Here is a 72,089-nt window from a genome sequence, read left to right on the forward strand (position 1 = left end):
GGTCAAATGGGTCGGATCATGTTAAGTCCGTATCTCAACCCGACTATAAAAGAACACCAATTGTAGACCGACCCGGGTCTGGGAATTACTCAAAAGAGATATTTTTTTTATATATATTTACACGGAAAAACCACCCCCAAGAGCAGAGACCTAGCCGCGTTGGCTCTGCCTGTCAAACTTACGGTCACCGTACATAGTTAAGGGAAGTTTTTGAAAATCTTAAAACCTCGTTCCCAAAGAAGTCTGCTTTGGAATCAACAAACGATCTAATTTTTTTTCATATGAATGTAACACATGTTTTTATCAATATGAAAATAAAGTCCTTTTGAGGTTGTACACCCTCTTTTTTACATGTTGGAAGAATTGTATTATTTTATTTATAAGAAATAAAAATGTTGTGAAACGTGTATACGATATGTATTTATGTTTAAAAACAGAACTTAGAAATAAGTACTTAGATAGAAGCACATGTTTTTTAATCTAATTTTTTTATGCCACTTTCTACTAGCATATGCTTCTTAAGTTCTTTAGGTTTCATGGGCGTCACTCGTTACCCAAGCCAAAGCATAGGCAGAGCTAGTACGACTAGGTCTCCGATATTGAGGGCAGTTTCTCCATGTAAATATAGCAAAAAATACCAATACAATGGTAGGGGTCTGCCTAACTTGCAGCTTAACCATAAATATATATATATATATATATATATATATATATATATATATATATATATATATATATATATATATATATATATATATATATAATGTTAAATGACTCAAGTGCTATCTAACCCAATATAGAACAAAGCCTACATTATACATTGGAACACATCAAATAACAAAAATTCTTCAAGGAATGCATAGGAAGTTAAAAGTGTGTTACTTTTTCTCTTAAAAAAAAGTGTGTTAGTTTAAAAAAAAAAGATAATGAAAGTTCACAAAAAAGTGACTTACATGAACATAAAAATACGAATTTAATTCATTTAATTGTGAAAAGGTGACATACATGTGAGTTTTTTTTTTTCTTGTTTGAAAGCATGGGATTCAATTCCAAACCCCAATGTGGTTAGAACCTAAGATCCAATGAAATCAGACCCATATTAAACCTTTGGTTAATTTTTTTTTTTGGTACCCACAACTTTTCTTGCTTTGAACATTTTTCTCAAAAGAACTTAGCTGGCTGGCACTGGTCTAGGGTGATTTTTCAGTCAGACACACCTGACCATCTCAGGCCTTATTTAATCCGGGCCATGCCTGTGTGTGTGTGTGTGTGGGGGGGGGGGGGGGGGGATACGGATCTGATATCCATGGGTCCACTTTTATAAGCCCCGATTTAGGGATAACATTGAGTGATGCATGGTAAAACATAAACATGATTGTTTTGCCTTTCTAGGACAAAGGGTTATTGATTATGGGAGGACCAAATAAAGAAGTTTGGTATAAAAACTTGAATACCCATAATGTCTATTATAGATGCTCTTAATTGAGAGATATTTGCCCCTAAAAGGATCTCCCCTACAAACTGAAGAATATGAATTAAATTATAATCAAACAGCTTTATGCTGATTGCCAGTGTCTGTAATTGGTGATTACACAGTTTGAACAATTAGGGCATGGATTCGAATCAGAACATCTATGGATAAACCCTTTGATTAATGAATGATTAACAATTAATTTAACAAGTAAGATTAATCTTAAGCAAAAGTAGTAAGTTTCTTTCATGTCAGACAAATAAATAGAAATTAGGAATAAGCATTTATACTGTCAAACTAAGTGCATGATACATGCTCTAAATTGAGAGATACTTGCCTTAAAAAGAGCAGAACATTTTTTGGAATTCATTTTAGTCCCAAATTCAAGTAATTATGATAAAGTTTCATATCTACCAATTTGCTCAAATGGGATATGTTTACTCCTAGGAAGACAAATATTTGAGAAATGATTTTCTTATGAAATCGAGGGGTTGCATTCAATTAATGCCATATCTACCATTTGAATCACAATTACTCACACTTTTCAGAAGCAAAACTTTCATGATATAATTATGGCTTGTGTCATCTTAGCATGCCTATAGTTCGAAAACAGCTGGCAGACTTAAAAAAAACAGTCAGATGTCTTCTGCTGTCTCCTTTGACAGACTCGACCTGAGTGGTAGCGGGCCTGGGGAGAAGGTGCTGACCCCTACGTCGCAAGTTCGACTGTCACCGGGTGTGCAGGTGCCTTTCACTGGTGGCCTCTGTAAGGCTTGGACGTCGGTGACCCCACCCCGGAACTTTGTTATAAAAGAAAAATGGCTCTCTTGACAGACCCAGTTGCACAAAATGGAGCATTTGCCAACTTAATATCAAAACTTTTTTTAGAGAGAGAAAGTAAACTTGATTTTCTTTGGGCAAGATAAAAAAAGAATTCAGGGCGTTGAGGTATCGACCCCCAGCCTTACAAGAAGAGCGGGGCAAGAGGCGAAAATGAACCTAATCCAACCCAAGTCCATCCCGGGCCATTTCAATATCAAAACTTACTGTAAGGGGTGAGCTTGGTTTCTCCTCACTGGGAGAGCAACTCTAACCAAACCTTGCCAACTCATATCAGCATCACGTTCACGGATCTACTTGGGATATTTTTCTTGCTTACAAAAGAAAGCTTCATGATAAAATAAAGAAACTTATTTTCGAAGAAAAAATTGTGAACTTGTACATGTATAAAATACAAATATAAGAAACCCTTAAAGGAAAATTAAATAGTATATTGAAATATAAAATTGCAATAATATCATGACATAATAAAAGAAGCACGATTTTGAGTTTCTCAAGATTTTATGAGGAATCTCATCACCTATGAGAAATTCAAAATTCTCACAAGCATTTGCAACCATGCTCATGCAGGCACAAACTTAGTTGAAGCATGTCTCAAAATGCTTAGTCCGAGCCAAGTGTGCCATTCATGCCCCCATGTGTGTAAAAAGTAATTGCCACCCTCATAGGTAAAAACAACTCCTTAGATGAAACTCATAGAGGGAGGTTATTTTGACCAAACCTTAACTCATGGATGTGAGCATGATCAAAATTAGGGCTGGGCTGGCCTGTTAGGAAAACCCCAGCCCACGGCCCGTCTGTTAGGCTCGTGGCCCTAATTAAGTCGAGTCAGACCTATTATATTATATATAATATAATATATATTATATTATATTTATACAGTGGACCGGTTCAGGCCAAGCTTGGGCAGGCCCAAGTATGGCTTGGCTCACGGAACCCCTGGCCTATTGCCCACCTCTAGTCAAAATAGTTGCAAACAACTCTTGATGTGATCTACATGGTTTGTTTAGTAAGAAACTTGTTTTGAATCATGTGACTATGACAAGTAATTAGGTTTTTAAGAAATTTCAAAAAATCAACGGCCTACAATATGCCAAAATTTTGTAACCCAAAAGATCAGATTTTTACATAAAAAAAGCAAGATGGAAGGTTTGATCGTTAGCAAACAAACCATGTTGAACACATTAATGTGGTTAGATTGAGTATATACAACTTGCACCTATCATTTTTCACTCATTAGTTTCGTACCTTCGTTAGTAGACAATATATATATATATAAGTAATGTGTTCCTTAGGCCCTTTTTTTTCGTTAAGTCTGCTTAGGTCCATTCAAAAATCATAGTTTTAAGTATTTTTTTTCATGTCTAACACCATACATGTGATCTATAGGTTTTGTTTAGTGGGAACCAACTTTTGGATTGTCGAAATCTCAGGTTTTTTCGATGATCCAAAATCAATGGCTATGAAGGTACCAGTTTTTTCTGGCTCAAAAAAATGTTTTTTTGTCAGAAAAAACATGAACCAAGAGTCAATTCTCACTAAATTAAGCATGATAAAACACATCTAACAATTCAGATCTATCATAAAATACATAAAACCAATGGGGGCAGAACTAGAAATGGGGTCTAATATGTTCAGTTCTCTCTCTGAGAGAGAGAGAGAGAGGGAAAAAATAAAAATTGTGTGGCAGGGGATATGATTGTTCAATCAGTAAGCTTATTTGAAATAATGTATCTAATAAAAGGTGAAAAATATAGCATGGAAGACTAGTGTGGCAGGTTTGGTCATTTGTGGAAGGGGCACTAGGGGCGACAGACACGCCTACTTTTTCGCCAACGAAGTTCTTTGCTTTTAAAGTGGTTTGGGTCCGTGTACTTGCCCAATTTAAAAAAGCACCGGAATCCCTGCCGACATGTATCAACTCTCTCTCTCTCTCTCTCTCTCTCTCTCTCTCTCTCTCTCTTATTTACAAGTCAAAGTACGTGTCCCTCATGTGAAAAAGGTCTCCTAAGAAAGGACACTAAAGTGTCCCTAAAGCTGATGAACTCCACAAGCTTGAAAGTAAAAAAAAAAAATGGCACAATAAAAGGCCCTCTTTCTGTTTGGCCATCCAACACTGTTCCACATCCAATGTTCAGAAATAGACCTTTCACCATTTCAAAGGGTTGCTAATTAGTAGTTATTTTGTTGACAAACGTGTCATCCCCCGAATCAAGTGTGCATCATGGTGAAGAGAAACTAGTCAAGTAACCAAAGCAGCTGCAACAAGGCTCCAACAGCCAGAACACAAGGATGTCAAATGCATTACCTCAAAGTATTGGCCACAAGGGATCTGTTCATCGGGTAGGAGTGACTTATAAATGTCACCAAGTTGATGGAACATCACAAGTTCGAAACCCACAATTAGCAGTAGGGGTGTCAATCCGTTTCAAACCCTATATTATCAGAGTTTGGTGATAAATAAGAAGGCCCGATTAAAATCCAGATCTGAAGGGTTCAATTAATATATGGAGACAGGTATGGTTTGTGAAATTTCATACCAGACCCGAGCCCGACCCAAGTTTCAATTAAGATCCACATTTTAATATATGACACTTCCTTCTTAATATATGAAACTGCAAGGAGAACAAATGATCTGGAATACAATGGCATCTAAGCATAGTAGAGGTGGTGACCAATTGGGTTCGGTATTGTTGGATCCGATCCAATATATCTCAAGGGGAAAAAACCTTTTTCTTTTTGTTTTAATTCAAATGTGAAGAAATTTCGAAACTAATATTCGTTTTAAAAACAAGTCTTGCTGGAATGCATTAGCCCCAAAACATATTGGATCTTATAAATGTTGTTAAATTCGGTTGAGTAAACTGAATCGGTACTTTTCACCCTAGGATGACACGTGTCATTAAAAATTAAAAGAAAACAATATTATAATTTTTTTTAACCCTCTTAAATATATTTGTGGGGACCCATACTTTGTGGGGGCGCCCACGTCCTTCACCAAGGCTGTCTTTGTCAGCCATTTCAGGTGAGCGTAGAAAATGTGAAAAGATCAGGTGCAATACGATTGCACAATTATTTGTGCACTAAGCACCTAATCACCCTTTATTTTGGTGACAGGGCTGTCAGTTGTGGGGCCCCAGGCCTGATGGAGGGCAATCAGGTGCTTAATACAAAATTTTTGCGCCGTGTGATTGCACCCGATCCGGACTCATAAAAAATTGCATGACAATATGAAGAGAGAGAGATGTTGACCACCAGCTTTCAATGAAGGTCGAAGATCAAGAATCGAGTGGTGAACTTTGTCACTAAGGAAGCTCACGTGCCACACACGGACAGAAACCGTGGCCCGACACATTTGCAAGATACGGCAACTTTTTTTAATATATATATAATTGAAAATATTAGTAAACATATTCAAAATAATTAAACATTGACCATTCAAGTCATGAGAGCATGTATCTTGCTTCCGTGTCGTGTCATGCACCGAGCACACTAATGCCGCTGTGACAGCTTCTTTGGTATGATTAAAGTAGTGCTAACATGATGCAACTCTCCTGGGCAAGGGCTGCACTGCACCACGGGTTTACACAAGCAGATCAGGTCATGCTGAACATGAGCGTTTTGCTCATGCATGCCCACATATCGTGGCCGTCTGTTTGCATTTTGGATGAATGCCACGTGGCATGAGAAAAAACGCTCATGTTCAGCATGACCTTTATCTGCTTCCCCGGTTTACACCGTTGAGAAAAACAACTGTAAGTACAGCAGGCTTAGCCACAGCAACTAGGTCTCTGATCTCTAAGGTGTTTTTCATACACGCTTTCTTTAACAATTGATCATCTCAATGATCATGTTTAATAACAAAGTGTAAATCTCTCTCTCTCTCTGCATGATCATGCACGACTGCTTGCATGTAGTGGCGGAGCTACATACTGGCGAGGGTGAGCTTAAAATCCCCAATAAATGGGTTTGGGTCAGGGTGGACAGTAGTGCCTACCCTGACCCGAATGTTGTGCCTCTCCAAAAGCCACCCTCTCTCTATATATAGAGAGAGATGTGTACCCCACCCTAGTTTGGATTTCTGGCTGGGCTTCTGCTTGCATGCACAAACGTGCATATAGGAAAAGCAAGTCACTGATACCTGGATCAAATAGTTTCAGTGTATTGATCAAATCCCAATTTATGTCCAGATTTTTTCCTGTATGTTCTCATAAAAAGAAGGGCCTCTCTCTCTAGCGATCTAACCCCGAGATAAATAATCCTAGCAATAACAAAACAAAAAGTTAGTGTCTTATTGCATAGATAGTAGCAAGGCATTTAAATTAAAAAGATGCCAACATGCCAATTATTAGGGTTTAAACCCAAAAAAAACAAAGCCCAAGAATCTTCAATGAAATTCAAGGCCCTTCTCTTTCCTTCTCATACTTTTAATGGCGTGTTGTGAGTGGTGCCTGATGAGTTCGTTACCCCTTCGGTCAATCCCCATATGTCTTGTCTTCGATTCCACACTACTGTCTTGGAATTCTCCAAGTCCTTGAAAAACTGGGAATTCCAAAGCCAATCACATGCTTTCCTCTCGATTTTGATAACTTAACCATTCCCGTTTCCATTAATTGCTTTATAGTTCAAATTTTGTTGAATGGTAACGTGCCAGTCACTGTGGGAACACTCAGATATGTATGCGTTTGAGAGAGGCCCGGGTGTCAACGGGCCTGGTTTACCCGGACCCGACACAAACCAAACCCTAGCTATAGGGTCAGGGTATATGGTGATAAATAAGAAGACCTGGATCTGGACCCAAAGGTTTGATTACTAAATAGATCTGGGTATAGTTTGTGAAATTGTATATCAGACCCGGACCCCACCTGAGTTCCGATTAAGACCCATAATTTTTCAATGGGTATGGTTTTTCTTATAGTGGGCCCGATACCATACCCAAAAATCTGGTACAAATCTGTTTTCACCTGGGTCCGAACCAAACCCTACCCGTTGACACCCATACCTACGAGGGTGTGCCGCCCACAAACCCTTTCTATTGGGGACATCTTGCTTAGGTAGTAAGAATTTGGTTCCACTCAACCCCTATGCCATCTATCATTTTTATACCCCTTTAATCTTATTTTTTTTAATTTACTCGGAGAAACCACCTCAAGAGCATAGACCTAGTCACACTGGTTCTACCTGCCGTACTTACTGTCCTTGCAGCATAAAACCCCGAGGGCTTACCCTCATATTCTTATAGAGGGGCCACACTTCGGCTTGTGCAGGACATGTTGCTCATGGGATTTGAACCTATACCACCCGGGTACCCTTTAGCCTTATTGATGCAAGTTGTCTTGATCAAATCTTATTGATGCAAGTTTTCAGGGTCAGTTTGGATGAGTTTTATTGCTTTCATTCTTTACAATGCCCTTGGGGGCAGCTGTGACCAAGTTCATAAACTTTTCAATTCTGAGTTCTTAAACTTGGTTGCACCACCAAACGTGAACTTAAAGATTTGGAATGCCTTTGTTTGTTAGACACTTATCACTAGCACTAGCGTGCAACAATTTCTCACCATTAAAAAAAACAAATCCCAACTCTGACTGCATCTATATTAGGGTGTCAACGGGTCGGGTTTGTTGGGGTATATAAGGTATCAGGTCTAGACCCGGGTCTACTATGAGAAAAACTATACCCAGACCCAATAAAAACTATACGAACCAAACCCAGACCATTCCCGATAAAACCATATTTTTTGTCACTTTTACAATGAAACATTGTGAGTCTTAATTAATTGGAACTCAGGTCGGATCCGGGTCTAGTATAAAATTTCACAAACTATACCCTGGTCCATGTATTAATCAGAGCTTCGGGTCTTAATTGGGTCTTCTTATTTATCACCATACCCGAACCATATAGGGTTTGGCTTGGGTAAGGTCCGGGTAAGCCAGGCCCGTTGACACCCCTAATCTATATATATTAACTTGGTAGTCCCGTGGACATGCAGTGCACTTAGAACATGAACTTACATGTTTCATTTTTTTCTAGAACGTAAAATAAAAAACTAATATTACTGTTGTAGTCATGGTACTAAAATAAAAGCACAGAAGTACACGTATCTATGTCGAAGTGGTAAACAAATTAAGGTAGGATAATGATACTGTTGAGCAATGTGGCAGAAGCTACAGCACAGTGGCTAGTTCATGCTTCTTAATAGGCTTTCAGGACTAGTCTTGTCGATTCTATTTGCCTTGGGGGCCATATTTGCTACTGTCGATTGTAGGCACAAATGCACTGTATTTTCATTTTTTAAATTTTTTCTATTGTTTTTCATAAAACTAACCACTACATAGATGTTACTTACACGTCTGTTTTTTTTCTCCTCCAGGTGCAGAGGCATAGCAGCACTGGCTCAATCTGCCATGCATATTTATGGTCTCTGTTCATGTCAGTGTAAAACTCTGAGAGCTTACCCATCGACCCCAAAGAGTTGCCTAGCTTCGACTCAGGCAGGAGGGTGACAGCCATGGGATTTGAACCTAGACTGCCCGTGATCTACATGTGTTTCTCTTTAGTAGGTTCTCAAATCATCCATTACAATACTTAGGCAGGTTTTCATTAAACGCCAACAATCAACGGCCAAAAAGTATGATACTTTCCCATGTCAACAAATCATAAGGAATTCAAAAGCCGTTCCCCACAATTTTGATCAAGCTGAATCCATTTATGAAATTTGATTGGATCAAAACCTGCACCATAGAGATCCAAAGGGGCCACTACTTGTAATCTCTCTCTCTCTCTCTCTCTCTCTATATATATATATATGTATATATATATATATATATATATATATAGAGAGAGAGAGAGAGAGAGAGAGAGAGGAGGCACGGCATACTGAAGATAACTCTTAGATATTAATAATAATTAAACAGAGGCACAATAAATTTTTTTATTGTATAAATACATAGTGTGTTCCAAAAGGACTCAATTTAAAAAAAAAATGGTTTAGGCACCATGTCGCATGCACGTAGCACTTTTTGAAGCCATAAAAATGCTCAGAACTTGCACTCCCATTCACATTTTTAAATGTATTAAGCATATCCCCCGCAAGACCAACTAATATTGTGGAGAGACCGTTCAATTTACTTTAAAAACCACATCGGGGACACGACCCCTTCCTTTTTCCACGCCTTTATTTTATTCGAACTCAAATTTCAAAAAAAAAAAAAACGTTTTTAAATTCCCCCAAACCCATGAAAAAACAAGCCAGGCCGTACGAACCCTTTCTCGAGAATCTCGGACACCGATGCGACTCGGTACAGGGAGAGACGATCCGATACGCATTCTTTAGTGCATCCACCTTTTTTCCGTAGCGCCGTTCGCGCTTATTTGACGAATGGTGATCGGACACGTGGCTTATAACGTCAGGCCGTTATCTTCAGCCACGTTTGACTGACGTGGTGTGGTGGTTGGGGGAATAAAGGGAAAGATTTTTTGTGTTTTTTTTTTGCTGTGAATACCAAAAGGCCCTTTGGGTTGTAGTCAAGGACAATGGCTGTCACTGTTGGACCGATTTTGTGGGAATGGACCAAGTCAAGATGAAACTGGGTCCAGGTCCAGCCTTGGCTATCGCGAAACGAGATAAATTTGATGTGAGGTTGGATCCGGACCGAGGGAAAATGGAGCAGACCAGCACTTTTGCTGAATCAAAGGAGAGCACATGAACTATTTGGCTAAGTGGCTTGGTCTTATTGTTGTCGCTAGGTCTAAGCTATATTGTTTCAAGGTATGCCACATTTAACTTACCAGGCTCAGGGTATTAGACCTAGCCTTGCCTTGACCAACTGTCGGAGCCATTACTACTGGTTCGGATCCAAAACAAGGACATGCTCCTCACTTGAACCGATACAAGTTATTTGGCCTTTTTTTTTAATCTCCTTATTCAATTTTCTAAAAGATGTTTTCCACAAAGAATTTCATCAGGTGGTGTCAATTCTACTTTCTTTCAAGCATGCTTATTATTGAAATTACAATGAGATCTGGTTGAGTATTATGAGTATCTCTGAATTAGGAGTGCCAACGGATCAAGTTTGGTTTGGACCTAGGTAGAACCAAACTCATACCTGATTTGAGATGTTGATACCGGGTTCGGACTTGGGTCCAATCAAACTCACCCTAAGAGAAACCATATATGGATCCTATAAGGATTACATAGACCAGACCCAAACCATACTTGATAAAATAATATTTTTTTATCCTTTTTATATTAAAAATTTGTGAATCTTAGTCAGAACTCGAGTCATGCCCAAGTCTGGTATGAAACTTCACAAACCCTACCCAGCTCCATATATTAATTGGAATGTTCAAGTTTTACCTGGATTCTATTCAGATCTCAATTATCACCTGACTCTGAGTCAAAGCCGACCCATTGACACCTTACTCCAAAACTCATGGTGATTAGTGTTGTGTAAGTCAGTTTTCAAAAGTTAAGGGGTAAAAAGGACTTTTTGTCTGCCTAAACAAGGCATAGTGGGCAACAAACAAAAGTGGGCTCCAAATGAATCTCCAAGCGAGGAATAAGATTGGTTCGTGTGGGACCCGCGACAGGATGCCCCATTTTCAGATGCCACGTGGAAAAAAGTGTGCCATGTCACCTCCACTGGGGATTCCTAGTGAACGACAGCTGGCGGCTCTGGCTGCTTCCCTGTCTTCGCAGCTGCCAAACATCACAGAACTTCCGTTCCCCTTCCATTTTTTAAAGTTATTTTGGGAGAGTTGGGTTCGGTCGGACCAGGTGGGCTCGGTCCACCCACTGGCCTGCAGGTCCAAATGGAAGCAAATTTATTTATTCAGTTGAGTTTGGCTCTTTAGGTTGGGGTGCAGTCACCTTAGCATTTTGCACATATTCAATGTATTTATATATGTATGCATGCACCTATATGAATTCAAGCCTGGCAAAGTACACTGGGTCAGGGTCGTGGGCCCGGCCGGGACTCAGGACCTGACAGTGCATGCACCCTTCTACGCCCTTTGGGTCAATCCGGGCCTCATTATGGGCCGGATGCAGTTGGGGGCACTAATTACCGGTGCAAGACCCACAAGCCATAGAGATGCACTTTTGCCAGGTTGTGTTCTGAGTTTGGGTTGGACGTCTGACCAAATCTGACTGTGGTTCGTCACCTTCTGTAAAGAAAATAACTTCCTATTATTAGTAATCAAAATTTGGATCCTTTTGTGAGCATTGCATCCAAATCCAAATCCGACTACATGAAGAAGACCTGGTCAATTAGCTACTTGCTACTCGCTAGTAGCTCTTAACCTAATTGCTTCTTGATTTGGTAGTTACCCTTTCTTCTTCTTTTCCTTTTAGAGAGAGAGAGAGAGACCACAAAATGCCTCCCCAACAAGAGATCTGTGGGTCCCACTCTCACTAAATCAGCAATTTTTCAAAACTCCTGCCCAATTCCCTCCTCCATGCTCAAGCATCTCATGAATGAACGAGTTGCATAAGACTTCCAGATTGGAAAATGACATCCTTATTACCACTGCCATTTTAAGGGTCTAAGTTGGTTAATATAATTTGGTCCTAAATGATAAACAATAAGATCAAATCATAAGTTTAAAATTATATACTGCTAGCTCACAAGGGCTCCCGCACACCTGACTAGGTGGGTTTGCTTAAAGAGTCTAATTTGAAAAATGTCACGAGTTTGATACCTAATAAGTTTGTTCCTTGCCACGAGGTCGAAATCCGCTGTGGGCAAGGAAGAATACTCACAAAGTTTTACACTGCAGACACCAAAACAGAGCTTAGCGTGCAACAAGACAACCTAACTACACCGATGGTTTATCCGTCATGCACACACACACTAACTACTAACTACTACTACTAAGGCTTTGACAATAGGTTGGTTCATTAAGCAGAACCTCAAAGGTCAAAACTAAACATGAAAAGCATATAACTTTAATTCTCACCCTTCATGAATGAATCTAAACATGAGGAGGAGGATGTCCTACCCCTTTTTCGTTAGGAGCCTCAAAAATAGCATTATCAAGTATTTTTTGGTTAATCTGAATTATTAGATGTGTTTTAACGATAAAATATTTACATTTTTACATCAAATCAATTTGAAAAAAAAGTTTGTTTCTTAGTAAATAGGCAATGATGAATACATCTAATGGGTCAGATCGAGCAAAAAAAATACCTGAAAGCACGATTTTTAGAAGGTCCTAACTAGACTTGACGAAAAAAGGAGTAAGACTATACCCCTAATTCTCCCTAAACCTCTAGTTAGAAGCATACTCATACATAATAGTAATACCTTCTTTTTTGAAAAAACAATAGTAATACTTATAGTTTTGGAATTTTTCTGTCTATACAGTGCAAACAATGCTGGTATGGAATTAGTGGAAACAAAATTCACATGAAGCTTATCATTTCATAGTCAATGGCCCAGCCGCTAGTATACATGATTTGACTCTCTCTCTTCTCTTGTGCTTTCTTTATTTGTTTTTAGCTTTTGCTCTTGTTCAGTTCATGGGTTCAACAGTTTGTTGATCTTCATGAGTGGTAATGTTGAATTACTTTCGTCTCTCTCTCTCTCTCTCTCTCTCTCTCTATATATATATATATATATATATATATATATATATACTTTGATTCTTATACTTCTGCACTAATTGGCCCTGCACGTGTGGGTTCTGTTCAAGGAGATGGGCATCTGAATTTCTACATGGGTATGGCAGTGAAAGAATTGCTTCTTCATTGCTAGTGTGCACATTTTATTACCAAGACATGATTCCACGGAAAGAGTGTGATTTATTTATCTTTGCAAGTGACTACACAGCTTTTCTCTTTCCTCTCTTTTTTTGTTTTGATTTTTTTTTAATGTACATGAGATTGAATAGGTCCAACGGCAATGCTAGGTTCGAGTTGAACGTGATAAGTTCACTTCTTTATAAGAGTGAAAACAGACGATTAAGATTGAATCGCTATGGTCATGTCCCTGGAAAACTTAATATTAATTTTCTCAGCTAGAGTCAAGCCATTTAAAATAAGCAGAGTGTACATTATCTCGGTTTGATTACTAAATTTGAGAAAATGTATATATCAAATATTATGGCACGTATGAGCCCATTATGTGGATTCTCATGCACTAAACTAGATGCCTGAGATTTTTTATGGGCTCCTATGTTCATGATGAAACATGGGACCAAAAAATAAATCCTTCATTTTCATCTTCCACAGTCATCTTAGATTCATCCAAGACACACATACAAACACACGACTGGGTGTTATAGAACTATGTATTTGAGAGAGAGAGAGAGTAGCCTTGCAAACAGTTCGGATGTCCAACCGCAATATATCCAAGTCCGTTTGGTGCGATTCAGTAGCCAAAGTTAATTGGATCCTACCAATAATCTGATCCAGACTCATTTTTGAGTTTTGCATCGAATCTGAGTACGTGTGAATGTTGGATTTTAAGCTAGTTGGATCCAAATTCTCTTTTATCTTTATCTCCATCCGACTCTGAAATCTGAATATATACCAATCCGATTATCCTAGATCGAATTAGGTCGGACACGTTAATGCCTAGACGCGACAGAGTCCAACCCATTTACATTCAGAGAGAGAGAGAGAGAGAGAGAGAGAGAGAGAGAGAGAGAGAGAGAGAGAGAGAGAGAGAGAGAGATGACTTAGTGCATAGAGGAGGAAATCCAAGGGAATATTTTCACATGTTTTTTTGCTTTATTTTGTTATGGTTCCTCATCCTTTTGCCATTGATAAGTAGGTCCACCTTGATTGCACTCATGGTTTTTTTTTTTATGACGAGGAACCCTTGCCGAAGCGAAGAAAAACCTTGGGCAGGGCCCCACGCCCACCTCTGAAAACTATTGACACACCCGTGAGTGCACGCGTGGTTTTGTTCACCTATATATATACTGTGCTAATAAAAAGGGGTGGTCAACCCCTACTATTTTAATATGACTGTAGCCAGACATGGGTTTTGGCCATTTATTAGGGCCCTCAAAGTGGCCAAAGCATCCCCTAGCATGTTTCTGTCCCACTTGCAAGTAATAAGTCTGAAAACGCCAACAGTGTCAAGTGTAAACTAGTGCAACAGCACCACTTTAATGAATTAGAAGGTTTGCAGCTTCTTTATTACAAGGGAAAGTATTGGAATTTCAGTCAATTCCTAGGGCTTCTGCTGGTGAATGTTAGTATTTTGGAGTGAGAAATTTCTATGTATTAGAGTTTGAACTAATTTTAATAACCATGTAAAGTTGACAAGAGAATTGTACGTGGGAGATGGTGGATTGTTGGGAATCACCAAGTGTCAGAAAACAATTAGGGGGTTCTTAGTTTCCTTCTTTTCCTTTGATTGCCTGATGCAAAGTGGGAGCGGGATGTGCTATGTGGTTCCGCAGGATTCATCTGGATCCAATCCTATAGTTTGGATTTTTTTTTTTTTGTAAATTTGGATGATAATTTGTATTTGAATATGAAATCTATGTTAGATCTATATCTAATTGGAATCTTCATCACTCATCAGCATTAGATACTTACCATAATTAGTGTTTATCAGAGTAAGAAGTTGAGTAATTTGGATTGCAACCCTTCATCTGAGCGATCCACGTAATCAAGTAGATCAAAGTCCAGATGATATCTCTTTACATATTTTAAATTCTTAATATTTCATTTTTTTAGAATCTTCAGTTATTTTAGTTATTTCTAGCCAATTTCCAATTTTTCTTAGATAATCTAGTTTAGTAATAGTACGTTTGGCATCAAATTTGCAGGATTACAGGAACGCCTTCTTGAATCCTTGTCATCATTTCCTCAAGTAAAGTTCTAGTTTATCCCACTAAAATTTGATCTACAAGTTCAAATGGTGTATCATTATACACCAAGATACAATTAAATTGCTCATCTCTTGGATGTCATATTCCTAAATTAATAAGATAATTTACAAACAAAAAAGGACTAAAAACTCCATATTTTGCTGGCTAGACAGATAAGCTGCTACTGCCATGCATTGCACTCAATTTATGATTTTCCTGATCAGAGTTCTCAGCCTGAGGTTCTGGTAGTAGAACTCACTAATGAAGCCTCATGTTCCAAAGATTATCCACACTGCATTCAGAGAAAGGATCCACTGTCATACTCATGCCTTGTTAACCAATTCCTTCCATGTGGAACTCATTATATTCAGTGCAGCAAATTTAAGTGGATTAATTGTTTTTACTGCTATGACTCGTGGGACAACTTGATTGATTAAAGAGTTAATGTGTGAACTACTCTTGTGGGAGATTTGCATTCAAAATGCTCTGTTCCTTCATATGTACATAATTATTGCATTTTTATCAATCCCCATTAATGCCACTCATTGCTTTTCCATAAAGGGTGGTTGCCCCCTCGCATTAGGACCACCCAATGATTAAGATCAGATGATTTAAGCTCCCCCTTATTCTTTTCAGTGGCTTTTCAGCCATAGAGGGGCTGCCATACTATCTGGGATCATTTAATTAACAGATAGCAATATGTGGGGATACTGATGCTATATTACTATTGCTTCTCAGTCCATCATCTGAACAGGATCAGATTTCAATTTACTGATGAGGAAAATGGTACAGGAACAGAATTTGCAAAGGCAGCCCACAGGAGCATGACAAGCAAGAACATTTATTTTAAGAGAATGACGGGTCCATATCTAGGGCTCATTTATTGCATGAGCACCACCACTCACGTGATCATGCTTTTGTCTTGCTTGTTGATACCATTGCAGAAGATCCGGGCATACTGAGTATAACTGATAAAGGGTTATGTTTAATCTCCACCGCACATCTCACTTGGGAACTGTGCAACACACACAGGAACAGGCCGCGCACGTCGCCGTCGTGCAGTGAGGATTGAATATAAGCAAAGGATCTGTTATATACAATATGACATGATCTGCTCTCAGATTTTATGGACAAAACTGTCATTATTTTCAGAGGGGTGTGTGTGTGGTGGGGGGGTTGACATGAGTACATAGTATTTTCAAAATTGTAATCAATAAAAATTAGTTTTTCATATTTTAATGGTAAAAAATGTATTTTTATTGAAATAATATTAAAATGATGTTTTTATGTGTCTGCGTGTGTGTGGTTGGGGGTTGACGCGAGGACATAGTATTTTCAAAATTGTAATCAATAAAAAACTAATTTTTATAATTTTAATGGTAAAAAATGTATTTTTATTGAAACAATGACAAAATAATGTTTTTATGTGTCTGCGTGTGTGTGGTGGTGGTGGTGGTGGTGGTGGGGTGGGGGGTGGGGCGTTGACACGAGGACAGAGAGAGAGAGATTGGTAGCTGCTCACAAGTTAGGTGCGAAATGAACGTGCTAAATGGGGTTTTCAGCTTCTCCGATGCTTTTACGTGATTCTGGCCTTATAAATGTGTTGGGCATGGTCGATTTAATAAGAATCCACACCTGGATCATGTGTTTTCACGAAAAAAATGATGTTTGGAGCCTCAAAATTTTACAAAGATTTTGGACCACTGATTTTTTGAACCTTATAAAAACCCACCCATGTGTGGAAATTGAACGCTTCAAGAGCTGATCCCTATAAAATCTAGTACATAGATCACATCTGTACTATGAGAATTTAAAAATAAAATGAAAAAGGCTGAAAAACCCATTTAATATGCTCGTTTGGCAACTAACGTATGAGTAGCTAAATGTTTGCACACAACATTTCTTCTTCCAAGTAGGTGAGTATGAAATTACCAACGTTCAAAATCTCCGCAATACCGATATCATGTAAGTTGTTTTGATGTTGTGTAAGACCCTTTAAACATAGCATAAAAACTAAAGATTCTTTTGTCCAACCAGCACTAAAGGGATTTTGGAGGGTAGATACATGGATTTTTTTTAATTATAGTTACAAATTTCATTCTCAAGATTTTTCTGGTACGAAAAAATTTGTTCTTAGAAAACTAACTAGAGTATTTTGGTAAGTTAAAATTTAAAAATTGCTTGTCCAAAAGATTTTAAATTACCACTAGTCTAGCAGGAGCAGTTAGTGCACGTCACATGTGTTGGGACGTTGCAAGTTTGAACCCCAAATGGTATGGTTGTATAACTGGTAGGGTGTCAAAAAAAAAATTTAATTAAAAATCAATAAAATAAGAATATAACAAATAAAGAGCAGCTTATTATATACCAAGGTCACAATCATATTAAAATTTTGACAATACGACATAATGACACTTAGAAGTAGAGGTGCAACTGGGTCAGGTACCGGATGTCTCAAACCAGTTATACCTGGCCCAAACCGATATTGGTAGACCCATGGGTTTGAGTCGGATCCAAAATATAGACCCATAGTGAAAATGGGTTAAGTTTTGAGTATTGTAAATGAACACCTGAACCTGACCCTATTATGTACACAGACCCCAATGGTTCTTCATATTTTACAACCAAACCGATCCGAACCCAACCCGATTATGTACCCAAACCCCTTTGTACCGAACCCAAACTAACATGTACTCAACCCGACTATATACCTGAATTGACCCATACCCGATCCATCAGTAAATATTATATATTTAATTAAACATTTAAAGATGTTAATAATCTTATAATTAATATGCATTGCATTTATTAATTTAAACTTTGTGAAGGGATATGGTCCACCCCTTGTCCTCCCCTTCAAAATCTCTATCTTAGGTATTAGATATGTTTTTTGGCAAATCTAACTCTATGGATGTGATTTTCATGGTTGAAAACATATAAATAGACTCTTGGATCAAAGTTTTGTAGACGTGTAGGAAAGAATCTATAACAAAAAAATTCAAATATTTCAAAATCATTGATTTTTGGATCCTTATAAAATCCTACATATACATAAAAAAAAAATATGCAACAGTGTGTCGAATATCTATGTTGGGAATCCTAATGGAAGTGATGTGGACAATGGTGGGACCCATGTGGAGAATCCTAGGGATGGTCTAGTGGATTCTAGAGGTCCTCATGGTGAGTCCATTGTGAGTGACGATTTATCTCCCGGTCTCAGCCATCTTCACCAACTCCTTGTTGAGCAAAAAAGATAGCATTAATGGTGCCTCTTTAGGTTATGCTTCTAACGGTGATCAGTTTATTTCCAATGATCATATCATGACTTAAGAGTGATTCATATGTTTTCAACCATGGAGATCACATTTCCAAAAAAACGTATCTAAGATATAGACTTTGAAGGGAGGACAAGGGGTGGACCATCCCCTTCTTAAAGTTTAAATTGCTATTATGTAATGAATATTATTTTAAGTTTACCAACATCATTAAATGTTTAATTAATTATATAAACATCCATATGGTCAGTCCATTCATTCATAACATACAAATTTGGAAGGGGAGAACAAGGGGTGGACCATTCCCCTTCTCCTAAACTTTAAATTATTTTTGTATATACTTCTTATTGTCCTTTTTGTGGTTAAAATTGTTGGATTAAAGTGAATCCTAGAATAATACTCGATAACTGATTGAATTTGATACATTTTTAATATGATATATCATTGGTTTTTTATTTGAACTTAAAATGTTTGGTTGGCGCTGATATGTTCTTTTTATATTGTCTTGACATTATTTAGAATAGTTATTTAGTTTTTATTTTGTTAAAGTATAAACAATTGTTCTATTAATTTACATATTTTTTTATTAGCAGGCAATTGGGTCTAGAATACTGATATTACTTTTAGACAGATTTAGAATTGGATCTGATAAGACCCCCAACTGGACCCGAACCCTGACTCGGTTACATCCCTACTTAGAAGTTATATTGATTTGATTGGGATTTTCACGTTTTGAATTTTCTCGTGATAAAATTGAGATAACTTGATTTGCCATTTATATTCTCTTGAGGGTTAATTAGCTAAACAAAAGAAGGTTTTAGACTATTTAGAATTTCTTAGACCGTTAGCCGGTTTGACTGAAAGTTCGACACCAAGTTCTGTAAAACTGTTAAGACTGTTAGCATCATGACTGGTTAATTTTTGGAGACTTTTACCAAGGACAACAAATAGAGTTCTGTAAGAACTCACCAATGTACCAAAAAAGGGCTCGAATCAGATATAAGGTGATGGGATAGGTAGGGATGTCAATGGGTTGGATATTATCCAATATCCAACCCGAATCTGAATCTGATTAGTTGGATCCGGTAGCAAAATTAGGGTCTATTTGATAATTATATCTGGACTCCATATTGGATTTTGCATCTGAATCTGACCAAAATCCAAATCTGAATACATGTAAATGTCGGATTTAAAGTTGGTTGGCTCCAGGTTTGGTTTTAGCAGATCCCGTCTGAGTTCGAATCCGATTAGGTCAGACTTGGTATTGCCTAAATCCGTCCCAAGTCTGACCTGTTTACATCCCTAGAGATAGAGCCTTGGCAATCTAACAAATATCAGGATTCACCTGATTCTGGATCCTATCTGAACAGAATTTAAATTTTGAATAGAGTCACCGATCCAACTTGGATGTTGCAACAGATATGTGTTCAAAGAGCCAGAATAAAAGAGATTTGCATCAAGACAATTTGATCTAAAGTCAGAGGAGGTGGATATGTCTAAATAATCATACTAGCCATATGCACCAGTTTGAGTTTAGGGACATCACAGATATAACAATCTAAATTTTTGCATTTGGATATAAAGATAAATAAATTGGACTCAGGTCGAACATAATCGGATGAAGCCTAATTGAGTTCAAATTCAATGGGGTTCCATCAAGTTATTCATCCCATTAGGATATACATTTGCATGTAATCGGAGTTTACTTGACAGATTTGGAGTCGGATTCATGGTTGGATATGGATCCAGATGTAAAATTCGAAAAACAAATCTGGATCTAGTTGTTGATCAGATATCTAACCCGATCAAGGACCAGTGACATCCCTATTTGGATATATTGACCAATTGCAAGATTTGGATCTAGTGATCCATTTCGTAGCACCTAAATTTTTTATATGTTTAAAAACACCCCTAAGGTTTGCGCTCCTTGATTAGAAGCACATTTTTGTCAATTTAACTTGTGTTATCATTAACCAAAGTTAAGTGAGTAGAATCAAGTTACTGATTTATTCTCAACAAACAGAAATTTCTTATTTTGAAAAGCTTTTCAAAAACACACCTAAAGGCTAAAGAGGTGAAGATGATAAAAGGAAAAAAAAAATAAATTTTAGGAATTGCAGCTTTGACGGAAGCAAACCATAGATTTGTCTGATTAACCATGAAAAAGTTTTGAGTGAGTTTAGCAAAATTTTCCCTTTTTTCAGAAAGTTTGTATTTAAAAAAAAAATCCGTTTCTTTTGGAAGTGATTAACCATGAATCCAGGTTCACTTTGTCTCCAACTCGGAACAAAGAGCGAGCTTTGTAGGATCTAGAAATTAATGTAGTGAGCCATTTATATCCTTGGTTCATACCAACGGAAAAGAAGACCCGTCGTCTTTAAGGGCGTGTTTGAATCACTGAACAAACGCCGCCTGGACACTATGGGCAGCGTTTGTTCAGGACCCATGAGTCGCAACCCTGGAGGTGCGACTCAAAGGTTCCAACATGACCTCTGAAAATAAACGAGCGGGGGTGCGTATGTCCTGTCCGGAAGAACCTTGCCAGCGTGTATCAATCCTGGGACACAGCAGGGCAAGGACCGGCCAGTACCCGCTCAGCTGTGTCCTGTGTATCAAACGCACTCTAAGACAACAATCCAGATGGCGGGCAAGCACATTTTTAGGACTCCCCACTGAATGCAAATTTTGATGGGTTTCCCCCGTGGTTCGAAAAGCGACTTGTGGCTGGGTCAAACCAGTGACTCCAGTTGAGTTTTACTAACCTTTCTTTTATATATAAAATAATACAACTAATGATTAAATGTACATTTAATAATGTAACAAATACCAAAGTATCAAGGAATAAAACGCAAATTCATCAATATATCGCAGAAAAATCAATAGATATTAATCACGAATGAACTTATCCATTTCAACAATTGTCTTAGAGAGAGGTTAGTGGTGGAATTGTGATTTTGATGAAGTAACCAAGATTTTGAATGTAAACCAATATCTTGAATAGTAAACAATAGTAATTAAAACAGCTAAAATACTATGTTCAATAAAAAAAATAAGAAAATACGTTGGCGTACAAATAAAAAAATCATAATTAATATAGATGATGATAATTATGTGTAAATTAAAACCGAAAAAATTGAGAACATGATAATAGATATATGCGTAGACCCAGTAGCCCCACTAGAAGGGTTGACACGATTGACTCAGATGGGTCACTGGGCTTTTAAAGTTGCGGTCGATCCCTAAATGACCCCAGTAGATGGAATTCCGCATCACACACACACACACACACACACACACACACACACACACACACACACACACACACAAAAGGTTACTTGGGACACGATTGTTTAAAAATAATCTTACAAACAAAAGCAATCTGTTTTTCTCTTTCAGAGCCTGAAAGATCATCCAATTAGTCTTTTTCAAGGAAGAGGTCCTTGCATACTTCTGGGTCCAGCTCCTTGCATATTTATAATTAACCACATATGAAGAAGTTTTTGAACTAACCCATTGCATACTTCTGGGTCCAGCTCCTTGCAGTTGTCTCATACTTGGTCCGATCTGTTTTGTACATGTGTGCGATCTCTGGCACCAAGGGGTCGTCTGGGTTTGGATCCGTCAGCAATGAACAAATTGACAGCAACACCTGGTAAGGGTGAAAACGCAAACCACCATCATAAGTCATTATAAATCAGAAACTTGTGCTTACGGATCTTAAAGGTTTCCACTGAATCTTCAGAGTAAGAGAAGTCCTAATATTAAATTAGTGACCCAGACATCAAAAGCACAAGGCACATAGGAGGGACTAGGAAGCAGAAGATGCCAGAAAGGGAAGCAAAGCATTTTTAAATTTATAGGAAGCGAGAAGTGAGGAATCAAAAAGGAAATGATATGAGAATCAAATGAAAAGTGAAGTGAGAATCGAATAGAAAGCGAATTAAAACTAAAATAAAAACGACTTACTTAAATTTTATGATTTTTTAGTGCAAAATCAAATTTTTGCCAAAATCTAAAAATGATGGTTACCTATTTAGAGAAAGCACAAAGGAAGTGAATGAGCAGCGTGAGATGAAACACAAAGAAAACATGAAAAGAAGTGCGGGAGGACATATAGGAAGCATGTAAGAAACATGATGAAGCATATGCGATTGAGAAGCATAAGAAAAGCATGTGAGAATCGAGATTCTCATCAAGTTTCGAAAGCGAAGACTATCATGTTTCTAATGTGACTTTTCGGAAAGCACACTTCCTGTTAAAATGTAAAACTGTACATATATGTATATATAATAATATTATATTATTATATATATATATATATATATATAAATACATTTTTAATTTCTTTCTTAATAGAGCTGTTGGACTGACACATTCCAACAGCTCTAAATAGAGCTCTTGGACTGTGCCCAACAGCTTTATTGAGTCCTCTTTCAGCTGTGTATATAAAGGGGTGCAGCCCCTCTTGTATTTCACTCCAATGCTTCTTAAGCAATTGGTTTTTCATATCAATAAAGAATACATTTTTATTTTTATTTTGTTTCCAGTTATACCCTTTTTAAGGGTTATGCTTTAGTGTCATTCTTGACACTTGCTCTTGTTAATCAAAGCTCGTGTTTCGAAGATCCCCATTTCATTTCATGGTATCAGAGCCGCGGAAGTACTAAATCTTGAGGAAAATCTGCCTCGGTTTCCGTGTCCGTTTGCAAAAGTGTTCGCCACTTGAAGAGAAGTGTTTTATCACTTCATTGGAGAAGATTTCACATCTTGTTGTATTGTTTTTTTTTTTTCTTTCTTTCTCATTTTCCTTCTTGTTTCTCTCCTTGTAATCGATGGATGACAATGATAAAGTCACCATCATGCCTATGAAACTAAGCGATACGAACTATGTAACATGGGCTTCAATCATGAAGCATCATATATGGGGAAAAGGCTTATGGGGGATTGTGGATGGTTCCGATTCGGAACCTAAGCTATCTCTTACTAAAAAGGAGGGAGATAAAGACGTCCCTCTATCGGAAGAAGAGAAAATCAAGGCTATTGCCTCATACGAAAAGAAATGGAAAGAATGGAGAATATCTCATGCGAAGATAATGTCATGGCTTATCAATAGCGTTGACATTAAAAAATGCTCAAGTCTTGCCAAATTTGATCATGCCGATAAAGCATGGGAATACCTTAAGAATATGTATTCCCTTAAAGATATTGCACACGTGTGCAACCTCCAAGAAAAAGTTCGAATGATGACACAAGGAGACAAAACTATTCGTGAATATTACAATGGGTTGTCCGAACTTTGGGAAGAACTTTCCCTTTTAGAACCAAAGTGGCATTGTGCCGAAGACATCGAGCTTCGTCAGAAACAACTCGATGTTGAACATTTTTACCAGTTTATCACTGGATTAAGGCCGGAATTTGAAACCACTAAATCGGCCCTACTTCACCGGGGAAAAATTCCTTCTATTGTTGAAACTATTGAAGAGTTAACAATGGAAGAAAATCGTCTCCGAAAAGGTTCTTTAAAAATTGAAGATGATTCTGTTTTAGCCGTGTCTAGACCAGGGAATCATGTTCGATCATATAGGCCTCCTCACTTTAACCGACAAAATGATGACTATGATAAGAAGAAAGTTATTTGTCATCACTGTCATGAACCGGGACACTACAGGCCACAATGTCCCAAACTTAAGGAGCTAAGAGAAAAAAGAGCTGCAATTGCTGGATCGGAGCCTAAAGATCAGGATGCACCAGTTTCCCTGGCCCAACTAATGGAGATCCTTCAGCCTCTCATCAAAGGTGCCTCTTCCTCATCTGAAGCTTCAACCGGCGCAGCAGCCTCATCTTTTTCTGATTTAGGTAAAATTTCTTGGCTTCTTGACTCTGGTGCATCTTTTCATATGACCCCAAATAATCAAAGTCTATCCAAATGTGTTAAAAATAAAACAAGTGTGTCAAAGGTCTTTACTGCTGATGGGACTTCTCTTGAAATAGAAGGAATAGGAGATTTTGAAAAAATTTATAAAACAAAAAATTTTTTTATTCCAGAAATTAGACATGTTCCCAAATTAAATTTAAATCTTTTATCTGTATCTCAAATTTCTGATTATGGGTGTAATATTTCTTTTTCTTCTCATGGTTGTTGGGTACAGGATCGCCAGTCAGGCAAGCTGATTGGGGAAGGCCATAGAGAAGGAGGACTCTATTACATGGATTTTTTGGAAATGCCGAAGAAAGCTTTTTGTTATAATATTCAAAAAATAGAGTTGGAACTGTGGCATAAGAGACTTGGTCACCCACATATAGCCAAAATCCAACATTTTCCAAATCTAGGAAAATTTTGTAACTCTGAATCATTTGATTGTAAAGATTGTATTCTCGGCAAAATGAAAAGATTACCATTTCAGAACAGAACCTTTTTCTCTTCAAGACCACTTGAATTAATACACTCGGATGTTTGGGGTCCTGCACCAGTAATTTCTAAAGGAGGATTTGTTTACTATGTTATTTTTGTCGATGATTTCTCCCGACATACGTGGATGTCAAAAATGCTTTTTTAAATGGAAAGCTAGTTGAAGAAGTATATATGGAACCCCCTCCTGGTCTAAGTATTCCTAAGGGTAAAGTCCTTCGCTTAGAAAAAACTCTTTATGGACTTAAACAAGCACCAAAAGCTTGGTATGATAGGTTTAGTCGTGTTATGATTGATATTGGTTTTCAATTCTGTTTAACTGACACTGCTTTGTTTATTAAGAATTCTGATGCAGGGATCATTGTGCTTCTTCTCTATGTGGATGATATGATCATCACCGGAAGCGATAAACAGGGAGTTGAAACAATCAAAACACTTCTTAAATCTCATTTTGAAATGACTGATTTGGGCTTGTTGAGATATTTTTTAGGCATTGAAGTTGCTTATTCTCCTAGAGGATATTTATTATCTCAGACTAAATTTGCTTTTGATATTGTTTTCAGGTCTGGTATTACTGATGATAAGAAAGTTGACACTCCAGAAGTTGTTAATGTTAAAATGAAGATTGATGATGGAGAACTTCTTGCAGACCCTACTCCTTACAGACAGCTTGTCGGGGCACTTTCCTATTTATCCATTACCAGACCAGATATAGCACATGCTGTTCATACAGCAAGTCAATTTCAACATGCTCCTACTTCTGTTCATATGGGAGCAGTCATGCGTATTATCAGATACATCAAGTCCTCTCTTTCACGAGGACTTTTCTTATCTTCCTCCTCTTCTCTTGATTTAATTGCATATACTGATGCTGATTGGGGAGGTGATCCCAATAACAGACACTCAACCACTGGCTTTTGTGTCTTTTTAGGGGAATCATTAATCTCGTGGAGGTGTAAAAAGCAGCAGAAGGTATCTCTCTCATCCACCGAAGCTGAATACAGAGCCATGGCAACCACGACCATGGAATTAGTTTGGCTCCGACGACTGCTTGCTGACATGGGAGTTGAAGCAACAAAGGCTTCACAAATGTGTTGTGACAGCAAAAGTGCGATCTACATTGCCAGTAACAGAACATTCCACGAACGCACCAAACACATCGAAATGGATTGTCACTACGTCAGAGAGAAATATCTACACGGGATAATTGATCTGCCATATGTCACTTCAGAATATCAGTTAGCAGACCTCTTTACAAAGCCTCTCGCTGCTCCCCGATTTCACTTTCTCTTAGACAAACTTTCGCTCATTGTACCGTAAGTTTGAGGGGGAGTGTTAAAATGTAAAACTGTACATATATGTATATATAATAATATTATATTATTATATATATATATATATAAATACATTTTTAATTTCTTTCTTTTCTATATTTTTTTTCCTTTATTTTTATTTTTTGTCTTTATGTCATCTAGTTTAGTTTGAACTAGAATGACTGTTGCTAGTCAAGTCCTGTCCAGACTTGACTAGCAATAGAGCTATTGGACTGACACAGTCCAACAGCTCTTAATAGAGCTGTTGAACTGACACATTCCAACAGCTCTAAATAGAGCTCTTGGACTGTGCCCAACAGCTCTATTGAGTCCTCTTTCAGCTGTGTATATAAAGGAGTGCAGCCCCTCTTGTATTTCACTCCAATGCTTCTTAAGCAATTGGTTTTTCATATCAATAAAGAATACATTTTTATTTTTATTTTGTTTCCAGTTATACCCTTTTTAAGGGTTATGCTTTAGTGTCATTCTTGACACTTGCTCTTGTTAATCAAAGCTCGTGTTTCGAAGATCCCCATTTCATTTCACTTCCTACGTCCAGTAACTCTGCATAGGAGCCACCGCATGTGCATGACTCTTTTGTGGTCAAAAGAGCTCATGTTTGAAAAAAAAAGAAAAATAGCCACAGAGCCTTATGCAGGTTTCTGCTTTCGGGTTTGGGAGAAACTCCCGGCCCTTTTTGAAGATTCATTACATTTATTGACCCATGATGATTAAATAATAAATCAAGAAAAACAACTTTTCAAATCAGCAAATGTGTTGAATGGTAAAAAATAACCCAAAAAAGAACTATCTACAGGTCTTGGAAATTGAGAATGCTCAGACCATTTCAAAAAGAAACATTAATAAATCTCACTCCTTAGAAAATGATGCAGAGAGGCAAATGACAACAAAAATCAATTGGTACAAAACTGAAGAAGCATCTTCGAACAAACCTTTGAAATGGTTAATGCAGGGCTCCACTGCTCCTTCAAAATGTCAAGACAAATGCTTCCATTGCTGTTGATATTTGGATGGAAAACCTTGGTCCTGAAGGCAACCTGAAGCAACAGAAAAACTAAACGTTTTAGGCATTGACTGGTACAACATTTCAAAGCAACAGAAAAGGTGAATCCCTGCTAGCAATATGGTGCTTTTATAAGACGACAATTGCAATGGCTGGTACCATATTTCGAAAGATCTCTTACCTTGCTTGGCAGTTCATTCAAGCAAATGCACTTCAATGTACATTTGCTTTATGTTGACAACAAAGAACACTGAGCCATCACGTTCTTAAAGTACATCCACCCATTCGTTTGACACTTGAAGCAATGTGTTTCAATTTAAATGAAAAGGGAACTGAGTCATTTCGCAGAACAAATTTATATATCAACCGCCTATGTCACATGGGTGCGGGTGCGGGTGCGGAGATTCGGCACTTCCAAAAAAACCGGGTGTGGGGGTGTGGCAGGGGCAAAAATGTATATATATATATATATATATATATATATATATATATATATATATATGATCCACTACTCAATATGTTCAAACTCAATTAGAACTATAGTTTTCTAAAATGTACATGAACAAACAACATATTTCACGATTTCTGGTGTGAATGTTACCATCACGGTATAATCATCTGGAAAAACCAATATCCAGTAAAGCATAGCACAGTACCATAGTGTATCTAAGAAAATAAGTTGTACAGGGATTAAATATGCAACACTCCTGGACCCACGTGTGCCAAAAATACCTACAAATTCCCTATGTTATAGAATATCCATAAACACGCATAGATTTCCCTTCTAATAATTAGGGGTGTGATCAGTTACAATCTATATTGCAAATCACAACATATGTTTTAATACTTAAAAAGATAATTCCTCGACATTTCATGTTTATCACATGTTAGGTAGCATAAAATCTCATACTATCTCGACCAATATAACAACTACTTGCATCCAAATGTACAACACCATTCATTACACAGTTATGATGGGATAAGAACTAAGCAAGTGAGAACAACTAATAAAACATATCCTTTGCTGTAATGTAATGCCGGTGTTGTAGACAGATTTTCGACCATGGATAAAAATGCAAACCCGCAGTCATACACAACTATACTTTGAGATACAAAAGAGAACACCGATTAGTTGAGGCAAATCACAAACATTTTTTCAATTTTAATTTAGGATAACTAAATCGCAGATTTCTATTCATGGATTTCATACAAGAAGAAAAAAAACGTTTTGTTGCCAGTACTCAGTCAGTGATTTCAATCTTCGAGTTTTTTTTGGGTCCATAGCAGCGGAAATCCCCAAATCTGCCGATTTGGGGTTTACGGCAGCCCTTAAAACTCCTCTTTTGATTTGGAGTTCAAAGCAACCGAAACCCCCTAAATCTGCCGATTTGGGGGTTTTGGCAGCCATTAAAACCCCCTCTTTTTTTCTTTCAAAATCCTTTATATTTGGGGTGTGTTACAACCCATTGCAAACTTGAAATAAAATACACCCACAACAATCGCGGTAAACCCTACCTGTGAATCGAGGATTCCCGATTTCTTTTTTATTCCCTCTTTCGGCTACCGTGAATCCAAAGGAGTCCCCTTGCCATCGTGCTCGTGTGAGCCGTGTGCCTTTTCACCAAATGGTGCGAGAAAGAAAGGAAAACGAGAGGGAGAGAAGTAGGGGAAGGAAGATAACGAGTGAGAGAGACAGGTAACGAGTGAGAGAGGAAGAGGATGGGGGGTTTAGAAGAGTGCGTAAGAGAGGGGCGAAACAGAAGGGAGATGGGGGTCGTGGGGAGTGGGGGTTGGTTACCCCAACACTCCAGCGGCTGCGCAACACCCCCTCCCTTTTCATAGGGCAATTTTTTTTTTAAATCCAAAAAAATGGACCGAAATGACCCTGGGTGCGGTCAACGCACCCAGGATTGGGTTGACCACACTCGGTGCCGCACCCGCACCCGCGTTGAATCGCGTCGACGCGGGTGTGGCACCCTGCTAGCCGAATCCCTGTTACATAGTGCACCGCATATCCTCTTTTGCATTATAAAATAACTGTTGTTCTAAGGATGGCAGTGGGGCAGGGCGGGGGACAAGGTCTCCACCCCCGCCCCGCATCAAGATTTTATCCTCCACCCCCGCCTCCATCCCCGACGGGGATGGATTTTATCCTCCACCCCTGCCTTCATCCCCGTTTCATGTCCTCCATCCCTGGTTCAAACGGGGATGAGGCGGGGCGGGGATATTGCAGGGAAAAGTGGTCGGGGCGGGGATGAGGCGGGGATCGTGCCGGGGTGGGGAAAAGTGCACGTCCATCCCCGCCTCCACCCCCGGACGGGGATGGATTTTAACCTTCGTCCCCGCCTCCATCCCCGTTTCATACCCTTCATCCCCGGTCCAAACGGGGCGAGGCGGGGCGGGGCGGGGCCCCGCTTTCCCCCGGTCCACTGCCATCCCTATGCTGTTCCCATAACACAAGGACTGATTTAAAGAGGGAGCCAAAAGATAAAGAAAAATTCGCATGCCAGAAATGAAAGAATATTTTCTGTTTTTATTTTTTTCACAGTTGCAATGGAATTGTGTGCAAAATGACAATCAGGACAGATTCAGGTAATAGAACCACTCAAAAGTGGAGAAAGAATAAAGAAATTGTTATTCTGTGGCCATTTCATGGATTATAAATTTTCTGCCCCAAAAGGTAGGTTAAAGAATCATGATAGGCAACATCGGAAAACCAATCTTTGAAACAAGCATATGATCACTGCCAAGATCAACCAGGTAGTGTTAGCATCCCTCATAGATGCCAGAGTGCCGGCCCAAAGGCCATGCAACTGCCAAGCTTCACTCATCAACTTCGACATCATAAATGTCGATGCAGGAAGGAGAGCTGCTGCGACTCCCCACCGAAACAAACAGATACCAGGCATCCAAAATCCCACATAGCGGGAAAGGGACCAACAACAGCAGCAGGCTGCAGTGGCCTGCCATCCTGCACATCCAAGTGCTCTACATGATGCACAAGACACCTTGCAGTTGAGCTCACAGCAGCATGATTAGGGGCATCACTGCTATTGCAACAGGAAAGCAACAGAAAGACTCAACAAGCACCAACCATGCACGAATAGGTGCATGCTAGACACAACAACAGGCCAAGCACCCAGACACCTCATGGCACCGCTCACAGCCACAATGCTGCCGGGCAACAAGACCAACACCACTCATGCACCAATCATGTGCAGCATGCCCGAAGCACCAACCCATGCCCGAATAGGAAAAATCATTTTTTCTCCCTCTCAAAAGAAGAACAAAAAACAGTCTTGCAACACACACATGCACAAGAATACACACACACATAAACAGACATGCAAATCCTGAGTCTACTCTCAAAAGCAATAATCAACAATATCCATTTAGTCATCAGTTAACCAAGATCTTTTAACTCTTTCAACACAGAATTTAGGAATCATAACCACCAATGAAGACTCAGAAAATTGTTAACGACAAAGGGTCAAATCCACACGAGGGGTGTTCAAGACATTTTAATAAAAGCCTACTCACTGATTTTAAAGGACTTCATATCAGATACAAAGCAAAAACTTCTTTAGGCATTCAACATCACCATATGTAGAAATATGAAATGCCTCATCCCTAGTTTCATGGACCAACAAGATCACATTCCCCCCACTGAACTTGGATAAAAATTGTTCAACTAAGGTAAGGGACATAAGATATTTTGTCCCCATAATGGGACAGAATAGACGGTGCAAGAGGAAGTTTGTTTCACTGTGTCAATGATGTACCAGAATGAGATGCCAAACATATAAGATAAACACAGACATCAAGGACAAAATAAAAAAGAAAAAGGTAAGTACGTAAAATCACCATTATCTTATATGGCACTTATAGTTGTAAGAACATAGCGCATAACAACCAAATTATCCCTAAGGTGGCAATGCATTCTAATATATTTTAAGATATTATATTATGATTACAGTATATCTTCTTGCAAAAAAGGAAACATGATCAGCAGCAGCAGCATCTCAAATTAAATGCCAGGGCTTGATAATGGCAGCCAGATTCATAAGCATGATATTCAACATCATAATTGGTCCACAGAGTTAAATCATTAAAAACAATAAGAAAGATCCAGGCCAAAAAGTAAATTTTGCCAATTGTTACAGTTATAAATGCATCTCATAGCCATTGACCATCAGCTCTATAGATGCAATAATTCTCCCCTACCTCAACACCAGAAGCCATTGCGGCCATTGCTTTATATCCATATGGTATATTCTTTTATTTTGAAAGAAAAAAATAGTACAGCAAACTATACCAAGGTTTGAAGCTAAGAGCTACTATCAAAAGCAGGATAACTTTAGAAACATTTCCTATATTTAGTCATGAGAAATTTGGCACATGGCTTTCCAAGAAAGGATGATTCACATTTATCCCTCAATTTCTGGACAGGGAAATCTTTCTCTCTGTGATTCAGGGTGTCGGCATACATATTGTCCATCCATGACCAAACTCCCACCGCCATATATATATACATATATATATATACACTCAAAAAGCTATGTCACAGGGACACCGCGTTTTGGCTCGGTGTCTTCAATGACACAAGTGGACATGTGATACTACCATAGTGACAAATGTTTAAAACATGGTTGCCAGTTGAGGAAGCGGGAGCGGGAAGCGATACGGGAAGCGGGAGCGGGAAGCGAGGCACTTTCAAAATTTTAGGAAGCGGGGAAGCGTGGGACCACTTAGGAGCGATTCGGGAAGCGTCTCGGAAGCGACCTAGGAAGCGTCTCGGAAGCGAGGGGGAAGCGAAAAAAATAAATAAAAAATAAATAAAAAATACAAAAAAATGAAAAAAACAGGGGAAGCGTGGGGGAAGCGAGGGGGAAGCGTGATGGGAAGCGCGCTTCCCATTAAAGGGAAGCGCGTCCCCCATTAAAGGGAAACGCGTCCCCCATTAAAGGGAAGCGCACTTCCCAAAAAAGGGGGACGCTTCCCCCCACGCTTCGGAAGCGCGACGTTTCGCGCTTCCGAAGCGCGCTTCCCCTTTTAGCTAGGCGCTTCCGGTAACTCTGGTTTAAAACGTAAAAATATCGTTTTTCAAAAACTCATGAGAATTTGAAAATTTTTCATAAATCTAGCATTTTTTCAGCAAAATCTCGGCAATAAAAAAATAAATTAAAAAATATAAAAAATAATTTTTATAAGAAATATTAATAAAAATTATTTAAAAATAAAAATACACAGTTTTTTCATGATAAATAGTTGTTTAAAACATAAATATCACGTTTAAATCGGTATTTATGTTTTTTCATAAATCTTGAGATATTTTGAAAATTTCGCAAGAGATTGCCGTTTTAAACTTTCAGGCAATTTTTGGCGATATTATCGCGAGATTTTCATAAATCTCGCGATATTTGTCACTATGGAATCGACTCAGTTAGCACCACAGCACGCGTTTGACCATGTCATATGTGGTCAAACACGTATCCTTGGACGACTGCCCAATTTTTTTCAAAACAGAACAAACTTTATAAACTTGACAAGGGTAACCTGGTCTTTTAACTAGGACTCCCTTTTTGAAAAATTGAACTGCTAAAGAGGCAGCTTTTAAACAAAAAATAATAATAAACTAAGGGGGGATGCTCAACTCCTTGTCAGTACACACACAGAAAAGTAGCTGCCTAAGACTCTCTTCGTATAGACGGAGAGGGGGATGCACAACTTCTTATCCTTCAATATAGGACTATTTTTGCTGGTGCAATGAGCTGATTTCCAAGCATTTCTTATTGTAGGTAAGAGACTATATTACTACTTATTATTACTTACGTGGTGGATCTATTATCCACACACTACACCATACAATTATTATAAATTAGTTGATTGGGGTAGAAATCCACACATTAGTTGGATTTATCTCAAGCTATAAATTCATATTTATACCACAATCTTTAACTTAAGTTATATTGTGAACCTGTTGGAACCACTTTACTTAGATACAAATTAACTCATAAAACATTATATATATATATATATATATATATATATATATTGTGAACCTGTAGGTAAGAGACTATATTACTACTTATTATGACTTCCATGGTGGATCTATCATCCACACACTACACCATACAATTATTATAAATTAGTTGATTGGGGTAGAAATCCATACATTAGTTGGATTTATCTCAAGCTATAAATTCATATTTATACCACAATCTTTACCTTAAGTTATATTGTGAACCTGTAGGTAAGAGACTATATTACTACTTATTATGACTTACGTGGTGGATCTATTATCCGCACACTACACCATACAATTATTATAAATTAGTTGATTGGGGTAGAAATCCATACATTAGTTGGATTTATCTCAAGCTATAAATTCATATTTATACCACAATCTTTATCTTAAGTTATATTGTGAACCTGTTGGAACCACTTTACTTAGATACAAATTAACTCATAAAACATAATATATATATTTATAATCACAGATATTATATCGGCGATATTTTGAAAATACCGCGATATTATCACTGTAAATTCAGCAAACAATAATGTCGTTAAAATATCACGATATTTTAAAATATCGCTCGTTTGATAATATCACAATATTATCACTAGAATATCGTGATATTACCAATTAGTTTTACTGTTTTTATTTATTTTTTACATTTTAAATATGTTTTTCTTATTTCTTTTACATTGTTTACTCATTTTATTTATTGTTTATGTATTTTTTGTCTAAACATGATATTTTCTTACTTATTTTTGTTATTTTTTATATTTTTTAAGCCCCGAGATTTATCACTAAATCTATAATATCGCAAGAAATAGCCTGCCGAGATATAGCCGATACCGATATTTGTGACTATATATATATATATATATATATATATATATATATATATATATATATATATATATATATATATATATATATATATATATATATATATGTTCTAGTGTCCTAATTTTTAGAATTTTTCTCGAATCGGTGTCCCCCTATTTGAATCAAGTGTCCGTGTCCAATGGTGTCTTTGTGACAGCCGAAAAGTCTCCAAAATCCCTTGGAAAAATCTAGCTTCCTTTTCCTACATCCCTGAAGACAGAACTGGGAAACAAGGCAAGATTTAAAACCAGGGGAATGTGAAATTACTCATATACCAAGGTAGAGAAGGATGCCAGGGGAATGTGAAATTACTCATATACCAAGGTAGAGAAGGATGCTCATTTCAAAAAGGAGAAAAATATGAAGAGAAGAATTCTGAAGATTATGGCTTTTGTATTGAATTTCTCCCTGCTTGATGAAGGCACTTACTTACCAGGGTTCTCCTGACCTGAAAATTTTAAATTCTTGGAATCCAAGTGTCTCTAGTCAGTTATGCATAACTTGTTACTTTTCTCTTTTTTTGAGAAAAATATAACTTTGTCACTATTTTAGCTTGCTATCATTCCCGTCTGTTTATTGTGATGGTTTCCTTTGCTACTATTACCTTCCTTTGGCTTGCCAACTTTGTATAAGGTTTACTTACCTCCAAACACCACTGTGGAAAGTAGACTGATAATAACTCAAAGTTGGACTTTCCTTGAAGCATATAAAGAAGCCCTTCTGCTTTTACTGGAATGCATAAGCATACTGTTATTGATCATGCACACAATCCAAAATTTCAAATCCAACCAGCTAAGCATAACATGGTTGCTCACCATAAAATTTCATACAATAGCTACCCTGCACTATATGCTGAGGAATAAAAACACCCAATGAATTATCAACATAGCAGAAATTTCCAACTAAAAAACATTCAAGGTTATGTTAGTCATATAATTTATATATGCAAATATTGCAACAAGAAGCAACTATAGAATGAATGAGCATGGAACTCTGACAGATTATGTTTACCTTTGGTGGCTTAAAGGGATAGTCTGGTGGGAAATGAATCGTAACTAGAAATACACCTCCTGCATAAGGACTGTCAGGAGGACCCATTATTGTTGCTTGCCAGTGAAACATATCCTCTGCCACTGGACCTGTAAATAATGAAAAAAAATGACAAATTAAAGATGGATCCAATGCAGTTCAGCATACAAAACCTTCCAAGTAATTTTAATTCAAATAAACAAAATCATTTGTAAAAATAACTTAATTGAGATTTATTCTGCTGTACTCAACTTCGTAGTTACTCTAGCTACAAGCAGAAATAGATGAGTCATCATGAGCAACAGACCCATTCAGAAGTCTTAATCAGAACAAATAGGTGTTTGTTCACAGGACAACTTCCAATAGCAACACTGACATCAATACTTGAACAAGAGGAACATCCACCAAAAATTACCACAATAATGGGTCTAGAGCTCGAGGCTGACCAGTAGATATTCCAAGGATTCCTAAAAAGATAAAAGTAAAGAATATAGAGGCCAATAACAATAGAAGTAGAGTTCATTTGCAAATGATAATACTGTGTCAACAGAACAGTTTCAGTTGAATATCAAAAATATGGAAGAGCCAATATCCTTTTTCTGTGGCTTTAACCTTGCAAAGCCTGCTGATCGTATGTCTTCGTTCATTTCTATCTACAATAGAACTTTGAGTCACTACAATCACAATACTTCTTGCTAGTGCCCTCCAAATCTTCATCAGTCTTTCTTTCCCTTCTCTTAAACTCCAGCATCGATCCTATTGTCGTTTCTTCGCTTCTTATTTTTTAATGTCCAAACATAAATGCATCCCTTGATTTTTTTCTTTTTTTGGCCTACTTTAATATCAATGTTCATTATTTTATCTTGATATGATGTTACTTAACATCCATTAAACAAAAAGGCATACTATCTTCGCATGTCAAATGTTGGCTCCTTTCCAATTCATCATCTTGAGCTAATTGTGGCATTCGTAATCTTGTTTTTAAGAAGCCAAAAACCAAATCTAACCAAAGAAGATATATCCCATAATTGGATGCCTACAATCTACAGAACCATATTGACTATAAAGGTACAGGAAACAAGTGCAATGGCACCATTATTATGCAAACAATGTGAGCCTTCGCTCAGTACGTACACAAATCAGGCCTTACCTCAGTAGAGAAGAATGAGAAATTTTACTATGAGTAAACAGATAGCACTGATAATGCCCAAATGTCATAGTCAAAGAGAACTGATCAATGCATGAGAAAAGATGTCCGAGTATTATTACTGCTGGTAATTTAATAATGCACAAATATTAAAATTTTTAATTTTAAAGTAGCAGAAACTTGTAAGTGAAGTCTACAGACTCCTTTTTATTGAAGAACATTCATATGGAATGAACCTTACCTAGTTATACAATTGCAATGAGGTTATAGTTATATCTATATACAATTGGGCTTTTACAAGAAAGAAAGAACCCAACTGGAAAGTGTAATGTAGAAGAATTTCCGACCATTTGAAATCGACCAACAATGAGTTACTTGCGAATTTGAATAATGGGGATAAAGGGAGACAGAAGTTGAGGTTCAAGCAATACCTAGTGCAATGGCACCCCTGATTTCAAATAGGGTGACCAATGGATGGGGGGGCAGTTGGGGCCGTGCTGGAACTCCAATCCCGGACCACGCCCGGATCACACCCAGGGCCAGCCCATAGAGGCTGGGCCACGGGTGGTCCAGAGTCCAGACCCGGCCTATACAGACTGGGCCACTGGTGGTCCAGACCCAGGCCTATACAGGTTGGGCCATGGGTGATCCAGACCTGGCCTATACAGGCTGCGCCACGGACGGTCCAGACCCGGCCTATACAGGCTGGGCCACAGGTGGTCCAGACCCAGCCTATACAGGATGAGCCAGTAGGCTGCCCGCCCTTTCCAAAGGGGTGAACCATGGGCTTCTTAAACCAAAACCTTGTTTCCAAAAGACTAAGGCTTTGACGAAACATTATCACTCGTTTGTGCTTTAAAAACCCCAAAAATATGAAACATTAGTTCCAGAACCAAAACATCAGATCCACTTTCCAACTTCTGTGATATGATAAGCACACTATGCTGGCCATTGGACTAAAAATGCCAGGCCCTTCTTGTCTGCGATTGTGAATGGGAGATAACTTAAATTTAGTAAATTCAGCACACATACACAAACAGAATGCTTCAGTGCACCCGCCTATCAAGATGAATATGAAAAGATAGAATAATGCATTGAGCTACAGAATGCAATATCACAACTTATCACGTTTACCCAGCTCACTGGTTGCAGCCAAATTCCATCACGCCCAGAGACATATTTCTTGAGTCTCAAAAACTAATCTAAGTTTTTTATAAATTTTGAACCAAGGGTTCACAAGGTTCCAGGTACTCTGTTTCCGGTCATCAAGAGGTTTATCCAAGACAAGCCAGGGAAAAGTCGGCTGAGCCATCAGAAGCCACAAACTTTCTGAAGCACTTCCTTTTTCGAGGAAGAATCAGGTCGGCTCGAAACTTACCAAGTCAAACAAGGCCTTACCTCTTCTTTTAAAACTTTTATCCCAAGAACTCCGTCAGGACTTTCTCCTTAAGCCTTAAAAAAGGTTTATCCATCCGCATTATGAAATTTAGAAACTTGGACAAACAAGAATAAGGCATTTAGGAAGCCCAATTATTTATAGCACGCCATCACAGATCTAATGCATTGCAACAAGCACCGCACATAATGTTCACAAGGCCAAGCTTAAAAATACAAGATATTTCATCCCTTGTTCGTAAAGCTAAACGCACAGCCAAATTGAGGGAAGGCAAAAGGAAACCCTTTCACCGTTCACATCCACCTTACAGGTTCATCGAATAGCATAATACGCATAACAAATCTCTAAACAGCCGAACAGGGAGAGAGAGAGAGCTACATGAGGCGATTCACCTCTGAAAACAACAAAAAAAACGATCGACGCCGAAAACATCACAAACTACCGATGATCACACGTTCATAACCCTAATCAACAGAGAATCCGATGATAACACGTTCAGGACACTAATCAACAGAAAATCCAAAGCCGAAGAGCCCGATTCCCCGCAAAAATCACAGATCAGCGATCAGAAGGCACCGATATGGAGATCAAACCCTAGATTACCAACGGAGCCACGGTTTGAGCGGAAAATCTCGCTTGATCTACGGATCTTCGGCCGAAAAAAAAGAAAGATTACCTGCGCTACAGGAGGTCGGAGGATCCTTCTGCAGATCCTTGAGCTCCTTCAGGATCCGCTTCGACGCCATGGCCCCGGACGAAACCCTAGATCTGGCGGAGGAGGAGGATAAGGAGCGAGGACGATGAAGATCACAGAAGAGATTAGCGAGACGGAGGAGGAGAGCGAAAATGAGGAAATGAAGAGGAGAAACGAAACGTTACAATCGGACCGGAAAAAGGGCAGACCTCGGTATTTATTTGCGATGAAATCGTCTTGTGAATCACCTGATTGGCTACGGAGTAAGCTACTGGCAGTCTGCAATGACGAAATCGTCCCTAGTGAATTGTATCATTCCTTGTTCTTTCGTCTCGGTTGTACGATTGGGTTTTGTATCGGTGTCGTCTGCTGAAAGACTCGGTCAATGGACTCCAATCATATGTGGGGATGTCAAGGGTCTGGGTTTGGATCAGGTTTCCCACCAACTAAAGATGCAAACGGGTTGGAGTTTAAAATGGGAGCGGAGCCGAGTGACCCGGGTCTGTTGGATCATTTTGGATCTATATTTTAGTTTGGATTTTTTTTTATAGATTGTATTTGGATATTAAATCTATAGTGGATCCGCATTTAATTATGATGTTCATCTGTATTAGGAAACTTATCTTACTTAAAGTTATATTTGAAATTTCTCATCTATAAGTGGATGAGAAATCTTAGAGTTTTGGCTGTTTAAATTGACATATGAAAATTTCTTTTATTTATTGTCTTTTTCCTGCTTTTCTAGATGATAGATATTCTTAGAATTTCTTAGATAATCCTTAGGTGTGGTAGCTTTATCTGTAAATCTGAACAAACTGCCCCAGGTGCATAGACCTAGCTGCGCCGGCTCAGCCTGACATACTACGGTCTTTGTCCATGTAAATCCGATATTGGGTTTTCTTTACTAGCCCACAACATATTGTAGGCAATGGAGAGTATGTATCTGAATCATAGTCCAATTTGAAACAAATATAGTTGGTCTAGTTTGATTTTGGTAAAAATTGGATCAATGAATTTAGTTGGATCCAGGTTGACATCAATTTAACCAATCCATTTTAAGTTTCTCCACTTGAAAATGAAAGATTTCCCAGGTTTGTTTAGCAAATCCATTTCTATTGTTCCCTTGCGACTTACCTTGTAAAGTTGTGCTTAGAGTCTGTTTTGCTTTTGTTGAGTCTGATGTAAGCTGCTCAGTTCAGGTGAATCAATACCCTGAAAAGACAACCCCTATGCTTGAACTGTAATAGCCCTCGGGCAAAATTATGAATGAATTAAATGCGTTGAGCTTTCTTTTGTTCACCCTCGTTGTGATTGCTTCTTGTGATTGCAATTCTTCTCCCTCTATTCTTTCTTGCTCTCTTGTACTCTTATTACAAGCTTCCGCGACTAGCAAGCTAGCTAACAAGTAGGCTTGTGCCGGTAAGGAAGGACCGTCACGCCGCACTGGCTCATTGAAGAAAATAGGCCTGTGACAAGTGGTACCAGAGTCCGTTCTCGTGCTGGGGAAGGGACTCCAGAGTCGGTGTCGACAGGCTACAATTTGTGAGCAAGACATCATGGTACTTTATCAAAATCTGCGCAACACCAATAGCAAGGCAGTTGCCGAAGCTGAGGAGATGGGTTCACCTCGGGGCCAAGAAGAGATGGCTTCAACTGTCAACAAGCTGGTAGAAGATGTGACTTCGCACGAGAAAGCGATTTCACGCGCAGTTGAATCATTCGGTGGACTGAATAATATGGTAACGAGCCTGCAAGAGCATATGAACTTACAGATGGGGCAGATCACTTCGTTGACCACAATAGTGGCTAACTTGCAAACTGAAGTAGGGGAGCTTCAGTTGAAAAATCGCACATTGCAGCGATCAGTGACCCTAAATGGCGGAAATGGTGAAAGGCTATTAAGGATTGATGTGCCAAGACCTGCAAAGTTCAATAGTTCTAGAGACAGCAAGGTCATTGAGAACTTTTTGTTCCAAGTAGAAGACTACTTGGATATTCAAAATATGACGCTTGAAGATCTCTGGATTAAGGTTGCAACAACGTTATTGGATGGGGATGCTATCGCTTGGTGGAGGCGAAAGCGCAACAACATGGAGAGAGGTCAATGCGTGATAGGAACCTTTGACGACTTTAAAATAGAGCTATGTAACTACTTTATGTTAAGGAATGCACAGAGGCAGGCGTATCAGATGGTTCATGAGTTTAAACATACTTGTTCGTTACAAGACTATGTCAGAACGTTCCAGAAGCTTATGTTGGAGTTGCCTAACATGCCAGAAGAGGATAAGCTCAATTGGTTCATTGTGGGACTTCAGCCATGGGCATAGTCTGAAGTAGAAAAGAGCAACCCCCGTATTTTGGAAGATGCATATATGGCGAACGAGCGCTTAGTTAATATTCAGTGCAAGTCTTTCACTCCATCAACCAAAGTCGAGAAGAAGCCTGACCACAGAGGAAAGAAGGATGAGTAGTGCGACAACAAAGGTAAGGCACCGACACGTCATCAATTCGACAAGAAACAGAACTACACGAAGCACAACAACAATAATAACAAGGGTATAGTTGTGACATGCTGGTTCTGTGGCAATAGGCATATCGGCAGATAGTGCCCCAAGTGCCTCATAAAGGATGACGGGCAAACCAATACAATGTAGGAAGAATGCAGTGACACTAAGACCATGCAACCACGGATGAGAGTCATGCGGTCGATCACTGCAGCTAGAAGTTACGCAGTTGAAAACAGGCAGGTTAGCAAAAAACTGATGTATCTCGAAGTCATTACGAATGAAAAGTCTACTTCAATTATGGTAGACTCCGGGGCCACACACAACTTTGTCTCGCAGAAAGAGGCAGAGTGGTTGGGCATGAAGCTTGGGCCAAAGCAGAGGACCATCAAAATGGTAAACTCTGAGGCCAAGCTCATCCTTGGTGAAGCAAGAGATGTGGCTATCCAAGTGGGGAGTTAGGCTGGCAAAGCCAACTTCTCTGTGGTGCCTCTGGACGATTTCAAGATGATTCTGGGTATGGAGTTTTTGCGAAGCCAGAATGTTATGATGCTGCCAAAGTTTAACATGTTGATGATTATGGGGCTAAACCTATCCCACACAGTGCAGTGCCTTACGCAAAAAGGTAAGTCTTCAGTGTTATCGGTGATGCAGTTGAAAAAGGGTGTCAAGCATGGAGAGCAGACATTCTTAGTTGTTGTGCGTACAGAAGAAGAAAAAGTAGAAGCAACAGTGTTGTCGACCCTAGCCCCACTTTTGGAGGAGTTTTAGGGGGTGATACCTTCGAAATTGCCAAAGCGTCTTCCACCAAGATGTGAGGTCGACCATAAGATTGAGTTGACCCCGGGAGTAAAGCCTCCCACAATGGTTTTATTCCATATAAGGTCAGCTGAGTTGAAGAAGCTACGCAGGCAGTTAGACGAGATGTTAGACGCAGGCATCGTTCGTCCATCGAAAGCCCCACTTGGTGCCCCAGTTCTTTTTCAGATGAAACATGATGGCTCCAAACAGTTATGTGTGGATTACCGTGCTTTGAACAAGGTCACGGTAAAGAACAAGTACCTATTGTCATTGATAGCAGACTTGTTCGATCAGCTAGGCAGTGCCCGTATCTTTTCCAAGTTAGATCTGCGATCGGGTTACTGGCAGGTGAGAAGTGTTGAAGGTGATGAGCCAAAGACAACTTGTATCACTCGCTATGGTGCTTACAAATTCTTAGTAATGCCATTTGGGTTGATAAATGCACCAGCCACATTCACAACTTTAATGAACCAGATCTTTTACCCATACTTAGACAAGTTTGTGGTAGTCTACCTGGATGATATCATGATCTACAGCTGCAACATAGAGAAACATGTTGGGCATTTACGAACAGTGTTTCAGGTGCTGAATGAGAATGACCTCTGTGTCAAATGAGAGAAGTGTCTCTTCGGGCAGGAGAAGATCAGCTTCTTTGGCCACGTTGTGGGGCGTGGTGTGTTGCGTATGGATGAGTAGAAGATAAGGGTCATCAAGGAATGAATTTTACCAAGCAAAGTGTCAGAATTGCGGTCATTCCTTAGTTTGACAAATTATTATCGGCGTTTCATCGAAGGTTATTTCTTCATTGTTGCGCCCGTCACAGATTTGTTAAAGAAGAATCGGATATGGCGCTGGACAAGAGCGTGTCAAAATGCCTTTGATGGCTTGAAAAAAGCCTTAGTGAGAGAGCTAGTGTTGCGATTGCCTAATTACTCAAAACCCTTTGAGGTCCACACAGATGCCTCAGACTTTGCCATTGGCGGAGTTATTATGTAGGAGGGTCATCCGATTGCATATGAGAGTCGAAAGTTGAAGGACGCAGAGAGGCGTTACACGGTGCATGAACGTGAGATGACCGCCATCGTGTATTGTCTCAGGACCTGACGGCACTACCTTCTGGGTGCCGAGTTCGTCGTCAAGACGAATAATGTGGCCACGAGCTACTTTCAGACACAGAAGAAGCTGACGCCTAAACAAGCTCGGTGGCAAATGTTTTTGGCTGAGTTCAACTTTGCCTTGGAGTATAAGGTTGGAAAGGCCAATGTTGTTGTGGATGCCCTAAGCCGCAGGGCTGAACTGGCAGTTGCGCGCACGGAGCCTTCTGATGTGCATTTATAGGGCACATTATTAAGCCACATACGTGAAGGGACGTAGCAAGATCCGACAGCACAACACCTTGTTTCTCTGAAGCAGGTAGGAAAGACTCAATAATTTTGGCTACAGGATGACCTCCTCATGACAAAAGAGAGACACATCTTCATGCCACAGTGAAAAACCTTCCGTCGAGAACTGCTTAAGGAGCGCCATGATACACTATGGGCTGACCATCCTGGTCAGGAGCAGACCTTAGCACTCCTTGAGCGCGGTTACTATTCGTCGTAGATGAGGGATGACATTGAGGGGTATGTGCGGACGTGCCTCATCTACCAACAAGATAAAAGGACAAACCAGAAGGCTGTAGAGTTGTTCGTAAAGTATGTGGTGAAGCACTGAGGCATACCAAAGAGCATTGCGAGTGATCGTGATGCTCGCTTCACGGGCAAGTTCTGGCGTGAAGTATTTCGGCTACTTGGCTTTGATTTGCTGCTTTCAACAAGCTTTCATCTGCAGACAGATGGGCAGACAGAGCGCATCAACGAGATACTTGAGCAGTACTTTAGGCACTTTGTTAGTGCCAATCAAAAAAATTGGGTGAAGCTCCTTGACGTGGCACAATTTTGTTACAATCTGCAGAAGAGCGAGTCTTCAGGCCACAACCCGTTTGAGATAGCCACGAGGCAGCAGCCACTGACCCCGTATATTCTTGCCGCACAAGAAAAGGGAAGGCCATCGTTCGCCTATCAGTTTGTTCACAACTTGCACAAAAAGAATGAGTTGACAAAGACATTCTTACACAAGGCAACAAAGAGAATGAAGAAGTGGGCGGACAAGCATCGTGTCACACTAGGTTCCAAGTTGGGGACCAAGTGTTGGTGAAGTTATATCCTGGGCGTACAGGCATCTTCCGCGGATGGCACCGCGGACTGCTCAGAAAGTATGAAGGACCCTTCACCATCACAAAGAAGATGGGCAAGCTGACGTATAAGCTGGAGTTGCCCCCAGACTTCAAGGTGCACCCAGTGTTCCATGTGTGCTACCTCAAGCAGTTCCATCCAGACGATGGAGATCTAAAACGCGGCGTGCCACAATGCGCTCCCATCATGCAGAGGGCCCCGACAGCACAATGGGCCGAAAAGCACCTCAGTAAGATCCTTCAGCACAATGTCAACTACTTAGGCGAAACAAAGAAATATCTAGTGCAGTGGGAGAAAACAACAGAACCAACATGGGAGCATGCATTCCGAATAAACAATCGCTACCCAGCTGAAGTCAGGGCTTACCATGACACATATGACACTGAGGATGGCACATGATTTGAAGGGGGGAGCATGTTCCCTTGCGACTTACATTGTAAAGTTGTGCTTAGAGTCTATTTTGCTTTTGTTGAGTCTGATGTAAGTTGCCCGGTTCAGGTGAATCAATACCCCGAAGGGGCAACCCGTATGCTTGAACTGAAATAGCCCTCAGGCAAAATTGTGAATAAATTAAATGCGTTAAGCTTTCTTTTGTTCACCCTCATTGTGATTGCTTCTTATGATTGCAATTCTTCTCCCTCTATTCTCTCTTGTTCTCTGATTATAAGCTTTCGCGACTGACAAGCGAGCTGACAAGTAGACTTGCGGTGGTAAGGAAGGACCATCGCACTATACTAGCCCATTGAAAGAAATAGGCTTGTGACATATATAAAGCTTTACATTAATCATAGGGCCTTACAATTATATTAAAATTTGCCAGGTTGTCTTTTACACCCTTTAATCAGTTGAACATAGCTAACATTAATATAGAAAAGTTAAAAGGCTCGGACGAGCAAACAAGCCAAGCTTGAACAACATGTCGAGTTCGATAAGGCTTGGCTCGTTTGGTAATGGGTATTTCGAACCCGACTCATCCTGCCCCACTTTCACTTTTTTGAAAGTCAGGTTAGGGTTTCTCTTCTACCCTTTCCCGAGCCCCTTCCCCTTTCTCAAGCCCACTGCCCTTCTCGAGCCTTGTCCATATCCCTCTCTCTCTCTTACCTTTTTCCCTTTCTCACTCTCTCTCTCTCTCTCTTTTGTGATAGTCCTTTCACCGAAGAAGTCGTAGTAGATGTCGAGCGATGGATCAAGAGGGTACCTGGCCATCATCTCCCGGAATGCAGACCAAAGAGAGCCGTAGTCTATAGGAGGCAGGTGGATGACAATGGTGCTGGAGTCGATGATGGTGCCGATAGGGGTGGAGAAGGAAGAGAGAAGGGTGCACCCTTTAAGCCTTAAAGGTTTAAGATTCTATTCTCTAAAAATGCTTAAGGCTACCAACGGAGATTGGTAGGAGCTGTCAGTGTATATCTCCTTGTGATGAGACATTGTAGGTTCAAAACCCAGTGGTACATTGAATAATAACTATAGGGGGTCTGCCTAACACAAGCTTAGCTTTCAAAAAAATGCTTAAGCTTACGTCTTAGTAAAAAAAGAAAGTAAAGGTAAAGAAAGTCTTTCACTACTAGTCATACTTTACACCTCTCACCTCTTTATCAACCTATTTGCTTTGAACTTAAGGGCGTGATAATCAACCTTTGAAACTTCGATGTGATAATCTACCTTTGAAAATCTGCTTGTATCGCAACCAAGTTGACCTCAAGCTGCCAAGCTCGTAAAAAGTCCAGCCGCTGAGTCAACCTCTCTCTCATATCTTTATTCAGAAGCAGTTTGCATATCTGCACCTTAGCTTTCACTCGCAAGTAAACATGGATGCACTCTAATTCCTTGATGCGACATGAGTTGATGGCATAAGCACTCTTAACTAAAAAACCAAAAGGATTACAATGAAAGACCTTTCGTATAGAACATCGGTAGAGCCACGTTATGGGTCGGGTGGGCACGTGCCCACCCTTACCTCTCTCTCTCTCTCTCTCTTGTTGTGGTTGTGTGACATGTGCAATGTGGTAGCCCCTCCTCACATGGACCCAAACATGATAAGGCAAGTGGACAACATCCTTTAGCTGGCCACACCATCTATCCATCACCGTTCTTTGGCACACTAACACATGCACAAGATGTTAGGGTTTTTGGTAAATTTTTAATTATTATTGAATTAGTCTTTTTATTGTAAATTTTTTTTCAAATAGCACATGGAATTATGAATGTTATTTGTTTAGATTAAGATCTAGGTTTTTTATTTATTTATCGTAAATAGTTGTATTTCAATAACTAGGGTTTAAGGCTTTTTGTGCTTGTTTTTCTCAATTAACATATATGTTTTTAATTAGATGGATATTAATTAGTTATTTCTATAATTTTTTAATCAATACTAAACATGATATTTTAGTATTTTTTTAATTAACATTAAACATGATTCTACATGCTTGATTAACATAAATGCATAATTGATGATGTTAGAATTAGGATTTCAATTTTGTATTTGTTCAAATGACATAATTTTTGGATTATGTTTTTTAGGTGTTATGTATTTTTTTTTAATTAACATTAAACATAAAAAAATATTTTACTTTGGTTAGAATTAGAATTTTAGGGTTTTTATATTGAATTGGCATAAATTAGAATTTTAGGGTTTTATTTTTCAATTGACATGTATTTGTTAATTAAATAACAATAATCATGATTTCATATTTGATTTCTTTGATAGTTTTTTGTAATTTTTTTCTTGATTTGTTTTAGTACTCAATATATGTATATTTTATGGCAGTAGTTTGATTATTCAAATATTTTTGCAATGTAGATATTGGTTTCACATTTCATACTTGGGACTTCATTTACCAAAAGGATCTAGCTAGAAATGTGAATCCAATGTCTACATTGCAAAAACATCAAATGAGGCTCATCGTTAACTTCATCATTATGTTTACTAATTAGTTTTTACTTTGCATATCATGAATATTTGAATTAATTCAGTTCTTATTCACTTATTAAATACTTGTTACTTGTTAGTAATTATTAGTATCTTTTATTTTTTTTAAAAAGTTATTGTGTAGTTAAATGATTGTTAATTTTATTTTTATTTGGTTTGTTAACGTAGAGGGATGGATAAATTTGTTATAAGAAAGCATATTTCTCATCAATCTTCTTAAATTTGTTATAAAATATTTATGATGTGCTTTGCAGATATTTTAAAAGATCAACTAATTAATTAATTCATTATTTATAAGATGTTTTGTGTTCTTTTCTCATATCTTGTTGAATGTATTTCAACATCAAAAATTAAGCTTGATCACATTGCATCATCTATGAAAGATACTTCTTCTAGTCTTTATATCAAATAAAGCTAAATTTTGGAGTATAAATGCATGTTATCATGGTACCTTTCATCTCTTCACTAATTTTCTTTATTATTGAAAATATGTTATTTAATTTCAATCAAGGTCCCTAATTATGAATATCGCACCCATAATTCTTCAGTTTTAGTTAGTCAATTTTTTTTTTACAATGCATTTGTGCCCACCTTAGTTTAAATTCTTAACTCTGCCTCGGGTAGAGGCTCACGTCTCTTTCAAACTCCTTAGGTAAGCTGCCTAACCCTAAAAAAGTGTTAGATCCTACAAACTAGGCAATTGAAGCAAAGAACAAAGATGAACATACCACTCATAGTGACAAATATTGACAATATTTTAAAAATATCATAAAAAAACATGATAATTTGACTATTGATTTGAGGTCAAAATATTATAACATTTTCAAAATATCATGATATTGTCAAATTTATAAACCGTTATATCCATAATTTAGATTAAAAAACATAATTTTTAGATTTATTTATTACTGTATTTTGCAAATAGAAACGCAAAAAATGAAATATTTTTGGTTTCCGGTATACACATGGACCAACCCGGTCTGACTTACACCACCCGAGACAATCAGCGACTCCGATTTTAATTTTTCTTCCTTGGCCAATAATAAGGGTAGTTTCGGCATTTTCATGATAGCCACTTGCTCGTGAGGTTCGAACTTTTTGGACATTGTCGGGAGGAAAAAGAAAGCTAATTGGATTTTATAATTTGGCTTTGTACAGTAAATGACAACGATATCCTTTTTAGGCTGATCGTGTTCACCCTTTTAATGTAATCTCGTTCAAAATAAGTTTTTGACTAAAATACCCTTAAAATAAAAAATATTTACCAAAGCACGCCCTGTAAGCAGTTGTAGAGTTGGCCAAGGACACTTAAACTTTGTCAAGTGACAGACTGTGTTCACTTGATTGTTAGTTTCAATTTCTGGAATAAATATCAACCATATTTTGAAAATATCACAGTTTTAAGATGTTGATATAATCCTCAAATACCATAACTTTTTAATACAGTCTACTTTAAACAAGTCATAAAAAGTTACATCTAGTTTCTTATTTAGACATGTCAAAGATGGTCTGGTTTGAGTTCGACCAAGGCTGGAGCCCACTAGGGTTCTATTGGCTACAACAATCTTCAACCATGCAACTTGGTGACTATACGAGGTCCACACAAACACAGAAAATTGCTAATGCATTCAGCAATTTTTTGTGGTAAACACAAACACAGAAAATGGATATGCAAGTAGTGATTTTCTCTTGTCCCAAGGGGGACTGGCATAGTGGGTGGAGCCTTGGCTGCTAAACGGGCAGTCAAGGTTCTATTATCATGGGCGTCCTGCACAAGGCAACGCATAGCATAAGCTCTAGAGTCAGGGATCCGAGCATCGGAATTTTACGCTGCTAGCATAACGACAGTAGGTATGGCAGGCTGAGCCAGCGTGACCAGGTCTTCATGTCGGGTGCAGTTTATTCGGGTTATAAATTCAACAAAAAGATAGTGATTTTATATGTAAATCACAAAACACAAAAAATTGCTACTCGTGGAATGATTTTCTGTCTTTTGTATAGCCCAAGTGCTTTGTAAAGTAATTGAGCCCGATCACTGTGTCAACGCAACGCCAAAGAGATATGTGCCTAGGCTGGATTCGTCATTCATTTCTCGTTCAGGGGCATTTTTTGAAAGTAAAAAAATCAAGATCATCGTTGTTGCAAAAGCGAGGGCGATTTTCGTCTTTTTGACATAATGCGTAGTTTTCACGCGTTGTTTTTTTTACTTTTGGTCAATCATGCTCGTTGACCACAAGACTGACGACAATGGCCTCCCTTGATTGATTGATGCTTTACGCGTACATGAGACAATGTTATCAGTATCCGTATCGGCCCTGTATCGTTTTGCCAATTATTCAGGTGAGTCGGCCGATTCCGATACTTAAGTCAATCGTTCTGAATGAGCTAAAAATAATTAAAAAATACTATTTGTCAATCCGAACGTGACACGTGTTGAAGCTATTAAAATAATATTTTTAAAAATTAACTATTTTTTATATTTATTAAAAAATAATTGATTCAGGGGTGAAGCATGTAGATTTTCTGCCATACGATATGATACAGGCCGATACGATACTGACAACATTGATGTGTGACTCTCATCGGATTCGGGACCGAACTTTGGGAACTCCAATGGGCCTTTGTAACGCCCCGGATTTCCAAAACAAAGCTAAGTTAAAATTTTCATGAATTTCTTTTTTTTTTCTTTGCAGCGGAACTTAGAAAAGCTTTCAGCAGCGGAATAAGACGATAATGAGTCGTCGGTTTTAGAAAGCTTTGAGCACGTTGCAGGTATGTGGCCAAGCAACTCATTGACCACCAAAGTGTTCTATTTTATCGAAAACCACATGTTTATTACAACACTATTGCTTAGAAAAGCAGTATAGGTTCAATAAAAGGAAGCAGTACAAAATCTGTCTAGAGAAACCCTGGAACTCGATGCCGCCATGCTCCGCATATCGCCACGCAGGTCCAACACCTGAAATCCTCATTAAACGGGGTCAAAACCACTGATGGTCTGGTAAGCATGCAGTCATACATCCATTCAACTCAAATACAATAATGACCACTCAGGGTCGCAATGCGCAATAACGACGCTCAAGCCTCCAAGACTTAGCGTATATCGCAAGAGCCTCCTCAGGGCTATGAGTTGAACATCCGCTCGAGTCCTCATGACTTAGAGCAAGCCTTTTCAGGGCTGTGATTTGAATAGCCGCTTAAGTCCCCATGACTTAGCTATGACCTCTTCCGGGTCTCAAAGTGATGTCTAGCTCAAGTCTTCATACTTGGCACATCTGTATCCCACGCATCTAAGGACAACTCCTCGAGCTTCGCTTAGTCGTGCGGATACAACACGGGTCTTTGCCCAGTCGGTCCAGTAGTATACCGAACATGACACATTCATAAAGGTTATGCAGAACTGACTCAATACGTCATCCACTCATACATTCAAAGCATCGATGTACCTAGAACTAATGCATTGTTTGATAATTAACCGCTCCCGCCTTTGGTACGCAGGTAGAGCTATTGTCCGGGCATCAACGCGACGTTCTGGGGGTTGATTATTCTATGTATTTTAGATACCCCAGAGGCCTGTTGACCCTATCCATAGTAGGGCAGTGTGTTTCAACTGGGAGAACCCTACTAGGCCCATATTCGGATGCATCCTCTACTTGCAGTAGTTGGGTTCAATCCTTAGATCTTAAGGATAACCACGACCCCAAAACCCATGAGTGACTGAGGCCATCGTGGACTCTATCAGGTCCAAAGTAAAATACATGTCACTCAAGGCTGTACCATCACTGTCATTCCACAGTGAGCATAATTCCTGAAGGGGTCTGCCAGTCTTACAATTACTTAGACAGAATCTGCATGCCGTTTAGGCAGCCCGTGCTTTCAGCACTACGGGAGTGTGTACCCGACCCCATTCAGTCTGCCCCAACACAGTCATTACTGAGGGGGTACCCCTAACACGATTTTCAACCGCAGGGTATGTGTGACCTTAAGTCTTATTCATATGCATGTAGAACACCGCTCTTGGCACTTCGGCCACCACGAGCATCACACCTCTTTGGGTGGAAACAACACACTCTGGCTCTTCGGCCCTTACGAGTCTGGTTGTGTAACTGTTCTCAATGAGCATGCATATGACTCGATCTAAATAGATCGGCTACTCGGCGTATTTTTACGCGACGAGTACAAACCTAGCCAAGGCGCAACCTCTACTCCGGCTCAGCGGCCCTTACGAGCAAGGTGCCCTTGTAGGCACAAGGATACGAGCTGATCTGGCATCGTTCCATCAACGGACATCATTATGTCGTTCGGCTGGTTCCGGCAGCTCTTCTGCCAACCATTTCGTCAGCACCTCCCCTGCTCTATCGGCAGCGGTGCGACGAACCCTTCTACGTTTGTAGAAAGCAATACATGAATCGGGTAGCACTCTGCTATATGTCAGAGTATCCTGCTACGTTCTTTCTGAGTTATTCTTAGCTTCTTCAGAAATTTCAGCAGCACTTCCTCTCTTTTACGGAGAAAGCGTGCGTTTCTTTTATCCATTTCAGCGGCATCTCCCCTCTTTGGTAGGAAATCGCCACGCTTAATTCGGGGAAATGGATGCGCACCGTTGTGCGTACTTTGCATCCATCAAGGTTGCAGGAACCCTGGGCCATACGTAATTGACTTAGTTTTTACGTAAAGAGCATTTTGCCAAAAAGTGAAGCCTTTCCAATAGGGGCTTCATTCGTCAAGCAGAATCTTGAACGAGGAGCGGTCAGGGAATCGCATTGGCGATTTGGAATTTGATCTCCATTTGAACGCTCATTTATGCGCTATATATGTAGTATAAGCAGAAGCTTGTGCTTTATACAGCGGCGGCGTAAAGAAATGCATATACTATTGTTCAGGGTGTGTAACTGAACGAAATATTCTACATATATAACAAAACAGAAGCCTTGGCACCGTTCGACGCGACGGCGTAAGTAAATACATTGTAGAAAGCAGGAGCCTTGGCATCGTTCGATGCGACGGCGTAAATAAATGCATAATCGGAAGTGCAGTAATCGGAAGTGCAGAAAACAGAGAGCCTTGGCATCATACGACGTGACGGCAAAGGTAAATTACATAGCCTGTGCGATATAAGACGCGTCGGCAGAATCAGCAGATATACACCTAGATCAGTATCCAACGATAGTTACGAGACGAGCGGGTGAACACTGAAGTGTTCTGAAGGGCTCAACCAAGAACTAGGGCGAGATACCATTTTAAAAACGCATATACTGCGTATTTGAACATAGATATATCCGACGATAGTTTCGAGACGAGCGGGTGAACACCGAAGTGTCCAAAAAGGGCTCAATCAAGAACTAAAGCAAGATACTACTTCAAAAAGTATATTCTATATACAAACAATCAAATACTTGAGAGAGATGGATCAACGAAGCGAACTTACTTCAAATCGTGGAAGAAACGGCTCCGGGTTGCTTCTTTGGCTTCGAGCCTTCCTTCGAGAGGTCAGACTAAGTCAGATGAAGCTGACTTAGTTGAGAAAGAGGTAGAGCAGGTCAAGCTACTCAACCTAAGTGGTTTGAACCAAACAGAGTTTGATCCAAGTCAACTGGGTTCAGCAGGTTCGAACTCAGCTCAAGTAGGCTAAGTCTGGGTTCAGAAACCCAAACCGGAATCAGGACCAAAAAGGACTTTGACTTTAAACCCAACTAGGTTCAAGTCAACTGGGTTTGGACCAGGTCAAGTGGGTTCAGACCCAGGTCAGGTGGGTTAGGACCAGGTCAGGCAGGCTCAGACCAGGTCAGGTGGGCTAGGCTAGGTAGGGGAGGTTTAGGAGAGAGAGAGAAGGCAAGAGAGAGAGGGGGTCGATTTTTATGAGAAGAGAGAGAGTGGGGAGAGCTATTTATAGCCCAAGCCCACCTCCTCTTGGGTTTTTCCATGCCCCTTTTACCCCTGAGCTATATTTTAATTCCTGGAGGTTCCTTTTGAGGTGGGGCCACTAGATATTTCCATAGGATATTTTGTGGGTCCCACAAGATATTTTCTGAGGAATATTTCTGTGGGTCCCACCAACATTTTTGTGGGTCCCGCAAAATTTTCGGGTTTTCGGCGATTTTTTTCCGAAAAATTCTGAGTACGCCATTCTCTTCGTATTGACGTAACTAAGAAAGTTGGCTCGAGGAAATTCTTTGATTTTGTTTAGTTAGAAAGTTATGGCTTCCAGAGTATTTGGGCATATATTCGCAAAGCGATGAATATTTCAAGTATTACTGGTTCGTACAAATCGATCTGATTCGTATTTCGGGTTCAGATGTTATTTTTACTTGAAAATGCCTCGTGAATTTCTTCAGAAAGATACTGAAAAATTATGGGTCTTACATCATTACCCCCTTAAAGGAATTTCGTCCGCGAAATTCAGTTAAGAGTACTAAGTGCGTAACTCGGGATATTTCTCCCATATGTTAGATTCATAATGTTGTTCACTTAGTTCAACATCGTATTTATTCCAATCATAACCTCATATCATGATTCCTGATAAATGAGGTATGTTTCTTATATCTGAGTTCAAATTATGCTACAACCACGATAGTTTGTTGAATCAATGTTCTTCCAACCGGCTATTATCATAGCCATCCTGTGTAACTATTTTGTACACACAGATCATTCTTCTAGAGATTAACCATATTGGAATAAGTCCCCTGTCAGACTACCTGGTATTGGAAACGTACCTCCTCACAGGTTTGCCTTCGTCAGACTTACCTGATATTGGATCAATACACCCTCACAGAATCATACTAGCCAAGCTACTGGTTTTGGAACATATACACTCGCACAGAGCTGTATACCCTCACAGGCTCACTCTGGCTAGACGATCTGATCTTGAATATGTAAAACCTCACAGGACTCTCTTCTTGGGAATAATTCCTCGATGGTTTATTTTATTAAGTAACTTTTAACGTTCTAATTACGCAAACTTAATTTCTCAATCATGTGGTCTATAGCCATAAATTTTGGGCATAAGCACTTAAGATTTAATTTTAACAAATCCAATATTACTTTAGAGAGCAAGGATACATATCGATCCAGATGACCGTACACAAGGTCATAAGCCACTTGTCTCAAGTATTCATTGGATCTTGTCTTTCAATCGCTTTTTACCCATTACAACTCTATCTATCAAGGTATCCAGATTCCTTGATATGGTCATTATCCGTGAGTTGTTCGGCTGTCACCGCATAGACACGACCTGCCATGGGTTTCTGCTCTGCCCCAAGTAATGGCAGACGTTGTTGTTGAGAGGGTCCTCCATATCCCATATTTCTTCGTTGAAGATCTGAGGCCTTCTTGTGACATTCTGTTACACGATGCCCTGGTTTGCCGCAATACAGGCAACCTCCTGTATCGCGAGGACAAACCTCTCCGGGATGATCTGAGCTACACCTCGGGCATCGAAAATTAGACTGTCGGTAGAGCTGATTGGCTTCTACCATCTGCAATGGCCGCTCGGCCGGTGGAGTGAAATTCTTTTCCTGAAAATCTCTTTTATACAAAGGTGGTTGCGATTCTTGGCCACCTGGGAACGTCCTCTTGTTGTTCCCATTACTTGCTATCGGTCGCTTTACTACGACCCCTTTGCATCGCTCCCAGTCTGCGCTAATCTTCGAAGCTGCTGCCACAGCGTTTTGAAATGTTTGGGGCATGCTAGTTATAACTCGAGATCGTAGCCCTTCCCGAAATCCGTTGATATATTTATCGGCCCTCTCCTGGTCAGTATCGAATAACCGAGAGCAGTACCGCTCAAGGTTCTGAAACTTGGTAGTATAGTCGATAAGACTCATACCACCCTGCTCCAATTCGAGAAACTCCATCTTCTTCTTATTTCTGGAGTGTATCGGGAAGTAGTTATCCAAAAATTCCCTCCGAAAATCATTTCAAGGGATGACTTCGTGATGTGAGAACTGGATAATCCTAGTGGTATCCCACCACTTTCGTGCATTATCCTTCAGCCTATATGTGCCGAAGTTAGTCTTTCTATCCTCTGGTACTCCCAATACCAGGAATGCACGCTCCGTCTCCTCGATCCAGCTTTTTGCAAGCTCTGGATCCGCACTGCCAACGAAAACAGGTGGGTCGAGTTTGAGGAACCTTTAATATGTTATTCCTCCAAGGTTCTCATTGCGAGGTGGGGCTGGTGCTTGCCTTGATTCACAAATGGCAGACACAAGCCTGTTGAGTGTCTCTAGCAGGAAGCCCTGTGTATGGGACTCCTCGCTCGACATGGTTCTCCTCGTCCTAAGAGCCATTTATCTATTCACGCAAATATACCAAAATCAGAGAAAGTATAAGATTTATACTTACAGTGCGATACCGCAAACATGACGGATCTTGAACCAGGTTTCTCAGACACAGGCTCTGATACCAATTCTGTAACGCCCCGAATTTCCAAAATAAAGCTAAGTTAAAATTTTCATGAATTTCTTTTTTTTTCTTTGCAGCGGAACTTAGAAAAGCTTTTAGCAGCGGAATAAGACGATAATGAGTCGTCGGTTTTAGAAAGCTCCGAGCACGTTGCAGGTATGTAGCCAAGCAACTCATTGACCACCAAAGTGTTCCATTTTATCGAAAACCACATGTTTATTACAACACTACTGCTTAGAAAAGCAGTATAGGTTCAATAAAAGGAAGCAGTACAAAATCTGTCTAGAGAAACCCTGGAACTCGATGCCGCCATGCTCCGCATATCGCCACGCAGGTCCAACACCTGAAATCCCCATTAAACAGGGACAGAACCACTGATGGTCTGGTAAGCATGCAGTCATACATCCATTCAACTCAAATACAATAATGACCACTCAGGGTCGCAATGCGCAATAACGACGCTCAAGCCTCCAAGACTTAGCGTATATCGCAAGAGCCTCCTCAGGGCTATGAGTTGAACATCCGCTCGAGTCCTCATGACTTAGAGCAAGCCTTTTCAGGGCTGTAATTTGAATAGCCGCTTAAGTCCCCATGACTTAGCCATGACCTGTTCCGGGTCTCAAAGTGATGTCTAGCTCAAGTCTTCATACTTGGCACATCTGTATCCCACGCATCTAAGGACAACTCATCGAGCTTCGCTTAGTCGTGCGGATACAACACGGGTCTTTGCCCAGTCGGTCCAGTAGTATACCGAACATGACACCTTCACAAAGGTTATGCAGAACTGACTCAATACGTCATCCACTCATACATTCAAAGCATCGATGTACCTAGAACTACTGCATTGTTTGATAATTAATCGCTCCCGCCTTTGGTACGCAGGTAGAGCTATTGTCCGGGCATCAACGCGACGTTCTGGGGGTTGATTATTCTATGTATTTTAGATACCCAGAGGCCTGTTGACCCTATCCATAGTAGGGTAGTGTGTTTCAACTGGGAGAACCCTACTAGGCCCATATTCGGATGCATCATCTACTTGCAGTAGTTGGGTTCAATCCTTAGATCTTAAGGATAACCACGACCCCAAAATCCATGAGTGACTGAGGCCATCGTGGACTCTATCAGGTCCAAAGTAAAATACATGTCACTCAAGGCTGTACCATCACTGTTATTCCACAGTGAGCATAATTCCTGAAGGGGTCTGCCAGTCTTACAATTACTTAGACAGAATCTGCATGCCGTTTAGGCAGCCCGTGCTTTCAGCACTACGAGAGTGTGTACCCGACCCCATTCAGTCTGCCCCAACACAGTCATTACTGAGGGGGTACCCCTAACACGATTTTCAACCGCGGGGTATGTGCGACCTTAAGTCGTATTCATATGCATGCAGAACACCGCTCTTGGCACTTCGGCCACCACGAGCATCACACCTCTTTGGGTGGAAACAACACACTCTGGCTCTTCGGCCCTTACGAGTCTGGTTGTGTAACCGTTCTCAATGAGCATGCATATGACTCGATCTAAATAGATCGGCTACTCGGCGTATTTTTACACGACGAGTACAAACCTAGCCAAGGCGCAACCTCTACTCCGGCTCAGCGGCCCTTACGAGCAAGGTGCCCTTGTAGGCACAAGGATACGAGCCGATCTGGCATCGTTCCATCAACGGATATCATTATGCCGTTCGACTGGTTCTGGCAGCTCTTCTGCCAACCATTTCGTCAGCACCTCCCATGCTCTATTGACAGCGGTGCGACGAACCCTTCTACGTTTGTAGAAAGCAATACATGAACCGGGTAGCACTCTGCTATATGTCAGAGTATCCTGCTACGTTCTTTCTGAGCTATTCTTAGCTTCTTCAGAAATTTCAGCAGCACTTCCTCTCTTTTACGGAGAAAGCGTGCGTTTCTTTTATCCATTTCAGCGGCATCTCCCCTCTTTGGTAGGAAATCGCCACGCTTAATTCGGGGAAATGGATGCGCACCGTTGTGCGTACTTTGCATCCATCAAGGTTGCAGGAACCCTGGGCCATAGCCAGGCCATACGTAATTGACTTAGTTTTTACGTAAAGAGCATTTTGCCAAAAAGTGAAGCCTTTCCAGGAAGAACTCTTTGTTTCCCTTGATTTCTTCTCTAGAGAGAGAAAGGGTTTTACAGTGTTTTACGGAGAAAGAAGAAGAAAACATGTTTGTCCTTTTTTTGAACAGAAAAAGAAGAAGACTTTGAAGAGTCAACATCATCCTCGACTTTCTGGATGGAGGACATGTTTGTCCTTTTTTTGAACTATTTGTTTTTTCTTTTTTGAATGAAAGGCATTTTTGTCATTTTCTCAAACCATCACTTTATGAGAAGAATAGCAATAAAGGGTACTTAAGTCTTTGCAACAACACCAGAGTCCGATGCAAAGTTATGTCAACATACACGGGAATACGAGCCCCATGTGCTTGTATACGTGATGCTCATTCAAAGCCCCGAACACAGACGTGGGATTCAGTGAATCATCGGGGGCGAACATACACAACCCTCTCCAAAATAAGGTCCAGCGCAAAAGATTCCTCCTTAACATCTACCACAGGATGCCTCCAAGTTTTATTGAATAACTCTTCAAACACTGGGCATGACCAGAACAAATGAAATGTTGTTTATTCGGCCCGACAATAAAGCACGCAACAACTCAGTAAACCTATCCTCTTTAGGTTACTCTGTGTTTGGACCCTGTCATTTAGAATCATCCAAGCTAAAACCTGTGCCCTAAGTGACAGCCCCGTAGCCCATAAAGCATCTTTCAGAATCCAATCGACCTCCGATGATAATAAAGACCTGTATACCTTTTGAGTTTGAAAGATTCCCTTTAACGAAAGCGCCCACTGCAACCAAGATCCATCATCTGCACCCTCTAAATCCCGATAGATAGAGAGAACACTTAAAATATTGACTCACATGGTTCCCGCTATTCGAGTGCGATGTGTATTATCCCCTTCATCAAGCTTTGCCAAACCAAAGTCCGATATTTTAGCATTAAGGTCATTATCAAGAACATTTGTAGCTTTGATGTCTATGTGAACAATCTTCAGTCTAGACCCTTCATGAAGATAGGCTAGACCTTTTGCAATTCCCACGCAGATCTTGCATCTTGTTTGCCAATCCAGTTTCAAACAGTGCTCATGCAGTTGTCCCTATAATCATCAAATGGTTTTGTGTTAGCCTTGGTTTAGTGAACCAAATAGCTTCACAAGATTTTCGGTGCTCCCATCTCATTCAACAACTCTCGATTGCCTTGCTTTGATTTAGATGAAAGCTGGTTTACTGCAATTATGGTACCATCTGCCAAAGTTCCCTGCTTTCAAAGCAGCATACAGCATAAGAAGGAAGAAAACAAACAGGAACTGCTCACACCATACACAAATTTCACATTAAGTAAAACAAAATCAAACTTCCTTTTGGAGGACAAACAAGCTAGAATAGGCCCATAGAGCTCATTATGATAACATGTCTATTCAATCTTCAAACCATACTACCATGTAGGATCCTCTACATCATTAACAAGAAAAGTGTGTACGCCTTGGATGGGAGAGTAGATCTGTCATTTTCACCATATTAGATATTTTGGATCGGGTTCAAACATGAAGGACTTGGTTTGACACAAGGCACACTTAATGAAGGACATTAGTGGGGAGGGGGTTATGAAAGATTCACATGAATGTCATGCATGTAACCCCCACTATCCTCCCACTATATAAAGAGAGGCATGCTTGCTTGATGAAAGCAACCAAGGTTCCCTCTCTGATTTGGGTTCAAAGGTCCTGCTCACCTTCGACTTGACGGCTTGAGTTCATCATGAGGGTCGATAGACTGAGGAGAACGCCGAGCACCTGCGTCAAAGCTCCTTTCGTCCAAATCAACTATGGCCGCTTCCGGTATTTTTATGTTTTTCATTTCAGTTTGCGCCAGCACACCCTCCATTGCTTCATCCCACAAGGACCTCATGGTCCTTGTGTACATTGTGGACGGTGAGAATGCCAAATCACTTTTCTAAAAGTGATTTGTCAGATCACTTGATCCGCTCTCCTTGGATGGATGGCACAAAAATGAGGCAGATGCGGATGCCTATCGCTTATCCCATAGTTGTCAATGCTCATGTTTATCATGCAGAGATAACATGACATTCCATGCTTGAATCCCATGCACATATTTGTTCTTAATTATATAAGGTGCTCATTAACATATATGAGCCAATTAATAGTCAACCACATAAATGGAAATACCCAAACTGGGCTTCATTTTACAGGGGATCATGTTCCATGATTCATCAAGTTGAGTTCATTCCATCCTATGACATTTTACTGCACCAACATGCATCTTTATTTTCTATAAGACGGTATTGTGCATTATTTTCCCATAAGATTTTTTTTTATTTGAATAGGCAAGATGGGGGTGTCCCCTATCATCCAAATTGTTCAAAACTCAAATTGATATTTGATGCTTTAGAAATATACCTTGTAAACAGGTCCGAAACCACCTTCACCAATCTTGTTTGTAGAATCAAAGCTCTTTGTGGCCACTTTTATTTGTTTAAGGCTGAAATACCCAGTTTGCAACTCCAGGCCTTCAAGTTCTACCATGAAAAGGAAAGATTCAACAAACTTGCAGCATATAAAACCTCTAATACGGACTTGGGCAAACTTGTTTAGTTTGGCAAATGATTCTAGTCGATTGAGAGTCAGAGGCTCCCAAGCAACAATGAATTAGCTACTTCATTCATAAAGAGCTGGTAAAATCTTCCAAATTAACTTGCCTCAAGGGTGGTTTGATCATCAGCACAGTTAAATTTTCAAAACATAGATCCTGTTTCTGACTAAATAGAAAGCTTCATGACTGGAATCAAACCAAAAATAACTGCTGCTAGGTGTTATTCCCTGAATATTATTTATTGATTGCTCTTGGAAGATCTTATGTCAGTAATGTATAACCATTGAAGTCTATGTTTTTGTATCTTTATCCGGAGCTTCTGCACTTCCAAGACTGCCCTTCTTCCTCCTTAGGGTTACTAAAATTAAGAAGATGATAAGACAAGCAGCAATGACTACCACAACGATGATCAAAGTTGGTGCCTTGTGTTCAGATTCATCGAAGTTGATAGGTACGAAATCTGCAAGATGGAAACAAGATCAAACATCAGAGGAGCATATACATATGCTGGTGGTTCGGACCACTGAGATGGTTTTTTAACCATATGGACAAGGCAATGGAACTATTTTAGTGTTGCATTGCCAGAGGATACACATGCTAGAAACAATGAATTCAGTTCTACTAACTATGAATTTCAGGGAACTTGTTTCTGATGGACCAGGTTCCAGTTATCCAAAATATAGCATGAGGATTACGGTGTAGGAAATAGAATGGTATTTTTTAATCTTTCTCAGTGTGTTACTAAAAAACATTATCCTAGATATCACGTACACTTGTGAACACTACAATGCAGGAACAACTTAAGACTAAACGTTATTGAAATGCAACTATTTAAGAAAAAGTAAATCAAAAACCTAAATCCTAATCCTAACAAACAACATTCATAATTTCATAGGCTAATTGAAAAAAAGCAATTAAAAACTGATTAAAAAACTCACCAAAAAAACAACTTTAGTAACCGTGGGATTCAAACTTACCACGATTTGCTGAAAAGACAATTGCATTGTCTATTAAGGCAAAAACAGTTTTATATCATATGACACACATTTGTATATATTACCTAATCTAGCTTTTTGAGCTTAATCGAGTTCAACAACTTGATCAAGCTTGGCTTGCTTATGAAACTTGAGTCTGGTCTTATGTTCAAGCTTGGCTTATTTATCTTTACGGACAAGCTCGAGCTAGCTTGGCTCATTGTGCACCCCTAGCGGTGTCCAATGGGCCTGTGCTGTGGGGTAAAAGGGAAGGTCAGAGAGAGAGAGAGAGAGAAAGACTACAAGGATGAGGGCCATGCATATCAGGTCAAATGGGATCAAAGCCCCAATTTGATCTGATTTTGGGGATAAAGATAGGAGGCCCCGATTAAGGTCGAGGTCTCTCTCTCTCTCTCTCTCTCTCTCTCTCGAAGAAGAAGAAGAAGAAGAAGAAGAAGAAGGCTCTCCCTATTGTTGTTCGATCTCTCTTGTCTCTCGCCGACTGGAATTGAAATTTCAAAATTGGGATATCTTTCCCTTCTTCTCTCCTTCTCCTTCTCCCTTCACTGGTTCTAGAAAAGCAGAGAGCTTGATAGCTCAAAAAAACACCATTCTTCATTATTTTTTGGCAAGAAAGAGGTGGGTTTGGGCTTGTCATGAAAAGGTGATCCTGTTTTTGACAAGAGGCACATGCCCAACGAGTGTGATCCCCTTCCCAGCATCATGAAGGCTAGATTGAGTCATCTTCATGCCCTTGGAGGTGATCTAAAATCAGTAGATCATCTGAAGCTCTTCAGAAATCCATTTCCCCTTCTAACGTTGGTGAGCTTCTCTTAAATCACCAAATACATGCGAATTTGATGTTTATCGATGCATGGATTAGGGCTAGATCATGTCATTTTAGGATTATGAATGGATGTGTATCGAATCCAAATGAAACACACGATTAAATGGAGTGATCAAACACAATTTTCTTTATTTTTTTGTGCTTTTATTGTTCATGCCAAAAACTGAGTTTTAACATAATTTCGGGGCATTTTTCAACCATCTGAGTTTCGATCCGGTGGATCCGTGGCCTACCTGAGTCTTTTTTGCCATCATCAAAGAATTTTGGTGTTTGTGTAGCTCCCGCACAATCGAAATGTTTTCCCATGCTTGTTAGATGAATGACCATTACGGTCATTATCATGACTATGCTTCCGTCAATGAGCACTTAGGCCAATGCCCCTCACTTTTGATGAGCTTTTAGTCGATCCAAGATGGGTCTCATCAGATTCTCTCTATCTCTCTCTCTCTCTCTCTCTCTATATATATATATATATATATATATATATCCCACTGATCGAACATTCTCTTATTGAATATAGTGGGGCCAACGTCTATGAATATGAATCAATTATGGATACACATTCATGACAAAAGTTCTAAACCTTATACATCTAGAATTGATCAATTCTTTGAAGCACCATGTGCTCATGTTGATTCTGCTGGTAGGATGTGATGCCCATGTCAAGACTGCAATAATAAAAAATTTAAAGTTCTACGATTGATCAAACTACACTTAAATGGGGTTGATTTCAGTCCAAAATATATTTAGTCTCATGTGAGTGTGGCCCAAATCTACGTAGATGCAATGCATATACATTATGATGAGAGCAAGGATACGACAAAGGTTCATGATCGGGTCAAAAAAATATTAGATGATATTATTATGGGGACAACATTGGATCCAACTCTAGATAATGATGGCAAACATAGGCCCCTTCAAGACTTAATGGGTGAGGACCAGAGCGATCTATACCCAAGTTGTAAAAAGTTAACAAAACTAGCTTTCATTCTCAAGTTTTTATATATCAAAACAATGGACAATTGGAGTAACAAATCATTCAACATGTTGATTGATTTGTTGAAGGAGGCATTTCCCGAGTGAAAAAGATTGTCAAACTCTTACTACGAGGCGAATAAATTTGTGATTGGTTAAAGGATGTGAAGTTTTTTTTTACGGCTATGCATTTAACATCAGGCAATGTGTAAACATAAACTATGAAAAATTTTCGATAATGAAAAGTTATAATAGTCACATTTTCTTCCAGCGCCTACTTCATATTGCAATTCATGGATATCTAAAGAAGATAATTGACATACCTTTAATCCATCTGAGTAATATGTTCAGACTATTATGTGCAAGAACGTTGAGAAAAGATGCTTTAACATAGATGAAGAAAAATATTTCAATAATCTTATGCGCTTTGGAGAAGATATTTTCACCTATATTTTTTATCATCATGGTGGACCAAGATATTCATCTACCACATGATGTCAAACTTATTGGACCAATACAATATCGTTGGATGTATCTGATCGAGAGATTTCTTAGTAGATTAAAGCGAACTTTGAATAATAGAGTACGGGCATAACATTCCACTGTTGAGGCATGTATTTTGACAGAATATGTAACCTTTTGCTCAATATATCTTAGTGATATTGACACTAGATTTAACTGTCAGGATCAGTATGATGATAGACCAACATGGTAAGAACACTCAATTTGTTTGTATTCTCACATGACATTCACATGAAAGCTGTAGGTGGTTTGCCAGTTATACTTTCATATTCAAAATGTGCGAGAGTTCATCGGTATGTGTTGGACAACTATATTGAATATGTGTTGTATTGAATGTGTGTATCCCTAATTATGGTTATAAATTATACCTAATATGATGGTTATTACATAGTCTAGCCAATATATATACCTTTAATATAGAAAACACAAACAAATAATTCATGGCTTGTACAACAATGTTAAGGAAGCTACAATACGACATAACGAAGAGTTTGCGAGTTGGTTTCTACAGAATGAAGATGATGTTTCTCCAGAATTATGAAGTATGCAAGAGGACCTGACCGCAAAACACAATCCTATCAAACTTATGATGTGAATGGAATCAGATTTTACATATAGTCTCGAGGTCAAGACTATAGTTCTCAAAATAGTGAGATAATGGTTACATGTGCAGGCGATGTAAGGAATCCTAATGTAAACTATTACAATATTCTAAAAGATATTATAAAATTTAAATATATAGGACAAAATTGAGTGTATATGTTTAGATGTAATTGAATTGATAATAGGCACATATGTAAGGATGAATATTTTACATGTGTCAACATGTCACACCCAACATACCAGGAGGATCCCTTTATTTTAACCTCTCAAGCTATACAAGTATTTTATATTAAAGAACCTACAAATAGTGAAATGCATATAACGAAGAAGATAATACCGAGAATTGGATACAGGATTCTACCATCTTCAACTAAATGAAACGAAGAACAAGACAAAAATGCGTATCAGGAAGCTGATTGCGGTGGAGTTGATTCATTACTTGACCGCATCATTGACAAAGATCCCATGTCGTTACACCAAGATGATTCAAAGAATGATTTATAAATATTTCGATGTGAATTATAGTAATGTATGTTAACCTAGATAGTGAATATTCTTGTATATTAACCTAAATTGTATTTTGTATTAAAAGAGTTTTGATAGTGAATATTCTTATATGATTCAATTATGTAGTGTAGTCTGATCTAATATTGTTTGCATAAAATTAATAAATATTGACATATTCACGACGAGAACGTGGGCATTCTTTCTCTCTCAGGATCGATTTACCACTTTCTAGCCAAGGTGAACACCTAGATGGGATCAACTTCAAATCATAGGTGGATAATAATTCAAGAGAGGAAGAAGTACCTCCCACACACCACATGCTACTACAACTCTAGAGTGGTCCATGGCGGCATCAGGTAAATATTTCAGTAATTTTTTAGTATAATTAATATTTTCTATTGTCATTCTTATTAATATTTGTTTAATATTACAAATTCACAACTGCAAAAAAATTTCAATACAAACGTAGGAAGAAAAAATGTGTAGACCAGCATAAGCAAATCAAGCTACAAAATGCTTTAGTAACTATCAAGCTTAGGACACAAGGAGTTATGGGTGAGGGTTCCTCCACATTCTTTAAAAGGCTTTCGTACATTATCAGGGAGCAGACCATACTCACTCACAACTCATAGATGAAGGTCCCAAACAATGAAAAAATGGTATTGTGTGAAGAAGTTTATGTAAATATATTGCTTAACTATATTTTGATAAACAAATTAATCCATAAAAAAATATTACTAACTATATTTTGATAATTTGGTGCAGGACAAGTTTAATTTATACAAAAATATACTTGAACATCAGATGTGCATGAAAAAACAGTTGGGACATGGTTTAGTTTCATAACTGAATCAAATAAATACATGAATGGTTGAATATCAATATATATTTTTATTGATGTTTATAATATGCACTTGGTGATTATGCATGTTTTTATGTTATGATGATTAACATAAATTGCTATATTATATGTGCTTATATGGAATAACATATTTATGGTATGCATGTGACATGTCTCAATACATATAGGGCTATGACATATAGTAAGTATGCATATGGTGCATATGAGGTTCTATTTGTATAAGTGTTTTTAAATATAGCATGGTGTTATGTGATTGTTGCATATGATATTCTAATATGCAGGTTGAGTACAATATATCTTGATTGTACATATAATTTGATATGTGTGTGTGCATAATAACAAATATGCATTTGGTTCTGAAAGTATGAACCTAAGATATATAGTGTGATTTGACAACCCAGTTGCATTGACCTATTGCCTTAATAAAAAGAACCCTGAGGGTGATTTTTGGGCTGTCACTGAAATCGTGGGATGATGCATCACATTAGCGCTTCTGGGCAAAATCAGTCGTTGAACTTGTGTGATCGGACTTCCCTGACCTACCTTAGAGAGTGCAAGAATATAATTTGCGTAGACCTTATTTTATGTTGTGGTCGAAAGGTCTCACTGGTACACAGTATACGAAGTTGGGGGGCAGACTACCTAAACTTATCCTAGGTGGTATGTCCATGTATCTACAGAGTTAGGATTGATTCTGTTTGTAGCCACTGGTGAGATTCTCTCGGTGTTGGATCACTCTCAAGTAGTTTTAGTTAAGTTGGTCACTCGATTTTAATTAAAACACATTCAATAATATACTCTGAGTGATTTGAACTGGGTTATATAACTCTTTGGCATACCCATTGAGTCATTAAAAGTGAAACAATGCATTAGTTGAATAGAGATACTTTACAAATATTACATGTATATTCAAAGTTGCATTTGTGTTTAAAGCATGTTCTTAATTATGTGATGATTAATTATGATATAACTGGATATTTTGGTTTTTGAAGTTGTCTGTTTACTTGAATACTTATGATTAATGATGGCATATGCATGTATGATTTGTGTTATATATATATATATATATATATATATATATATATATATATATATATATATGCCTTGTTGATATGAATCTTACTGAGTCTCGGTTGGGAGTCTGACACACTATTTTTAAAATTTTCAGATAATGAGTGAGCTGAAGACTAGTTGCGGGATGTTATAAGGCTGCCATGTGAACCTATTCTTTTATTTGATTTAGATTCCATGAATTTTATTTACTTTGAAAACTGCTTATTAAATTAAACTAATTATATAAATTATTTAATTATAGAATGAATGATTTAGATTAGTTCATGGTTTGTTAACACTGTTTTAAATACCTGTAACTCGTCCAGAATGTTTAATTGTTTTCAAAATAATATTTTTGTTATGAATTTTAAAATAACTATGATTTTGAAATAAAAGTTTTTATCACTTGGATGTCTTTTCCCGGATTCGATTATAAGAAGCTATTTAACATTAGTGCTTACAGGACTGACTCCTTAGAGCTCAATTCGGTTAAGGCAATGTCATAGATGAAACCTCATATTTAAAAAAAAATCTACATATTTTTCGATTAAAATTTTGAAGTGTTAAAGCTATTAACCTACAACCATGTAGTGTGAGAGAGAGAGAGCGAGTGGGGTAGGTAGTGGCCTAGTGGGTACTCACCATTCGGGCTCAAGTGGGCCATGACCCATGCCCATGGGTCTATCTTGCCCCCTTTGGGTCGGGCACGAGTGGTGCCCACCCTGACCCGGGACACTGCCCACCTTCATTCTAGGTTATGGTGCGCATTGTCCACCTATTCTATGATTCAGGGTGGGCACTCTCACCTTATCCACAAGATGGCTCCACCCTTGCTTGTCGCCCATGTATTATGTATATTTGATGTTGTATAGAAATTTAAATGATTGATTGCTACTACATAGAAATTTATATTATGCTCTACTGTTTTGGCCAAACTTTTCATGATTGTTTCAAAGAGATGCTTGCTTCTAAAACCAAATACTGAGTCAAAACAATATTCAATAAAACAATAGTGCCTTACATATTTGCTTCTTTCAAGAAAGAAAATATAGGGTTTCCTTCTTTCACCACATTATATATTTTGCTAGACCTTAAGAGTGTAGCATCCTGGCCAGTGAGGTGACATACCGCCTTAGTGGGAAAATATGCTAGAAAATGTATGTAAGGCCTGGTCTACTAGGATCTCATGAGACTTCACTCTCTATGTAATAAACTGGTGAAAGAAGAAAGTCTTAGAAATGTCTTCAGGTTCTTTGAACTGATTATCACTGTTTGTATCAAAATGTTAGTCCCAGTTGTGTTGTTCTAGTACTGTTGTGTACCCTCCTCAGCTTATATAAGAGGCACATTCTATAGTGCATAGAATCATGGAAAAAGAAAATAGATCTCTCTCTCAAATTTGTCTCACTCTCTCTTGCTAGTTTGTGACCCTCTCCTTAGTGGACACTCTCTCTCTCTCCTTATACCCCCTTGCAAGTCCCTGCCCCTTGACTTGTCTCACCCCTTCTAAGAGCTCTCCTTTTCCATCTAAAGGTGTTTAGAACTTCATTGGATCTGAATTTCTTAAGGACCAAGAACAAAAAACTATCTCCATTCAACACATGTGGACTGCATTAACTACTTGAAGGTTTCCACAGTGCGCAGCCAATCCTGCAAAACTCTGGCCAATCCCATATGTGCCAAACCTTCAACAAGCCTGAGCACACTCAACACAAGCCTTTTAAGTCGCTAGAACTTGCTCCTTAAGCCAGACTTGAGCCCAAACCCTTCCTAAACTAATTCTATCGAGAATCTATTTTCTGACGAGGCTGAAAATTTGTCAAACTTCTTGAAGTCTCCTAGCCCAAACCGTTAGTTATCTAAGACTAAAATTTTGACCCAAACCTCCTTAGGATATCTAGTTAAGACCCTCTAAAAATCTTAATTTTATCATATATTTATAGAGAGATAAATTTTACAAATCGGGTCTATTTTGCCCAAACCCAGTCCAACCTGCAGAAAACCCTATACCGACCTGAAATTTGTCTGCATTATTTCTCCCAAACTACAGAGCCTTTGACCCTGAAATTTGATTCTTGCATTCGTTAAGGTGTCTAGATTAATCGCCTAACTTTTGGGATTTTTTTGTCAGATCATTTGAGCATACCAGATTTTTTACCAAAACCTATCAGACCCAACGTAACCTATTATCCAAATTGACTTTTTTTTTACTTAACCTTGAATCTAACCTAGCCCTTCAACCCACTTAAACTTAACCTAGGCTTACAAGGAACACAATAAACAGTGACCATTGTTATAGCAAGAGCTAAGACCAGCACAATCAGATTTCTAATACCAAATGCAATTTTTCTATGTAATAAACGGGAAAACGCTCTCACCTTGTATCTAAGCTTTTTATGAATCCTAGTAAATCAACCCAAACAACTTGTATCCTTTTTATGACAGATCTTAGGCTATCATCTCAAACGCATCTCCACACAAACATCCATCTTGGCCCCAGGTTGTTTACCTCCATAGTTACAATAATATGTTCACTCAATTGTGTGAAACTCCCCCACATGAGTCTCCCTAAGCCAGCCCAAGCGAATCTTGAAAACAAACACATCTCCAAAAATGATAGTAAGTTGTTTCGTCTTCCTCTCTACACATTGGCCATTGACTAGCTAAATAACATCCATGACGCTTGTTTGTATTTGGATTTTGTTTAGCAAAATCTCCCCCACTGTTTTTAGAATTATTTTGATTTAGCAACCATTAGAATTTCTACAACTTGTATGGCATGTAGAGCCAGCACGGCTAGGCCTCTTCTCCTGGGGTGGTTTCTCAGTGTAAATATTAAAAAAAAAATCACTGGAAGAGACTGCAAAAACATGAATGGAGAGCAGAGAATGAGCAGATCCTTCACTTTGAATCCTTAAATCATCAGAGAATTGAAGGCTTCTAGTGTATGCCATTAAAGAGTGTGTTTGCAACCTTAAAAGATAAAAAATGACCTGCACAAAGTAACAAATCCAAAGAAATCATGGGATTTTGGCATCCTAAGCCTAAAACCCAAGATGACATCAATATTTTCTATGCAGAGATCATTTTTTTTCCAAAAAATCCTGACCAAAATCTGTTTTTTCAATATTCAAGATATTTATTATTTTCTTAACTTTTTTTTGGAGAGAAGGTGATATTTTTTTGAGAAAATCATGATTTTTGCAAGCCGATTCATCGCGAGTTGCTGCTAATCCTATTTTGGCCAGTAATCTGTGATTTTCTTCGGCCAGAACTTCAATCGTGATTCATCGCCGATTTAGGTGATGAATTGCCGAGGACAGCTACAATTCTCCGAAGCTTTGCTGGATTTGCAAGGTGCATTAGATTTACTTAATTTGTTTTACCATAGGCCTCGTTTGTTTCATGCAACTTATATGAGAAAGCGTTGAGCTGACAACCATGGTGTAATACTTTCTCGCCAAACATCAAATCATCATGGTGGGAAAGTATATTTTTTTCACCACCTATCACTTTTTGTGTAAACCCTTCTTCTTCAACAAAAGCTTTCACATGAGTTGGCATAATTTTTTAAAAATCCATGCTCATTCTCATGTAAAGGAATGAAACAAAGGACACTTTAGGGGTTCAGATACAGAAATGAGAATTCTTGGCCCTTGAATTTTGAGAATTCTCACTTGGCCCCACATTTGTTGAGGGGCTCATTTCATGAAAATTTTGCTTTTGTGATTTTCTCTGAATTCTCTGAAACAAAGACAAGACAAACTTTTTTTTCTTTTTTAATGTAACAAACAAACATAAATTTCTGCCATTATAATTCAGAATACCATCTATAGATTTGATAAATCCTTCAAACTTGTCAGCCCAACCAATATTCACAATTTACTCCAATGATAATTCAAATTTACTTAAAAAACTAACACACTATTAAAAAAATTGTGCATTTTATTACCTTGTACTTTTTTCATGTTTCACTATCCTTGAGAAACTATTGTGATATATGATTTACAACACCAGGATCACTGGAAAAACCTATACACAAGTCAGATTCTAGCTGACTTTTTTCAATAAAAAAAAATCAGTGCATTTACAACCGTCTATTTTTCATCACTGGAAAAATCTGTACACAAGTCAGATTCTAGCGATTCAAAAACAGTTTCTCACTAAAAACATGTAGACTCATCCATGAGATGGTTTGGATCATTGATCCCGGTTATATAAAACATGACCTGATGTGCTCTTGCCCATCCATCATAGATGCTCTAAATGCCGTTCATCTAGAGCATCAATGGTGCTGAAAATTTATATACAGCCCATCTGAAGCATAAAGAATCCAAAGATGGTGGTCCCATGAATGGCATGGGTGGGACCCTTGACCTGATCGGCTCTCATGCATTTATCTCTTTTGGTGGCCACATTGGATTGCAGGCTGAACTTTGGTCAAAACTTGTGACCCCTGCACATGACCTACTGCAGATTGCAAATGGGGTTGAGAGGAAAGGGAAAAAAAAAGCAAAAAGCAAAAAACAAGAAAAGATGAGCGCACCACCCACCACCCAATGTTGTCAGTATCGGTGCGAAATCTACCTCAATAGGCCGATTAGTAAGTATTAGCAGCAAATTGATACTATACTAACTTGAATCGGCTATTTTTTAAATAAATGTAGAAAATGCTTAAAATTGATGCATTTTGATTGACACGAAACATTTTTTAGCCAATTAAAAATGATTCACTTGAGATCGGTATCGGCCATTTCACTTGAATCGTTGGCCAAAAGATTTGGCAGATACAATTTTGACAATTGGCACCACCCATCTCTATTCGAAATGATTGCCCGCATCTTATGTGCAATTTTGATTGGGACCATCTATTGTCAGGCTGCCACATTTAAACAGGGCAACGCTTGAATAAGGCACTATGATCAATGTGGTCAGCCGGGTCATGTGTCAAGCTGAAGGCCCATGATCAAATCCTGCTGGTGCATGCCATTGCCGCTTAAGGTTGGGTGATCGTGTCCTCGACCTGAAGTCTTTCTTGTGGAGGTAGTAAGCCCATGAAGATTTTCCTTCAGCCTTATCATTGATTATCAAGAAGTACCAATCAGGAACCATGGCAGCAGACAATTTTGGTTCCTGTTTTGGGACCAAACTGACAATGAGAGAGGATAACGTCAAAGGCACCACAGTCAGAGGCACCTTGGATGTCGTTGAATAGGCTTATTGTGAGCCGTTCATCCGAAACACAAACGACATCAGAAAAAAGAGTGGGGCCCATCCAAGTGATGGGCATATCATTCGTACAGGTTATGGATGTCGTTCATCTTGAGATCAACAGCAGCCAGAAGTGCTCACTCTGACTTGATCCCATCTCACTGGCAATGCCCACTTCAAATGGACAATTCTTTAGAGATTTTCTGCATGAAGGTATCTTTGTCAGACTAGCATATATCTAAGCAGAAGTCACAGGAAGTCATTATCAGATATTTCTTCAAATTGCACACTTCAGCAAATCCCATTTCAGTTTATCTCTGAAATTTACCAACCAGAGAGAGACAAACAAACACAAATTTTGAAGAATGCAGACTACAATTACAAGGAAAAAAGAAAAAGAAATAAAACGACTCAACTGAGGAAGGGGTACAATTCACAGCAGCTTCCTCGTCCCTTAGCAACAAGGACCAAATCCGAGCCCGAATCTCCAAAAGAACAAACAGAATAAAACCAAATGACCTACAAACATCACTTTGAGAAACTACTAGGAAACCAGCTAGCTTTTTGTTCTCAGGTCAGTTACCTAAGAAACCAAGGATGTTAATGTGACTTGCCCAATGGGGGAGAGGTAGAAGTAAGAAGACAGCATCTAAG

General features: G+C 39.0%; 2 protein-coding genes across 4 annotated transcripts in view; both read right to left on the minus strand.

Annotated features, from left to right (window-relative positions):
* Window positions 1–21,746: 21,746 nt before the first annotated feature.
* LOC149819839 (ubiquitin-conjugating enzyme E2-17 kDa-like) lies at window positions 21,747–38,521 on the minus strand. The gene is made up of 4 exons (XM_089983641.1): window positions 38,304–38,521; window positions 35,067–35,194; window positions 27,087–27,191; window positions 21,747–22,060 (listed from the first exon to the last, which is right to left on the minus strand). The coding sequence occupies exons 1-4, from the start codon at window positions 38,371–38,373 to the stop codon at window positions 21,917–21,919; spliced, it is 447 nt and encodes a 148-aa protein (XP_089839767.1). The 5' UTR covers window positions 38,374–38,521; the 3' UTR covers window positions 21,747–21,916.
* Window positions 38,522–71,707: 33,186 nt separating this feature from the next.
* The window catches only part of LOC149819840 (putative inactive receptor kinase At4g23740), a 5,256-nt gene continuing 4,874 nt past the window's right edge, over window positions 71,708–72,089 (minus strand). For all 3 annotated transcript variants that reach the window (XM_089983642.1, XM_089983644.1, XM_089983643.1), the window contains one exon: window positions 71,708–72,089. This exon is cut by the window's right edge and continues 645 nt beyond it. In XM_089983642.1, coding sequence (XP_089839768.1) covers window positions 72,085–72,089 — 5 coding nt within the window. In that variant the 3' untranslated portion in view covers window positions 71,708–72,084.

Source organism: Nuphar pumila, chromosome 12 (genome assembly GCF_984573655.1).
Source record: "Nuphar pumila chromosome 12, dmNupPumi1.hap1.1, whole genome shotgun sequence".
Classification (NCBI taxonomy): domain Eukaryota; kingdom Viridiplantae; phylum Streptophyta; class Magnoliopsida; order Nymphaeales; family Nymphaeaceae; genus Nuphar; species Nuphar pumila.

Bases quoted from the DNA above. Each gene is read 5' to 3' on its own strand.
- LOC149819839 (XM_089983641.1), bottom strand. From the start codon at position 38,373: ATGGCGTCGAAGCGGATCCTGAAGGAGCTCAAGGATCTGCAGAAGGAT. The intron at 35,195-38,303 runs GTAATCTTTCTT...CATTATTTACAG, and splicing joins TCCGACCTCCTGTAGCGCAG to GTCCAGTGGCAGAGGATATG. The intron at 22,061-27,086 runs GTTTGTTCGAAG...CACCCTTACCAG, and splicing joins CTGCATTAACCATTTCAAAG to GTGTTGCTGTCAATTTGTTC.